The sequence below is a fragment of the Mustela nigripes genome, chromosome 4 (genome assembly GCF_022355385.1).
Source record: "Mustela nigripes isolate SB6536 chromosome 4, MUSNIG.SB6536, whole genome shotgun sequence".
Classification (NCBI taxonomy): Eukaryota; Metazoa; Chordata; class Mammalia; order Carnivora; family Mustelidae; genus Mustela; species Mustela nigripes.
The window spans coordinates 21,153,198-21,225,286 of NC_081560.1; the positions used below are offsets into that span (position 1 = coordinate 21,153,198).

The window sequence follows — 72,089 nt, forward strand, 5'->3', positions numbered from 1 at the left end:
TATCCTAACAGGTGTGAGGTGCTACCACATTGTGGTTTTATTTACATTTCCCTCATGACTAATGATGTCGAGCGTCTGTTTCTATACCTGTTGGCCATTTGTAGGTCTTCTCTAGGGAGAAGTCTATTCAAGTCCTTTGCCCATTTTTTAATCAAGTGTTACTTGATATTTTGCTATTGAGTTGTGGAAGTTCCTTATATATTTTGATATTAACCCCTTATCATTTCCGTATTTGCAAATATTTTCTTCCATTCTTTGGGTTGCCTTTTATTCTGTTCTTTGCAGAAGCTAACTTTTTTTTTTTTCTTTTTTAAGAGTTTTGCACCATGGGATGCCTGGGTGGCTCAGTTGGTTGGACGACTGCCTTCGGCTCAGGTCATGATCCTGGAGTCCCGGGATCGAGTCCCGCATCAGACTCCCAGCTCCATGGGGAGTCTGCTTCTCTCTCTGACCTTCTCCTCATTCATGCTCTCTCTCACTGTCTCTCTCTCAAGTAAATAAATAAAATCTTAAAAAAAAAAAAAGAGTTTTGCACCCTAACTTATCTTTTTTTTTTTTTTTTTTAAGGTTTTATGTATTTATCAGAGCATGAGAAGGGGTTAGGGAGAGGTGGTAGGGGCAGAGGGAGCCAGAGAAAGAGAAACACTGCTCATAGAGCAGGAAGCCCAGCTACAGGCTGGACCCTAGGATCCTGGGTTCATATGACCTGAGCTGAAGGTAGATGCCTAAACTGAGCCAGTCAGGCAGCCCACTATTTTTTTTTTTTTTTTTAACATTTATCCATCTTTGATAATGTGGCTGTCTTTAATTCTTTTAAATACATGTAGTATTTCATTATAAAACAATATCACCATATGCTTATCCATTCTCCCATTAATTCATGTTTGAGTTGTTTGCGGTTTGTTGCTGTTACAGGCACTGGTAACAGACATTCTCCTATGTGCCTCCCGATGTACATATGCCCATTTCTCTACCGAACAGGAGGGGAGCTGCTTGCTTGTGGCATAAGCAGCTTCACCTTTATTCTTGCCAAATTGCTCTTTGAAGTGGTTCAATCAGTTCAATTTTCTTTCATTATCGTATCCTATTTTGCCAGTCTGGTGTGAAATGGTATCTTACTGTAGTGTTAAATGGCATTGTACTGAGATTGGACATCTTATGTTTATTTTCCCCTCAGATTTTCTGTTCTGTTAATTGTTTGTCCAGGTTTGTTTGGTTTTTTTTTCCTTCAACTCAGTTATTTGTGTTTGCTTATTGGTTTTTGAGAGTTCTCCTGTATTCTGCAGAGAAACACTTTGCTGGTTATCAGTATCTTCTCTAGGTCCATGGCTTGGATTTTCACTTTGTTTTTAAAGAATCTTTGGTTGTTTAGAATTAAAAAAAAAAATGTAGTAATATTTATCAACTTTTTAAGTCTTATCTTTAAAATCCTGCATTACCCCATGGGTAAAAGTTTCCAAAGTTTTATTTTCACATTTAAGCCTTTAATTATCCTGAAAATATTTCTCAGTGATATGCAACATGGATCTAATTTTGTTTCCCTAACAGTGACCTGTGTCTCAGCGCCATTCCGTAGTTCATCCTCGCCCCTCTGATCTGCAGTGCTTCTGCTATTTTATGTCAGATTTCTAATCACAATAGGAGTCCTTTTCCTGGTGGTCTGTTGCCTTTCTTTCGCCTATACCATTTTATTTACTGTGGCAGACTGTAACTCTTTTTTTTTTGTTAAAGATTTTATTTATTTATTTGACAGACAGAGATCACAAGTAGGCAGAGAGGCAGGCAGAGGGAGGGGGAAGCAGGCTCTCTGCTGAGCAGAGAGCCTGATGCGGGGCTCGTTCCCAGGACCCTGGGATCATGACCTGAGCCGAAGGCAGAGGCTTAACCCACTGAACCACCCAGGCGCCCCCAGACTGTATCTCTTAACATTGTGGAGGGTAAATTGCCTACTTGTTTTCTTCTTCAAATTTGTCAAAGCTGTTCTTGGCTCTTTTTTCTTATGGATTTTAGGATCGACTTACTATGGTTCACGAAAGACCCTTAGGAAGTTTTATTAGAATTATATTGAATTCCAGTTCAATTTAGGAGTATTTATTAGGTTTTCACCCACAAATATTTCTCCATTTACTCAGCTCTGTAATTATCTCCATAAAGCTCTTGAAGTTTTTTGTTAGATTTATTATTAGAGAGCTTATAGCTGTAGTTAGCATTTTAAATGGTAGTTTTTCTTATTTACGTTACAAAGTGCTGTTTTTTGGCTTATGGGAATTATATTCACTTTTGCATATTGATTCTTCTATCCAGAAACATTGATAAACTCATTTTTTATTAGCTTTAATAGCTTTCCTTCATAATTCTCTGTATAAAAAAGTATCACACAGGGATAGGGACAGTTGGTCACCTTACATAAATTCTGAGTTTTTACCTCATTTCTGTTAGTTTTCTTTTCTTCTTTCTTTTCTTTTCTTCCCTTCTCTTACCCCTTCTTCCTCCCTCCCTCCCTCCCTCTCTTTCTTTCTTCTCCATGCCTGATGTGGGGCTTGAACTCAGAACCCTGAGTTCAAGAGTCACATGCGCTACTGACTAGGCCAGCCACATGCCCCTCTATTTTTTAATTACATGGACTAGGACCTCTACACTATTGAATAGAAGTAACAGTTGTAGTCATCTTTGTCTCATTTCCTGGATTTTTAAAGAAATTCTTCTACTATTTAATCATTAGGTATGATTGTGCTATAGGGTTTTGATAAAGTTCTTTTCTATTTTTTATATGCTAGGATGTGTGTGTGGGGGCGCATGCACACGGGTATGGTTTTAGATCATGAAGGTGGGTCAAGAATGAACAGAATCATTTCTCAATCTCTAAAGGCAGATCTGACCTTGGATGAACTTTCTACTAAGTTCCTCTGAATCCTGATAAAAATGGAAAGTTAACTGTGTTACTAGGCAACATTGCTTATGATTAAAGTGACCTTTAATTGGTAGATGTGTTTGGCCTGGGAGGAACTATACATGAACTCTGAATTCTTGGTTAGAAGCAGTAGTTTCGAGCTTCCCTGGGAGTACTTTACAGATACGGGTCTGTCCTTCGTGGGGTCCCTGGAAGCTGTGGCTGCGACCGTCAGGTGAGGTACTGGTTTCTGTTTGTGAGGAAGGCTTCTAAGCCAGCGTGACTCTGCACTCACTCTCTTGATTCTCATTTCCTTGCACCCGAGCTGTGGTCTGAATCCAAAGCTCTGGGATGGCCGTGTGGGTTCCTGGGAAGACTCCTCCCATGAAGAGAAATGCTTGAAATGGCCCTGCTGGCGTGCTGTTATTTTCTTCATGCTTTCTGGGTAGATGACGGTGGTGTGTGTGGTCTTTGCTAACTGGGTAGCTCAGACTGTGCAGTTAGAAGTCCCACATGGGCACTGCTCGTGCATCCAAACGAAATACAGAAAGTTCACTGGGGCTGATCTGAGTTTAGAACTCTCACAACCTTCAGTTTTTAATTTTTACCCATTAGAAAACTCATAATTCACGTTGCCTATAAGTTAATATTACAAATTTGAACTTATAAAAATAAATACATGCAATGCACCATCTTTATTTTCTTACGTGTTAGATTCCATCTGGGTTTGCCGACCCCCAAATGGTTCTGCTACTAAGAAAAGTTTGATAAGTAATAGTTTAGACCTGTGCAGTCCATTGGGTAGTTATTTGCTTTTCTGATACATGGCTATTAAAATTAATATTATGTATAATTAAAAATGTAGCTTTTGATTGCACTAGCCTCATTTCAAGTGTTTACCAACCACATATGGCTAGTGGGCTACTATCTTGGACAGGGTAGAGGTGTAGAGCATTTTCAGCATCACAGAAAGTTCTACTGGACATACTTCTTAGGTCTTATTTTTTATCATCTGAATATATCCAGATTATCCGAGAGCTCTATATTTTTATTGTTTATGTTATATACTATAAGAAACTGCTGGATGAACTAGTCAGATTATTTGTCAAGGACAGTACCAAAGACTCCAGTGTATTATTTATGTAATAATACGGTAGAGAAAATTTTCTTAGGTTTGCATACCAGGACAAATTCTGTTTCTCCAGACAGCATCCGATCTTGGCCAATATGAATTTTGCAAAATTTTTTTTTCTTTTGTTTTATCGACCAGGCAGTATAGGGCCAAATTTATGGCTTAATTTAAGTAACCTTCAGGCCTGCATAATTGCATGGCCTTTTTCCCTTGTCCAGATTTTTATATTTATAAAGTAAAATTTTGTTATAATGTCTGCATTTTGATAGACTATCTCAAATGTGTTGTCAAAGGAGATGGAATATAAATGCAGTAATAAATTAGGAGTCACTTACAACAGAACATGTTTGGAGGAGTGAGGGACCTAAAAGCAATTCTTGGCCGATGACGATGGCAGTACCCAGATATGTCATCTGGACGGCTTTCCAAATGAAGGGGCTTAGAATGTAACCCCTGTCATAAAGCCAGTTTGATTTACTTTCTCTGAGATGTTTTTAATTTTCAAAATAATGTTGAAGAACTCTCCTACTACAGTAATTTGTAAAAATTTCAGGCTTTTAATATTGCTAGGGAAATTCAACCAAGAGCATATTTGGTGGTTCACAAACCAGTGAGCTGGGTTTCAGCAAAGAAGGTAGAGTGCTGTTTTGTCTCCTTAAGGAATCTTTTGTATCTTTTGGAGAGCAGGGAATTTAATTCTGGGCGTTTATTCTGGGCCATTTATACCTTCTCAGTGTATACACACCGCTGTGTTTTTCTCGTTTTTCCATTTTCACCTATAGCTTACAAGCAGGTCACCACTAGGTCTTTTACGTCTTACGTTTTGCAGCTTTTCTTGCTCCTGAAAAGCATTTAAGGCAGTTTAGGTCAAAAGGCAGTGTAGCCTTTCAAAAAATAAAGCCAACCCCAACTAAAAGAAGTTGAGGATTAAGTATTCCCCAAGGTCCACAGTGAGCAAATTCGGGCGAGATACTGGATTTTACGTTTTCTGCTTGCTCAAGTGAGAAAAAGAAACACAGGATTATATAATTTTCGTGTGCCGACAACCGGAAGCCTGTAAACATCTGCAGAAACCAAACATTTCCTGGAACTAAACTCGAACAGAAATTTATCACGTGAATCTTTGTTTAAAGAACCTGGTGAAAAATATCTTCAACCACAGTGACGTCAAAGGTCCAGGAGTGCAGCTCCTGCAGATCGGGTTCCCGAAGGCAGGAGGCTGCCTGGCCACCGCCCGAGAGGTGTGTGTGCCGGCCTGGGGCTGGGGGTGCACAGGGTCCCTCGGAGCACAGAATCCAGCACCTCCGCTCTTTTGAAACTGTACTGAAGGAAGGAGCTTAGAAAATCAGCATCGCAGGGCGCCTGGGTGACTCTGCCAGCTGAGCGTCGGACTCTTGATTTCGGCTCAGGTCATGATCTCAGGGTCGTGGGATCGAATCCCACTTGGGGGGGACTGACTTAGTGGGGGAGTCTGCCCGAGAGTCTCTCTCTGCCCCTTCCCCTGCCCTCTTTCACTCTCTCTCTAAGTAAATAAATCTTAGGAAGAAAGAAAAGGAAGGAAGGAAGGAAGGAAAAAAAATCACAATTGCCAGTAGGACCATTAGCTTTTTTTTCTCTAAAGTATTAGGTGTTGTCAGTGTGGTCTTTGTACAGGTGCTGATTTTATTCTGTCTTCATGTCCCTTAACAAATATCTGCATTGGACATATTTTATTTTTGCACATTAAGGTGATGCTTTTAAGCACCGAAGGAAGCAAATAACACCTTTCATGGAGTTTGAAGAGCTGGGTCTGTATTTTTTGCCCACTCTGAAGTCTAGTTCACGTCAGAGTAAGGGACAGCAGTGGAATCTTCTTTTCCCCAAGGAGCTTGCATTCATTCACATGTTTCTGTGCCAGACAGTTATTTAAGACTTCACGACTTTTGTGACATGGAAGAAAAAAGTTTTGCCTGAAATATTTGATGGTCAAATACAACCAACTATCCACCTTTCCCATGAGAAGCCTCAGAATGGTCATTGTAGTGCAGTTTCTTTTAAGAAGGTTTGTATCCCTTGGGCCTAACAGAGTGAGTTCACTGAAAAAATTTTAAGACGTGTTAGCCTGTCCTGTCGGTTTAAGATTGATCTTTATGTGTTTAACACATAAAACAGTTTGAATATGGGTGTTAATTATTAGCTGCTCATTTTGATAAAATCTGACTGGTAATGGCTGCTTCCTAAGACTGAATCACACCGACGTAGGTAGGAGGATGTGGTACTGGGATTTTAAGGAGGCATCTTGAGGGGTTTTGAAGTCTGGTGCTGTATACCTCCTGTATGAGGCCATTATAGGGATTACTTGTGATAATGTGGATAAAATGCCTGGCATATTGTAGATTCTTAATAAATATTAGTTCTTCATTCTCTTGTATTACTGGTGATGACCACATTCTGTGGTTTTTCTCAAATTGTTTTTATACTAGATGGGTATAAATATATATATTTGGGCGTGTTGGGATCTATCCTGATGTTAGCAGTGTTGTTTTACAGGGACACGTAAGAAAAAGTGGGAATAACATAGTGAAAGTGTATAGTTTCTCATTAAATTATAGGTTGATGGTGATTCAGGAAATAATGCAGATGGTTTTTGAATTTCTAGGTGGTATGAGACAAGGTTGAACAGTGTTCAGGAGTACAGTAATGGTAACAGAATCCAACCTGGTCCAGTTTTATTTGTGAGACTTAGTTATGCACACACAAATTGCTTTGATAAAACGCTCTTTATGTAGTGTCCATTTGGACCTCCACTAAGTGGAGACTTGGGAGTCTGGGGATTAGAGATGGAAATGTGCCGGGGTAGCCAGTGAGAGTCTTGGGGTTCTTGGAAGACAGACTTATTCATGAAAAGAACCTTGAAGTCATTTAGCTGTAGGCTGAGAAGTGCCTTTGGAAGTCTTAAAGCAATTGGTAGCTGTACCAGAGAAGTTTAAAGAACCACCTTGTGAAAGAAAGCAGCCGTACCTAGGCTCTCAGTCACCATTCTTCCTATCACCCAGTTTAGGTATTTGCGAAACTACAAGTTCTTCTTACATATACTATGGCAAATAATGTAACAGTGGGGGCTTGAGAGGGACTCCCATCAGGACTCACAGGCAAGGCTTTAAAAATAAATGCCCCCCCGCCCCAAATGAGGACACAGTTGGATGGCTGCGGTGTAAAGGGAGGGAATTCGGCATTGATAACTGAGACCCAAAAGTCACATTTTAAAATGTCTTACTTAACTCTTAAAGTTGGTAACACGTAACGTGTTCATAATGTGGGAAAACTAAAATTTCAGTGCAAAATATGATCAGTGATGAAATTACCTGGAGACTGTATACAAGTTACTCTGCAAAATTTGATTGTAACTGCATGGTCCTTGTTCCCTAAGCGATTCTCTTTAAGAATAGTAGGGTCTGGAGGTTTAGTTCGTTTGCCTTCTCAGAATCTTATTTTCAACCATTTATTCCATGCATTTATATTGGCATACAGTATTAGACAAAACAAAAATTTCTTCCCTTAATCAAGTTAAAGTCTACAAGGGGAAGAGAAGAAAGAGGGGAGGGGTACCCAGTGGGCTGAGATGAATGAATGAATGGATATAAACAAATATAAGTGAATCAGAGTGGCTGGATAGATAGTTATAATGGTGGTGATGAGGTGTTACATGGAATAGAGTGGCCTAGAAGTCCTGCCTGATGGGTTGATACTTGGAGTAAGGGTCTGCTGTGGAGTAAGGGTCTGCTGTGGAGTAAGGGTCTGTGAGCAGGAGTGCCATGTAGATGTCTCTGAAGAAGCGCATTCTGGAGAGGGGAATAGCAGTCTACTGCAAAGCCCCTGGCATGAGTGTGTTCACATCCTCAAGCAGGAGCCAAGGCAGTAGGACAAGAGAGGGATGAATGAGGAAAAGAGAGTGGCAGCGATGAAGCCAGAGTGGCTACTTGGGGCCAGTTATGGACCTTGAAGGCTGTTACGGTGACTTTTACTCTGAATGAGAAGAGAAACTTTTGGTGGGTTTTGAGCAGAGAAGTGACATGATCTGATTTTTAAAAAATCACTATGACTGAAAAAAATAAATCAAGGTAACTCTGGCCTTTTGTTTTGAAAACTGCAGTGAGGCAGGGGAAGAATCGATTGGGAGGCTGTTGCAGGAATCCAGATGGAGGCAAAGGAGTCTCAGGTAGCAGTTGTGGGGGTGGAAGTAGGGAGAAGTAGTTAGAATTTAGATACATTTCTAAGATGGAGCTAACAGAATTTGCTGATGGATTGGATATGTGGTGTGCAGGAAAGGGAAAAGCCAGGGATGACGTGGAAGATTGAATTACCATTTACCGACATGGGGAATCCTGTAGGAGCATCAGTCTTATTGGGGCGGAACATCAGGAGTTTGGTGTGGGGTGATGTTAAGTGTGAAATGTCTGTTTGATGTCCAAGAGGAGATGTCAGGTAGGGAGCTGAAAATATGAGTGAGGTAAAGGAAGAGGTTTAGACTCTTATGGGTGGTATTTAAAGTGGTCTGAGGGGCACTTGGGTGGCTCAGTGGGTTAAGCCTCTGCCTTCGGCTCAGGTCATGATCTCAGGGTCCTGGGATCAAGCCTCGCAGGGAGCCTGCTTCCTCCTCTCTCTCTGCCTACTTGTGATCTCTCTCTCTGTCAAATAAATAAAATCTTTAAAAAAAATAAAGTGGTCTGAGACCTATTGATATGAGGAAGAGGAGGGGATAGAGATAGAGAAGATATTGGAGACCCGAAAGCCCTGCTTTAACCTAAAAGGTTGGCATAATGAGAAGTCTAAGAAGGAATGGCCAGTGAAGGGGGAGGAGAGTCAGGGAAGAGTGTGGTGTCCTAGAAACCAAGCAAAGAAAGAAGGGAGTGATCAGGTCTGTTAAGTACCAGACAGGTTCAGTAAGACGAGGTCCCGTTAGAATGAAAACTATTTAATTTCAGTAAAAAATGTCTCTCCTGGTCCGTCCCATCCCCCCGCCCCAGGTGCCCTTGAATGAATTCAGGGTGGCTCTCTCTGGAGGGAACTATGCTAGCTGCCTCAGGGAGTGGTCGTGATGAACAGTTTAAAAAGGGTAATTCGCTTTAAGTGCGTGTCGCAGTACTTGGCTAGTTCAAGATGGTTGGATAGTTGGATGGTTGGATAGATAGTTCAGGATACCTAGTTCAGGATGGAGGTTGTTGGGTCTTTAACAAGAGCAGTTTCAGGACAGCAGCGGGGACAAAGCCTGACGGGAATGGGTTTAAGTGAGGATGGGGGGAAAGAATTGGAGACAGCAGATACTGTCAGCTCTGAATTTTCCTATAAAATTGGATTAGAGAAATGGGGAGTTCACAGGAATGTGGGGTTGAGAGAGAGCTTTTTCTCTCTCCCTTTCCCTCAGGTTGGGAGGAAGTATAGCCTGTTTGTGTGCTGGTGAGAGCCGGCTTGTGTGGAGAGGACCATTGGTGATGTAGTTGGATTTAGGATTGAGAGGTGTTTTGGTCATAAATCACGAGTTGACTGAAGTAACTAGATTGCCCTTTGTCTCCTTGCTTTCTCCTCCTCAGTCATTCATTCACTCATTCACCAAATATTTACAGAAGGTTCGCAAGGTGGCAAGGACCGTGCCAGGTGCTGGGTAAAAAGACTGGTGATTAAGAGGTAAATAAAACAGAAGTGATGGGGCACCTGGGTGGCTCAGTGGGTGAGGCCTCTGCCTTCAGCTTGGGTCCTGATCTCCGGGTCTTGGGATCTAGCCCTGCATCAGGCTCTCTGCTCAGTGGGGAGCCTGCTTCTCCCTCTCTCTCTGCCTGCCTCTCTGCCTACTTGTGATGCCATGCTCTCTGCCAAATGAATAAATGGAATCTTAAAAAAAAACAACAAAAAACCAGGAGTGATGTCTATAATCTCTTGAAGTTTTTACCGTCTGGTGGAGATAGGCTTTCTAAAAGCACACAGGTCAGTACAGATTTTGATGAATGCAAAAATACAGAGTACTTTTTGGGGGAGAGGATACCATGGGGTAACTTGGATTTGGGGGTGTTAGGAATCTCTCAGATGACTCTAAGAGCAGAAGGAGCACACAGAGGCCCTGGGGCAGGGGAGGACCTGCTACTATTGAGGGTTTGAGAGGTAGGGAGGGACCAGGTCTCTCAGAGCTTTGGAGGCCCTATTAAGGTTTTGGATTGTATTCCAGGAGCAATGGGAAGCCATTGGGAATTTGGTAAATTGGGAAGTGGTGTGACGGAATTTTCACTAGGGAAGAAAACTGTGTGTGGGAGTGTGCATCCTGGTGAGGGGATTGGAGGGGGGTGAGTGTGGAGGAAGGAACACCAAACTGGGCAAAAAAAGATACTATCTTTAAAATCTTAAGCCTGAAATACTTAACAATTTTGGTATGAAAAAGGTAGAATTGAGAATATCCTCTGTTTAGCAGACTTTGCTTTGAGCTTACCAAGTTTTTCAGCAGCTGTGAAAAGAGCATTTCTTGTTGAAAATAACATCGGGGCACCTGGGTGGCTCAGTTGTTAAGCATCTGCCTTTGGCTCTGGTCATGATCCCAGGGTCCTGGGATCGAGCCCCGAATCAGGCTCTCCCTGCTCAGCAGAAAGTTGTCTTCTCCCTCTCCCACTTCTGCTTGTGTTCCCTCTCTCACTGTCTCTGTCTGTCAAATAAATAAATAAAATCTTAAAAAAGAAAAAAGAAAACGACAACAATACAGACGGGCCAGATGATGTCAGTGATTTCAGATTATTTAACATAAAATGAAACTTCGAAAAAGACTTTGGCAACTTTGTGAAAAATTAAAAATAATAAGATCATGTCAGCCTTTTTTTCCCATAGTACAAGTGACACAGTATTACAGATGGAATCTATTAAGAAAACAGATTGAAGTACAAGGATATGTACCAAGAATAATTAATCTGTTTAGGATATCTTAAGTGTTCATGTAATACACATAAATCTTAAATTTTGCTTTGATGTAGTGGACGTACATTATTTTTGCTTTTTAGAATATAAATTAATACAATAAAGACAGTTGATCAGCTTAACAAATAAATATTTCCAAAGTTCCTCTTCTCACTCTCAAAAATGTCTTCCTTTGTATGGTTAGGGAACAAGGATGTCTGCTGGTTGAAGGATCAGAGCTGTAAAAGGGTGATCAGGTTATAGTTCAGAATATACTTATATTATTAAACGAAGTTGGGCTTCTCCCCAGAGAGAGTTCTGAAAACAGAGGGTGGTTGTAATACCAAGTATTGCCAGTTCAGATCGCCCACATCCACAGGACCATGAATGTGAACGTGTTCTGAGCCCTCACTTGAAGAGAGAGGAAAGAAGAAACAGAAGTTACTATCTAGACAGTACACTTGAGAGAAGTTCTCTCTTGGTTCTAACTCCCCCCCTCTTTTTTTTTTTTCCCCCTCTCACACAGGCATTTTATTAATGCTTTTGAAAATTAGAAGATATTTTGCCTTCTGGAGTTTGTCTGACTCGCTGCTGATGATCTGAGCTGAGGGCTGCCCGGTTCGGGGAGATGATCAGTAAGCCCCTGTAACATCCAAGTGAGTAGAGATGCCGCTGTGCGCTGTGTTTAACTGCTTAAGAAGAAAGTAAAATTTCGTAACGTTAAAAGTTTAAAGTATTATGCATTTTAATTGGATCCTTTAAGTTTTGTTGTTGAGTAGTGATGGCAATTATTGTAATTCCAACAAGTGAGTATTTGTAAGTAATGGGATTCTGGAAGAAATTAATTCCCTGATGATAAAAAGAAAAGTTTGTGAAAATATTTTCCATGAATAATACTTGAGCTTGTAAGAAATCTAGTGAAGACCTAAGTGCATGTATTAGAAACTTAAAAGCGTTCTCCCTGGTGCTTTATTTTACTTTTATGTTATGAAATGCAAAATTATTGGTAAGGCAACTCATAAATTTTAAAAATACAGCTATATCTGTACCGAAGTTGTCTTTTAACATAGACTGTATTTTGGTTAACGTGAAATAAATACTGGTTTGTTTTGTAGAAGTAGAATTTTAATAGCTCTTTCTATTTGAAAATAACGATTTTTCTCCCCTGCTAATAGAGATAAAAACACAGAATCTCTCCTGATTTAACTTTCTTTTTTAATTGAGGAGACTAAGAAGGAAGGGCATCCATACTTTCTAATCAAAACATATGGATGAAATTTAAAGAGTTGAGCCAGTAATCTTGATAGAAATTGTTTCTTAGAATGAAAGCTATTTCTCCTCTTCTTATAGCAGTTGATCCTGTTTTAACAAAACTAGGAAATCATGAGGTTGTATCATGGTCTTGAATTGTGAAGTTAAAAATGATTAATAAATATACAGGTGTTTCCCTCTACGATGGGTTAAATTTGGTCGCTATCTGTGCTGTCTCATATGATAGCTACTGACTTCATGTAGCCACTGACATTTGAAATGTGGCTAGCACCACTGGGATGTGTTGTGCATAACATAACACACCACGTTTAAAGACCTACATGAAAGAAAACCTTGTAAAATATTTTATTAATAGGGGCGCCTGGGTGGCTCAGTGGGTTAAGCCGCTGCCTTCGGCTCAGGTCATGATCTCAGGGTCCTGGGATCGAGTCCCGCATCGGGCTCTCTGCTCAGCAGGGAGCCTGCTTCCTTCTCTCTCTCTCTTCCTGCCTCTCAATGTACTTGTAATTTCTCTCTGTCAAATAAATAAATAAAATCTTTAAAAAAAAATATTTTATTAATAATTTTTGTATGAATCACATATTGAAATGACAATATTTTGGCTATATTAGGTTCAACAAACCTTAAAAAAATTCACTTGCTTTCTTTTGCGTTTTTATGTGACTGCTGGAAAATTCTAAATTACTTGTGGATTACATTTTATTTCTAATGGACAGAAGTAGTCATATGTGATCAACATTCTTAGTGATCCCTTACTCACCATTCTGTAGGCTTGAGTCTTCTGGTGTGTGTATGGATCAGTCAGTATAAATCTATATTATAAATGTATATATATATATATAAATCTATATATATGGTTCTTTGATTCATCATATAGTTCCTAATACCCACCATGTGCCAGATAGTATTCTAGGCACTGGCCATAAAGCACAGAACAAAATAAACCATCCTGGGGCACCTGGGTGGCTCAATTCCATTAAGTGTCGAACTTTTGATTTCAGCCCAGCTCTTGATTTCAGCATTGTGAGTTCAAGCCTCATGCTGGGCTCCATACTGGGTGTGGAGCCTACTTAAAAAAAAAAAAAAAAAAAGTCCTCCTTTTCATGGAGTTAGCAGTGGAAACTAAACACAGACTAAAAACAAAGAAGAAAATATATATATAATCTATTAGAAAGCCATAAGCACTCTGGAAACAATGTCGGGTGTTCAAGGAGCGCCTCACTGAGGAAGGTAAGAGAAGGACCCTGTGGAGATCTTCGGGAAGATTGTTCCAGGCACGGGGAGTAGAAACACACAGCCTTTGTGGCAGGAGTGTGCTGGCTTGTTCCAGCGGTGGCGGAAGGCGGAGTGGTGATGGTTCGGAGTGGCCTGAGTGAGGGGGGAGGAGATGAAAGGTAACGCCTGGGCACAGCAGGTGAGCGTTTGCTAGGACGTCAGCCTCCAGTAAGACGGAGCTCACTTGGTGGGTTTTGAGAAGAGAAGTGACCGGATCTTTCTGTGGAAGCTGTTTCGACTAGACATCTCTGAGGGGAGGGTGGGAGCATTTCCAAGGGTGGCAGCAGAGAGCCCCAAGGCTGCTGCCGTGACCCGCGTGAGAGATGATGGTCCCGGAGGCCATAAACAAGGAAAGTGAAGAGAAGGGAGGGAATTCTAGCTACCCCTTACTGTGGAGCTGGATGTAGAGTGAGAGAGAAAGAGACGTGTCAAGAGTGACTCCATTTGCAGCTTGAACCGCTGAAGAATGGAGTTGCCTTTTGGGTTGGCTTGGAGTGAACAGAATGACGAGGGGGCTGCTCGGTTCTGGACACGTTCCGTTTGAGATTCCTCTTCAGGCCTCTGAGTGGGAAGGTCAAGTAGGCAGAGTCTGGAGTTCAGCGAGAGGTCAGGGCTGAAGAGGCGAATTTGAAATCATAAGCGATTACCATTACTTTAAGGCCCTAAGAAGAGTTGAAGCCACCAAAGGAGTGAGAAGAGACGGAAAAGGGGAGAGGGAGTGGGTGGTGGTTCAGGAGCACCGTCCGTGCTCAGAGAGGCCCACTGGACCCGCGTTGTCGAGTTAGTGTCGGTCTTCTCCAGGGCGGCCGTGATGCGGTAGCCACGTGGGAGATGCTTTTATCTCTGGAAGCTGCACACTGACGTATTCAGGGGGGAAGTGTCCTATGTCTCTCTCCCCCTTTTGGATGGCCTGACACAAAAGAACTGTAGAAAAAACTGGAAGGAGTGTGCTAAAATGTCAGCGTGTAGGCCTTCAGCCGAATACCTGTATACTTTGAACTTTTCTGCAGGTTCAAAGTTGTTGTTAAAAGCACCTCTGAAGAGGGACAAGTGGGAGGGTGGTGGGCTGCTGGTTTCATAAGCCTCGCTGAGTGTTTGACGCTACACACTCCGTACATGTTTGACTTGGGTAAGAATAGAAAACCATAAAATAAGTCAGAGCTGGTAGGGGAAATGTTTCTTTGGGAAATGTTACCTAATAACCAAATCAGTTCTTTGGAAATTAGTACTTTATAGATATGGCCGCTGAGTCTGAGGGCTGGGATTTACCTTGGAGCACCGCTCAGCCTGCCTCAGCCGCGCTAGGGATTAATAAAATGAAGTTCCAGGAAGTGAAGTGACTTGTACAGGGTCATGTGCCCGTGTCGCAGCAGAGCCAGATCTGGAAACTGCATCTTTGTACATTGGTTTCAATCATTTAAAAAAAAAAAAAAAGGAAAGAAAGGACAGAGAGAGGTCTAGGACCTGAGCCAGGGACCACTGCAACAACTGGAGTCTCAACACGAGAGCCTGAGGAACGGACGAGAAGGTAGACATTGGGATATTCTAGTCACCAGGGGTGGAGGTGTTGTGACAAGCAAGGATAACCGGCCTTGTCAAAGGCTGCTGGGGCGTTAGGTACGCTGTGAGGTGAAAATCGAGCATGGGATTCAGCCGCGGGGAGGTTATTAGCAAGGTCGACAAAAGGTTTTCGTGAAGTGGTGGAGAAAAAAGCCCGAATGAAACTGGTTCAAGGGAGAGTCGGAGGAGGTACCCCGAAGAGGGTGAGTGTAGACCCTCTTCTGAGGAACTGTGGAGGCAAGGGGGGGCAGTCAAGGAAGTGTTTGGTGTTTGTTTACCTGATGGGAGAAATTACTTTTTTCCTAATGTGTGTATTAAGAAAGATTTCAAGATACTCTTCTGAAGTGACCCACCAGGTTTGTGACACTTCAGACTACCACTGTGTGTGTGTGTGTGTGTGTGTGTGTGTGTGTGTAGGTTTAGTGTTTCCCTCCTGGGGGGGGGGGTCCTAGAACAGTGCTTTGTACTGTGTGTGTGTGTGTGTGTTTGTGCGTGCGCATATGTGTACAGGTGTGGAGAGGTTGGCATTATGTTAAAGGGTGCTTTTGTGTAGTTGTTAGAAAAGTTGGCCTTATTTCTTCTTGCTTAGGGAGTGCATTCACACTGCTATAATTAGAATTTTAGAATTTTCAAGGAAATAAGTGTTAAGCGTGTTCTCAATTGGAAGTGTTGAGAAAGCGATTGTTTGGGGGGTAATCTCTTCTCCTTACCTTTTTTTTTTTTGGAAAGACTTTATTTATTTGACAGAGAGAGAAAGAGAGTACTAGCAGGGGGAACAGCTGAGGGAGAGGGAGAAGCAGGCTCCCCACTCAGCAGGGAGCCCGATGTGGGGCTCGATACCAGGACCCTGGGATCATGACCTGACCCAAAGGTGGACCTTCAGCCAACTGAACCACCTAGGCGCCCCTCTTCTCCTTACGTTTAAGGAAGTTACCAAAATGTTGGAAGAAATGGAAGCATAGACGTGTACAAGGTCACAAGACGAAATGTTGCCAGAGTAACTGGATCTTAGATCTGATTCACCAGCTACACGGAACACTTAATCCCTGTGTATTTCCGTTCTGACAGGTATAAAATGAGGATGGTATTTGTCCTACCTACTATGTGAGGTTTTCATAGGATCACATGAGACGGGAGATGAAAGAGCTTTGTCAAGTTCAAAGCATTCTATAAATACAGTGTCCCAGTGCTGAAGGCAAGTTAGGCCTGAGGGTTTTGTGACAGTATCTGGAATAACAGGAGAAGACATTGGATTACAAAATCTGGATTGAGAATACTCATAGAATAATACTAATGGCACCTGCAAGAATTTCCTTTTTGCCTAAGTCCAGCTCTGTTGACAACATCACAGAACCCCTTGTCTTTGGGCCATCGTGGAGTTTTTGTGGTTAAGGGCTATGGCTGAGATCCAAGTAGTCATTCATCGAATCCCCTGGGAACCTCAGAATTACTGAACATCTTACTGTTTTGGTACTTCTCCTATAATGTTGGTTTGCTGGTGCTGTGTGGAAGGGCTCTTAATGGAAAATATTCAGGCTCTGATGATAAATTTTATGTCAGACTTGGAGAGCAGTTCTGTATTTGATACTTGACATGGAATTATTGTCCTGCTTTATTTTTCAAAGAGATTATGTTATGGGACGGTGAGAAATTAAAAATGGTTGGCATGGTCCCTTCCATTCATGATGGTGTGAAGAGGATGGGTGGTTCTTTCTCAATAAAACAAGTCTGGAATGGGACAGGATTGACAAAACCAGTCATTTCTGGGTACTGGAAATAGACTGGGAAGGCAGACAACAAACAGGCTGCAGCCTTGGCTAGAAAGAGTGGGAGTTTGTGGCCCTCCTGCCTGGGCCCCTCTCCTACCTCTTATCTCACTCGGTGAGAACTACAGTTTTACCAATTTGTACTTTTTACCAGAAGTGATAGATGCAATTTGATGGGGGTTGGCGATAGAAACCCACAGCTTTTTTGGCCAAGAGTGGCATACCTGATTCGTAATGGACAGAGGGAAGACCTACAGCTTTGCTTCCTCAACGTTGCGGTCCTGGTTTGGAGCCACCATCCAGAAATTTAACAGGGCAATCCCAGAAGTGGGAGAGCCATGGAAGGGCTGACATCAGCTCTCTACACAGTTGCGGCCGCCTGCTAAGTCTGCATGCCTAGGGGATCGATACTTAAGAGAACCCAGCAAAGAGCCGAAGTCAGGGGAGTTTCTTGAGCGCTGGGGACAACTCTGAACGCTTTTACAACCCACATGCAGCTTCCTCAGTGGAGGGTGGAAGTCTTTCCAGGTACAGAGTATTCGAACACAGACTCTGCCCAAATCACTGTGGCTGACCAGTACCCGAGGCAGATGCAGGGGTAACTCATAGGGAACCATACCAGAGGACAGAAATACGAATTTTATTTTATTTTTAAAAGATTTTGTTTTATTTATTTGACAGACGAGATCACAAGGAGGCAGAGAGGCAGGCAGAGAGAGAGAAAGGAAAGCAAGCTGCCTGCTAGGCAGAGAGCCTGATGCAGGACTCGATCCCAGGATCCCGGGATCACGACCCGAGCTGAGGGCAGAGGCTTTAGCTCACTGAGCCACCCAGGTGTCTCCAGAAATATGAATTTTAAAAACTAAGCTGGGGGCACCTGACTGGCTCAGTTGATGGAGTGTGCGACTGTTGATTTCAGGGTTGTAAATTTGAGCCCCATGGTGGGTGTAGAAATTACTTTAAAAAAAAAAGTTAGTAAAGATAACGAGCTATATTCATGGAAGAGACAGATTCTACAGTTTAACTGCAAGCAGATTATTAAGGAACCATCATCCCTTAGAAAACTCAGGACTCTCAGCGGATAAGTGGATAACTAAAATGTGAAGTATCCAGACAGTGGAATACTATTTGGTGGTTAAAAAAAAAAAAAGGAGGGATGTACTGACACATGCTATGTCGTGGCTGAACCTTAACGTTATACCAAGTGAAAGAGGAGAGTTCCATTTATATGAAATGTCAAGAATAGACAAATCCATTCGTAATAGTATCAAAAAGGCCAAAATACACAGGAAGAAGTTTAATGAGAGATGTTACTAAGAGAACAGTATTTAGTAAGAATACCCAAATAAGTAGGAATATCCTTATTAGCTGTCTTTCACAGAATTTAGTGACCAATGATAGCTGTATTTCCCTAGCACGTGACCGTTGGTCTTATGTTTAATACCTGTGTTTATGGGCTGGAAGACAATATAGTTAATGTGGTAGTTGCCCCCAAATTGTTCTGTAGATTCAACAGAGTTATCGTTAGAATTTCAGAAAGGATTTTTTGAAAGTATTTGTAGAAGAAACGGAGTCTAAAATTCTTATGCGGTGCCTGGGTGGCTCAGTTGTTAAGTGTCTGCTCTCGGCTGAGGTCAGGATCCCAGGGTCCTGGCATCAAGGCCCCCATCGGGCTCCCTGCTCGGTGGGAAGCCTGCTTCTCCCTCTCCCACTCCCCCTGCTTGTGTTCCCTCTCTCTCAAATAAATAAATAAAATCTTAAAGAAATAATAAAAAAATAAAATTCACATGGAAATGCAGAGAATAGAGAATAATCAAAGTAACTTTAAAAAAGAAAGTAATAAAGACAGCATGGCGATTGCATAGGGATGGACATAGAGATCAGTGGAATGGAATATCTAGAAGCAGATACAGATCCTGTGTGATCCACTACTTTCCTTTTTCTTCTTCTTTCTTAATTTCTTTTTTTTTTTTTTTTAAGATTTATTTATTTGAGAGAGGTGTATGCCTGAGCAGGTGGGGGGAGGGGCAGAGGGAGAGAATCTTCAGGCAGACTCCCTGCTGAGCATGGAGCCCGATGTGTGGGGCTCAGTCTCACAACCCTGATGAGATGACCTGAGCCGAAATGAAGAGTCAGAAGCTTAACTGACTGAGCCACCCAACCCATGATTTTTTTTTTTTAAAGATTTTATTTATTTATTTGACAGAGAGATATCACAAGTAGGCAGAAAGGCAGGCAGAGAGAAGGAAGCAGGCTCCCTGCTGGGCAGAGAGCCCGACGCGGGGCTTGATCCCAGGACCCTGAGATCATGACCTGAGCTGAAGGCAGAGGCTTAACCCACTGGGCCACCCAGGTGCCTCCCTACCCATGACTTTTAAACAGAGGTGCTGATGTGATTCAGTAGGGACAACATCATCTTTTCAGCAAAGAGTTCTGCCACAGTTGGACACCCATGTGAACTAAAATGTGCCCAGATCTTTACGACACACGCAGAAATGAACTTAAGGCGGATCATAGGAAACATAAAGAAGAAAAGATAGCAGGACGTTTTCGTGTCTTGTGTTAGACAAAGACTTAGTTAATAAGATATAAAAAGCATGAAGTAGATAAAAGAAAAAAGGATAAACTGGACTTCATCAAAATGAAAGTTTTGCTTTTCAAAAGATACCACTGTCAGAATGAGAAGTCACGCCACAAACTTAGAGAAAATATTTACAAAGCAGATGTCTGATGAAGGATTTGTATCTTGAAGATACATAAAGAGCTTTCTTAAAACTCAGTCATAAGATTGATTAACTTAATCATAATTTTGAAAACATGTACAAAAGATTTGGAGAGATACCTCACCAGAGAAGGTACATGAATGGTAAATGCACACATGAAAAATTTTCAGCATCATTAATCATTAGGGAAGGGCAAATGAGATATTGCTATACATGCTCTCTAATGGCTAAAATTAAAAAGACAGTCCACGTTTTGGCAAGGATGTAAAACAAAACAAAACAAAATCCAGGAAGCTCACACATTGCTGGTGGGACTATAAAATGGTACAGCCATTGTTGGAAAACAATTTGTTAAAACATCCATCACACACTTGATGTATGACCCAGCAGGTTTTTCTCCACCTGGGCCCTAAGAAGTAACAGCCTGTATCTAGACAAAAACTTACATGCAGTATTCCTAACAGCTTTATCTGTGACTGTCGGACACTGAAAATTGTGTGTAAGTGTCCATCAGTAGATGAATGGATGAGCAACGTGGCACGTCCGTTCGATGGCACGCTCCTCGGTAATGAAAAGGAATGGACTCTTGATACACACAAACAGCATGTATGGGTCTCAGAATATTCTGCATGAATAAAACTAATATCCGCCCCCACCCCCAGCCCTGCAAGTACCAATGCCGTCTGATTCCATTCAGGTGAAACTCTACAAAAGGCAAACTGATTCATTGTGACAGAGCAGGCCATTGGTTGCAGATCAGTGGATGGCTTAGGGGAGGAGGGAGAAAAGGATTCTAAAGGGTTCTAAAGCACACGAACCATCGGAGGTGATTATAGGTTCATCATCTTGATTATGCACAGTAGCTTCGTGGCTGTAAAATGTAAGTCAAAATTCATCAAATTGTACATTCCAAATATGTGCAGTTTATGATATATGAATTCTACCCGAATAAGGTGGTAAAAATTGTGCCCGTTCAGAAATCAAAGACATGTTCATAGCAGCGTTATTTGTGATAGACAAAAACTGGAAACAATCCAGTTCATCACCCGGTGAATGGATAAGCAAAAGTGTGTTGTGTTCCTACAACGGAGTATTATGTAGCCGTGAGAAAGAGTGAAGCACTAATTTGTGCTACCGAGACATGCTGCAACATGGGTAAATCCCAGAAACTTGACGCCAAGTGAAAGAAACCAGAAACAAAGGACCGCATATTGTATGATACCATTTTTGTGAAAATTTTAGGAAAGGCAAAGCTATAGGTCAGATTAGCAGTTGCCTAGAGGGCCACAGTGGGAGCAGAGACTGGCCCCAAAGAACTACAAGGGAACTGTTGGGGTGATCAAACCATTCTTGGTGACAGTTGTGCAGCTGTAGAAGTGTACCAGAGCATATCTGATTGTACACATAAAATGAATGACGTCTATGGCATGTAGATTATAGCTCAGTAAAGCCATTAAAAAAGTGAGTAGCCACTCAGAATTTTAAATTCTTGTAAGGTGACCATTCAAGAAGTTGGATTAGATAGGCTGATTTCATTGTAAGGTATTGGTTTGGAATACTCTGGTGAGACCCATTAAATTCATGTTCTATGTCAAGCACTCTTTGGGTTCTCACTGTAAAACAAATCATCATTAGTTTTCTTTCACAGAATTTAGTGACCATTAACAACTGTATTTCCCTAGCATGTAAACATTGGTTTTATGTTTAATAACTATTAACACCCACCTCCCCCACTGGAAGAAATGGTCGTTTCTTAGATTAATGTTCTAGTCATGTAAAGTGGTTCAAATGTGTGGAGGTAGGTTATCAGGAAGGAAATTTATGGCAGCCTAAAACCTTTAATACCTTTGCATGTTCTAGATACAGAAAGGCATACCCGTATAAGTGTCCACCAGTCCTCAGCCCCATACAGGTGGACAAGCAGGTACTCTGGACGTTAAGATCCCGTGGGTGTGGGGAATGGGGGTATAGAATGGAGCACTTCTCTGGCTGGGCCTGGCCATTTTCTGCACCAGACTAGGGACCAGAATCTCAGGGGCTAGTGCCTTCATGCCTTCACCTCCTGCGTATCTTCATATATAAAGCAGGAAATTGAATTTTACTTCTTTAGGTCAAAGTGCATCTCTTTCTGGTACAAAGTTGCCAAATTTTGATGAAAAATCAACAACCCTGGAATGTTTTGTCCATGATTCTGCCTCATGTTGTGCAAATTTGAAAAATTTATTTTGGAAACAACCAGTGCTTTAACGGGAAGTCATTCATTCATTTTCCCAAATAAAGTACTAGTTATTAAACCAAATGCTACTTTTCCTCCCTGCAAGTAAACCCTTGATTCAGCAGAGATTTAGGGGACACTCATATTAGTCAGAGACTCTGAAGATGAGATACAACTACAAAGATAACACAAGTATGGAGAAGGGGGTAGAGGTGGGAGGCTGATAACCTAACCTGCCTCAGGAGCGACGAGGGGCACTTACAGCGAGGGGCTGGGAAGGCTCTGGAGAAAGGCATGTGGAGAGCTGAGGTTTGAAGGATGAATAGGACTTGGTTATTAACCAGGTGGGGGGAAGTTTGCTGGATTTATTGGCTTTAAAGAAGAGAGAAGAGTGATGATAATTCAGTGACTGACTTTTGACTTTGAGACTAGCTAAATTTTTTTTTTTTTAAAGATTTTATTTATTTATTTGACAGAGAGAGATCACAAGTAGGCAGAGAGGCAGGCAGAGAGAGAGAGGAGGAAGCAGGCTCCCCGCTGAGCAGAGAGCCCGATGCGGGACTCGATCCCAGGACCCTGAGATCATGACCCGAGCCGAAGGCAGCGGCTTAACCCACTGAGCCACCCAGACTAGCTGAATTTGAAGGATATGGGAGAAAAAAAGAGCCGGGGATTGGTTCAACTTCCGTATCTCAGCAGGTGATGGTGTATCATTTCTTGAGGTGGGAATGTAAGACCCCTGGGGCTTGTATTTGTTTCGCTTGTTGATTTGGGAAAACAAGAATTCACTTTGGAGGTTTTGTCAGAGGAATGCAGCTGTTTGCACATACTTGATTGAACTTTAAAAATGATGCTCTGACCCATTGTTCAGCTTTGGTAGGACACGCTTTGGAGAATTGGGGAGGAAAGTGGAAGCTGACAAGGTCTTGGCCGGCTGTGTGTGCGTGCAGTTATCACGGGCTATAGTCTGTCTCATGTTTACAGGTGGAATCATTCTTGAAAACAGGGTAATTACAGAGAGCACAAATCCTTGCCCATGAAAACCTATCACATTAAAAAATTTAATTGTTCCGTTAGCTTATTTTTTTGTCATTTATAAGGTACACTCTATAAAGAAGGTGAAAACAGATAAATTTTAGAAAAGACTGTTCAATCCTTTATGTGTATTGGCTCATTTTAACTTTTAAAACAACCTTGTGAAGGAGGTCCTTTTAATCATATTAATTCATGTTAAGGATTCATTGTAAAGGGATTTAGACATCAACAGATTTAAATTTTTTTTGACATGGCATTAACACAAAATATATATTCTTAGTCATGTCCATTGAGTTTATCATGTAAACAAGGGTGACAGTTTATTATTTTAGAGATTCTATTTATTTCTGCCTTGTGCTTCTTTTGAAAGTAGATTCGTGATTACACAAAATAGTACCATATTTTATACTTTTCAAGAAGATTGAAGAATAATTTGGAAAATAACTCCTTTCTCATGAAAAACTTTGCCCATTATTTACTTTTCTGGTTTTTTTTAAGTGATCACGAATATACATGAAACCAAAGATACTATGTAAACAGTTGCTTTGAGACCACATCAAAACAGTAAAGTTAAAATTAGGTTCTACCTATTACTTCAGACTGATCTTTTAGTAATAAGTGGTCAGTCCTGCTTTAAATGTATTCCTGGTTGAAATACCTTGAGGGAGTAAGTTGCTGGACCTCAGGCTGTTCCCTTGCTTATAAAATGAGGATAATGAAATACCTCCTCCAATGATAGAAAAATAACTTCTTGGTCTTAAATGCCTGCGTCCACAGGCAGTTCCCTTTTGTACCACAAGAGGGAGCTCCTGTGTTGTTGCTAACCTGAGCTTGCGCCCTGAACGCCTTTCTAAAATGTGGTGAAGTTCGGAATGAGTGGATTGCTGGGAAAATGTGAAAGGCAAAGACTGTTTTGACAGTGTCACCAGAAGGAGATACTCAAAACACAGTGAAGAAAAGGACGGGCTTGAATTTTAAAATACGAAAGCTTTTGCTGACATGCATCATTATGGATTTCCATTCCCAGTCAACAAGCTTTCTTCTTTGTCTGTATCTGAGAATTTTGATGTATTTATTTTGTTTTCCTTCTTCTCTGCAACTGTGTCTATAAATCTTTTGTATCAAACAAATGTAGTTTAGTTTTTCAGTAGCGGTCCCGAACAATTAATATTGGGTAAAGATAAATTAGATTGTTTGTGCTTCAAGCCTTGGCTATGTACAAAATGTGTTGGCCTTCAGTTAGGAAATTGGAAAAAACGTGAATTTTTTTCCATCCTGCCATTCTCACTCTGTATACTTTTTTCCCCTCTGTTTATGCTTCTGAATTCTTTTATGTGATGTTTTTCTGTCATACATAGCTCAGAAGGTTGGGTGTGGACAAGGAGAAACATTGTTCTGTGGATGAACCCTAGGGACATGGAAGTAATTACATTATACAGTGAAATTTAAAAATTTGAAACCAAGATCAAAGCGAAACAGAAAGAGCGAAGTTGGTAATTGTGGAATTACTCCAGTAAATTTAGGGCAGTATTTAGTTTTTATCTCAACTGTGTGACTATTTCATGTGAATGTTGGTTTTTTAATTTAAATTACCCTTTTATAATAAAGGCAGTCCCTTTATGAAAAACCAGGAGCACATAATTTTTTTATGTAACAGTAATTATACTGTTAATGCTTTTTGTGTTGGAAAATGTTCTGAATTTAGAAAAACAACACTCCTAGGCATCACCTTATTTCGAACCCTACTTTTAGAATTCTCTGGGGGTTGTTCCTAGTAATAGACTTGTCCAAGTTTGGGGTTAGACTGTCCTGGTTCATGTTACGGCACCACTGTGTTTGAAACTTGACAAAAGCAGAGTTAGTCCTATAATTAATTTCATTTTCAGTTGCTTGAAATCTGGTAATTTCTTGAGCAGGAAAAACAGAGGAGGAATAACTCTAGAAGTTACGCATCATTTTATCTGTGGAGCCACCGTTTTAATATGATGGCTGCGGGGACACTATAAGGAGTTACAAACTTGTAAATACTTTTGAGATTGCAACATCCCCCAAAGAAAGAATATAAAAGAAAAAAAAAAAGCACTGGCTCTAATTTCTTTGCTTCTACTGCAAAATTTGTTCTTGTTTCAAAATGGGGGAACGCCCATGGTAATCTGTTGTTCATATGAATGTCATCCTCTTGTTGTTGTAAAAAGAAGGTAGAGAACAGTTGATACAGGGGCAAACTGACCCTTTTCTTTTAAAGTTACTTTTTAAAAATATGGGCTATTTCAGGCATATAAAGAAAGCATAAGGAATACTAAAGAATTACAGTGTTACGTGGTTATTAGAACATCATGTGCATTCGTCCACAAGCCTGACCCTCTTTCTGCCAGGTGTCATGTCCCGAATTTGGTGTTTCTCCTCACTCATGTTTTTATGCTTCACTAAATACAGATGTATTCCTAAACATAAATAAAATTGCAGTCCGTGTTTTTTACCCTCTTAACCAGTTTCTGGCTATCTAGTACATTATTCACTGTAAGCACAATGTTGGACAGTGTGTCTCTGGAAATTCTCATCCAGCAGCCCTAAAACTTTATATCCACTGAACAGCGCCGCCTCATTGCCCCTAATAACTGTCATTCTCCTTCGAGCTTTTATGAGTTTGACGATTTGGGATACCTCATATAAATGAGAATCGTGGGGCCTCTGGGTGGCTCAGTGGGTTAAAGCCTCTGCCTTCGGCTCAGGTCATGATCCCAGGGTGCTGGGATCGAGTCCCGCATCGGGCTCTCTGCTCAGCAGGGAGCCTGCTCCCCCCCCCCCGTCCCCCCCCCCCCCCCCGCCCTCTTCCCCGCCTACTTATGATCTATGTCTGTCAAATACATAAATAAAGCCTTAAAAAAAAAAAACTTAAAAAAAAAAAAAAAAAAAGGAAATCATGCAGTGTTTGCCCCTCTGTGACGGACTTCTTTCCCTCAGCATAATGTCCTCGTGGTCCTTCCATGTTGTACAGCAGGATTTCCTCCTTTTTTAAGGTTAATTGATATTCCATTTTATTTGTTTTTTTAAAGTATTTGTGAATTTTTTTTTTAAAGATTTTATTTATTTATTTGTCAGAGAGAAAGAGAGCGAGCACAGGCAGACAGAATGGCAGGCAGAGGCAGAGGGAGAAGCAGGCTCCCCGCCGAGCAAGGAGCCCGATGTGGGACTCAATCCCAGGACGCTGGGATCATGAACTGAGCCAGAGTCAGCCGCTTAAACAACTGAGCCACCCATGTGTCCCTAATATTCCATTTTATGTTTGTGTCACATCTTCTTTATTCATTCGTCTGTCGATGGATATTGAGGTTGTTCCCCCTCTCTGCTGCCGTGAATCGCGCCGCAGTAAACAGGGAAGTGTGTGTATCTCTTTGAAGTCCGGGTACCCTGTGTTTGAGATAACTATCCAGGGGTGGAATTTTCGCGAGCATATGCTAGTTCTGTTTTTAATGTTTTAAGGACCCTCCCTGATGTTTTCCATAGTAGCTGAACCATTTTAAATTCCCAGCAACAGGGCACCGGAGTTCCTATTTTTTCCCATCCTTGCCAACACTTGTTATTTTTTTTTCTTTTTATTTATTTATTTTTTTTAAAAAATTTTTATTTATTTGACAGACAGAGATCACAAGTAGGCAGAGAGGCAAGCAGAGAGAGGGAGAAGGAAGCCGCTTCCTGCAAAGCCGAGAGCCCGATTGCGGCGCTCGATCCCAGGAACCTGGAATCCTGACCTGAGCCGAAGGCAGAGGCTTTAACCCACTGAGCCACCCAGGCACCCCATTTTTTTTCTTTTTTAAAAAAGATGTCATTTTATTGTTTTGCTCTTTTAAAGTAGTCTGTCCACCCAACATGTATCTTGGACTCACAACCCCTAAATAAGTGTCACATGTTCCGCTGATTGAGCCACCCAGCTGTCCCTGTGGGCTGGCGGGCTGGCTTCCTTCCTCTTTCTTTTTCTTCTTCTTTTTTTCTTTTTCTTTTTTCCTTCCTTCCTTCCTTCCTTCCTTCCTTCCTTCCTTCCTTCTCTCTCTCTCTCTCTTTCTTTCTATAATTGCCATTTTAACAGGTGTGAAGTGATACCTCATTGTGGTTTAACTTGCATTTCCCTGGTGATGAGTGATGCTGAGCACCTGTTGGCCGTTTGTATGTCTTCTTTGGAGAAATGTCTGTCCATGTTGTTTGCCCATTTTGGTAGTGTTTATCCATCTATCTCCATCTGTATTTGCTGTGGAGTTATAGAGGTCCTTAGATATTACAGATACTAACTTCCTACCTGATATGTGGTTTCCACATATTTTTTCCCATTCTCTAGGTTTCCTTTTTACTCTGTGGGTTGTGTCCCCCTTGCTGTGCAAAATCTTTTTAGTTTGATGTCTATTTTTGCTCTTGTTGCAAGACCAATGTCATGAAGCTTTTCCCCTTTTTGAGGGGGGGATGCTAGAATTTTAATATAGTTATACCTATCTGTCATGTTGAGGAAGAAAAGGTTTCTGCCTGTATAACTTTTCCAGTTAACATCTGCAAGCACACATACCGTAATCTCAGTTTATAAATTCATCAGAGTCTGAGCAGTGGAGCAGTAGGTCTTTACTGCTGGGCTTACCAGCAGGAAACGACAGACGCATTAGTGTCCTCTTTTCTCTTCTTTCACTCTCCTTGTCCAGAGACATTTTATTGTAAAGATTCAGTGCAGCTCACCTCCAGCCAAAGATCATCTTTTAGCTAAGTTCCGTTGCTCCGAATTTGCTTATAATTATAGCCTATTCAGTCACAGAAGAAACCCTGAAGATGTGGAGTTCACGGTTGCGTACAGCACTAAGACATCATCCCAGTTTTAAAGTCTAGCGCAGATTAAAAACCAAAGGTGTAGCATTTCTACCAGATGCGCTGATTATCTCTTAAACTACATACGGACTCCATGAGAACATAATTTTTTAAATAGTGCATCGAGGACAATCAGTTCCCCGATTCGCACAGCCTTGAGAAGTCTCTCAGTGTCCACTTCCAGTTGGTGATGAAACACGAGTGAGCTTGAGGCACTGCCGAAGCATTCGAACACCTCTAGTCTCTCCTTTCCCTCACACTTTAGTTTGGGGTGTTGGGTCGCACGTGGCTGGAATGCTTTGATCACTTTGCACATCAGGAAAACCAGTTTGGCTAAAATGATGCCGGTGATCTAAAACAATGCTAGGGTCTTGAGTAGACTGGTTTCTCCATTTCAGGCTGCTGGTTGGTGGCCCCTCTAAGGCCCTTCCTTCTTCCTTCTATGACTCCTGGAACATCAATCAGAAGATGAGTATCATACTGTGTAACTCTTTGAACCAGTGTCTCTCTCAAACTGGAATGTCCAGCCCAGTATATTAAAAAATCACCCACGAGAAGAGGTTCTGCAGGCCTTCACAAGATCTGGAGTTTCCACGACGAGCATACCTGATCTTTATAATCTGAGCGCTCAGCGTTGAAGCTAAGCTGCTGGGAAGTAGTTCGGGCATTATAATCCAGGCAGTCAGTGGTTGAGTTAGAACACAAGCTTGAAGCTCCACATCCCTGGGCAGAAAGAGAAGCTCAGACTGGTTGAGACGGCTGGTACCCATGGGGTTGAGCGTCCCTGGCCTAGGAAGCTGGGGATCTTGGGGGTCAGGTAAGATCCATAGTCCATGTCTCCAGAGTAGGACACTGGGCAGCATTTCCTTGACTGTAACCTGAAGCCTGAGTATGGGTCCCAGGGTAGGGCCTCTGTGTGCAGGAAGAGGAGGAGGACAAGGGATCGGACAGTGGGGAGACAATTTGGGGTCCAGATAGACCTAGGAGCCCTGTTGCTGGAAACAGCTGGGACCGAGGTGCTAGGGGAGGGCCACTGGTTCCCCTCTGTGAACTCACTTCCTGAGCTGGAGATACCCTTTTCTCGGCAGCTCTGACTTTGTTTTGACCTCCGTGTTGTAGTAGTTCCGGCTTGATGACGGCCCTTCGCTCTTTGATTGTTAATCCATGCCCGTGCCCCAGCCCCCAGGCAAGCAGGTTTTCAGCAGCACGTCTAGCTGCACCTGGGTGAACGTTGTCCTCTCCTGACGCTGTCTCGAGGGGTGGGGGGTGGTGGTGGCCAGGTGGCCCACTGAGGAGCAGCCCCAAGGGGTCCAGACTCTGCGCCCATTGACTGTGTGAGCCATCACGCCAAGGTTGTTGGGAGGTGCACTGTTGGCCAAGATCAAGGGTACCCAGCTGGAAGGTCATACTTCTCCTGGGTGGATAGGCTCCGGGGCCTCGGTGGGTGGATTCGGAGTGCAGGAACTAAGGGCAGGACAGATGGACAGAGGTGCTGATTTGTGGCTTCCTCTTCCTGCTTTTTTTCTAGGAGTTGTCTAGCTTCAGGCCTTAGGCTTGTCTCTCACCCATTTCGAGTTGACTCCTGTGTGTAGTGTAAGGATCCAGTTTCGTTCTTTTGCATGAGGAGATCCCGTTTTCCCAAGGTTAATTATTGAAGACATCATCATTTCCCTTCCGTGTCCTTTCCGTCTTGGCGCCTCTGCTGAAGATCAGTTGACCATAAACGTGACCAGTTACTTCTGGGCTCTCTCTTCTGTTCCATTGGGCCACATGTGTGTCTTAAGGCTGGCATCAGTTTGAAAAGAAGTCACTTTACTACTTCTTTAAATTTTTGGTAGAATTCACCAGTGAAGCTGTTGGTCCTGTGCTTTCCTTTGTGGGGAAGCTTTGAATTACTGATTCAGCCTCCGTACAAGTTACAAATCTGTTCACATTTTCTATTTCTTCTTAATTCAGGCTTGATGTAGGTTGTGGATTGCTATGATTTTTCCCATTTTTTCTAGGTTGTTCAGTTTGTTGGTGGATAGTTCACAGTAGTCTTTTATGATCCCTTATTTCCGTGGCATCAGGAATGTCTTTTCTTTTATTTCTGATTTTATTTGAATGTTCTTTTTTTTTCTTAGTCTAGCTAAAGGCTTGTCAGTTTTGTTGCTCTTTTCAAAAAACGAGCTCTAAGTTGTTTTTTTTTTTTCCTATTTGTCTACTTTCTGTTTTGTTTGTTTATGCTCTGATCTTGTTTCCTTCTTCCTGCTAACTTTGGGTTTGGTTTGCTCTTTTTTTAGTCCTTGAGGTATAAAGTTGGCTTATTTTTGGGGGGGTCTTACCTCTTTACCTCTTTCTTAATGTGGGTGTTCCTCACTATGAACTTCTCTCTGAGGATTGTCTGTGCTGCATCCCATAAGTTTTAATATGTTGTGTTTTCATTTTTGTTTTTTCTCAAGGTATTTTCGAATTTGCCTTTTTATTTTGTCTATGATCCATTGGTTGTGCAAGGGCATGTTATTTCAATTTTCACATGCTTGTGAATTTTCTGGTCTTCCTTCTGCTTTTCATTTCTGGTCTCATTCCACTGTGGTCAGAAAATACACTTGGTATGATTTCCGTCTTCCTAAATTTGAGTGGTACATGTTTTCAAACAAGATATAAATTGTATCTGTTGAAAGCAAGTAGAGTTCCAAGGAAAGCAGACTCTGTAGAAGGAGATTAACATGCAGGAAGTTGACTAAGGAAATTTTAGGATTAACACCATGAAAGAGACGGAAGCAGGACCGGGCAGAGAGAGAGAGACTGGGCAGCAGTGTCGTCACCAGGAAGGCCTCAGCTGATCCTGAGGGGAGCACGGGAGGAGGGATTGCCCTTCAGAATCATCCCAGGTTGGGGTGAGGGGCCACACATGGAACAGTAATTGGATGCAGGCTGCCCCTGAGAGGGGCCATCAGTTGGGTTGAGGTGACCCTTCTCAGCTGAGAGCCCACAGCCTACAGCACTCCTAGTAGCTGGGGGAGGAAACCCTGCAGTGCTACAGGAGGCTTGGTGGCACGAAGATCTCCGTTCACTGTAGTGCATGTTGTGTGTGCTCCACTTGCCTCTTTGGCCCAGTGGTAGGTTTTTGAGATTTATTCATATTAATGTCTATAGCTGTAGTCACTCATTTTAATAGTCTCGTAGTATACAGTTTTATAAATATCTCACAGATTTTTTTTAGAGATTTATTTATTTGAGAGAGAGAGAGAGAGAGTGTGTGTAGGCATGAGTTGGGGGGAGGGGAGAGGGAGAGAGAGACTCTCAGGCAGACTCCCCACTGAGCCCTATGCGGGGCTCCATCTCATGACCCTGAGATCAGGACTTGAGCTCGGAAGCTCAACTGACTGAGGCACCCTGGAGCTCCGAAATACCTCACAGTTTTTTGTTTTTGTTTTTTTTTTTTAATTTATTTGACAGAGAGGCAGGTAGAGAGAGAGAGGAGGAAGCAGGCTCCCCACCGAGCAGAGAGCCCGATGTGGGGCTTGATCCCAGCACCCTGGGATCATGGGATCATGACCCGAGCCGAGAGCAGAGTCTTTAACCCACTGAGCCACCCAGGTGCCCCAGTACCTCACAGTTTTTAAACACATTTCCCTGTTGACAGATGTTGAAGTGTAAGTTTTCACTCTTGAAAAAAATGTGGCTATGAATTTTATTTCCTTACTGCATGCACTTAGTGGGTTATGTAACCAGAAAATTCCTGCGTCTTAAGATAGGGACAACTTCAAATTTAGTTAACTACAGTGTAATGAGACTGCTCTCCACAGTGGTTGTGCCTTTATACCCTCAAAACACTTGTCATTGTCCGACTGATTCTGCCAGTTTTTATGGGTATGAAATGGTATCTCATTGTGGTTTTAATTAGAATTTTGTTGAATTCTAGGGAGATTGAGAATTTATGTTTTTGTTAGCTCCTTGGGTTTCTACTGTGTATTCTAGTGTATATTCCAATTATGTGTATTATTGTTTTTTTAAAGTTAATTTGTAGGCAAGCTTTATATATTTTTCCTACTCATTCTTTGTTGTCTGTATGTGCACAGACATCTTCTCCTGATTTGGGGCTTGATTGTTCAATAATCTCTTTTGCTGAATAGGAATTTCCCTTCAATGCAGTCAGTCCTTTTTGTGTGTGGCATCGTGTCTTTGTATCTTATTTTTAAAATTCTTCCTCTGGTGAGGTCATACAAAAATACTCCCCGTTTTCTCCTGAAAGTTTTTAAAGTTTTGCTTTGCACCATCTTGCCTGCAGTCCGTCTGACCTGGCGTGGTGTGTATATTGTTAGGAGCAGAAACCTCATTTTACTTTACTCTGGGCGCGGGTTTTCCTCGCAGCCTTCCTGTCGTGGTGTTTCCATCGATGAAGATCTTCTGGGGACTCTAGGTGCACTGGTCCACTTCTTTTTTCCCTGCTCCAATTTCACGCCGTCTTTATTTTCTTGGTCTTGTTTGTCCAGTAGAGCAAATCCTCCTCCCTTCTTCCTCTTCTTTAAAATTGTCCCTGTTTGGTGTCTTTCACTCTCCCATATGCATCTTAGAGTTCCTTCCATGAAAACCTTCCTTTGATGGAGTTCCCGCACTGAATTTATAGATTAATTTGAGGAGAATTGACATCTTTATGGAACACTGGATGAGTCCTGTCGATGTCTTACTTAATACCTGTATATAGGTCTTCTTACTGTGCACAGCATTTTTATAACTTCACCTTTTTACTAGATACTGACACTCTTTCATGTTAATAAATATCTTCACTAACAGTTTAATGACTGTGTAACAGTCCATTCCTTGGCTACACAGTCATTTATTTAACGACGCCCCCATTGACATTGAGAGGAACATATTTCACAGTGATTTTTCTGGAACCCCATCTTTCCCCATCACAAAATCATATTTGCAGCTATGTTTTATTCTAGTAATTCTAGGATATTCTGTGTAATTAGTTATTTATCTGAGATGTCAAGTGTGTAAGAGATGAGAGAGATTCTAACTTATTTCCTCCCCATGTGGTTAACGGGTTTTTGCGTACTTCGTCCTTTTGGTTTGACTGACCCTAGCCTGTTTCGTTTCACCATCCAGCAACCGTCAACAGTGCATTTGATAAATGTTTGAATAACTGAACCAGATTTTAATACTTGGTTTATTTTCAGATGTGTTCATTATTGTTCACACTGATCTGTCATTCCTAAGCCTATACCACACAGTTTGAATTATTAGAGCCGGTAGAACAGGACTGCCTTCATCTTCACCATCATTGTCATTGTTATTACTATTTTTCAGGTTTTCCTGGGCGATTTCTGCCTTATTTTTCTTTCACATGAACTTTAAAATTTTCTTTTAAGATTTTATTTATTTATTGGAGAAAGTGATCATGTGTCTATGCGCCCGGGGAAGGGGATAGGGAGAGGGAGACTCCTTGTTGAGCAGGATGCCCATCATGGGGCTCGATCCCACGACCCTGAGATCGTGACCGGAGCCAAAATCAAGCGTCAGACGCCTAACTGACTAAGCCACCCAGGCGCCCCCACATGAACTTGAAATAATCGGTCACTGTTCCTTTAAAACTGTTAACGGTTTTGATTGACAGTATATTAGTTTTCTGAAAAATTTAAAGACATTTTATATTTAAATTTTCTGGCCTAATAAGTACTGCATATTCATCTAGTTTGCAAATTCTGGAACTTTTTGGTTAGAGAGGCTAAATCCCCACATTTTTTTTTCAATTAAAATTCAAGGCAATTAAAGAAATTCATTGCAGCAAACAGAATCATGCCACATGTTTATTCTGTAAAGACAAAATGTTTTTCTATATTGAGCAGCACTTGGAAGGGTTTGCCTCCTTCTTACAAAACATGGCTCACATGGCACCCCATGTTCCCCGTCCAGACAGATTCTTGAAAACGGGTAATAATTTGTGTGCTGTTTGGTTAGAGAAGTGTTTTTGTTTTTGTTTTTGTTTTAATATGGCTCCCTTTCTCCCACAGATCCTTAAAAGGAATTCTGTGCCCTTACTTCTCTGATTCACCTTTTTTATGGTAAGAAAATAAGATGCAAAACGTGTCGGGCAGGAGGGGAGTCTGCATAACTCTCTTTCACACCTGCTTGGATTCTGGCAGTGGTGCTCGCTTAGTGAAGGACGAAGCCTGGTTTGTCATGTGTTTTCACAGAGCACTGATGGCACCGGGCCAGCCCATTTAGCCTTTGTCTTTTTGCTTGCATAAAACTGCCTCTTTTTCACTTCACATGGGGTGTGTTAGGCACTCCAGAGATGTTTGTTCTTGTCGCCTGCACACCATCTGTGATCCCCTGGCACCTTAGACGGGCTCCCAGATTGGCTGAAGTGATGGTCAGCTGTAGGCGGTGCTCGGGGTCCTGGTCCGTGTTGGCCAATGTGGCCCGTGAGGCCGTACACACCTGCAGTGCCCTCCATTGGGGCCGGGGACTCAGTTTTGAAAAGTTTAAGTAAATTCTTGATTTAGAATGAGTTTAGATTTGGGGCAGCATGACGAAGATAGGACAGAGCGTTCCAGTATGTCCCTCACCCAGTTACCCCAGTTGCTGACTCTTCCATTATCGTACTGTGTTTGGCTCAATTCAGGGACAAGGAACTGGTACATTACTATTAACTCAAACCCACACTTTATTCCAATTTCACTAGTTTTTCCCTAATGTCTTTTTCCTGTTCTAGGATCCACCCAAGATATCACATTACATTTTGTCCTCATGTCTCCTTAATTTCTTCTGGTCTGTGTCCGTTTCTCAGACATTCCTTGTTTTTGATGACCCTGTCCCTTTGGGGGAGAACCAGTCAGATATTTTGTAGGATGTCCGTCGGTCTAGGTTTTTCTCATATTTTTCCTGATTACATGGGGTTTTAGGGGGTTTTGAGAGGAAAACCACAAAGTGACATGCTGTTCCTACCATGTTGTATGAAGGGAACATGCCATCTTCATGACTTAGCTCTCATGACGTTGACCTTGATCCCCTGGCCAGAGTAGTGTTGGTAGGTTTCTTCCTGTAAATTTATTCCCCACCCTCTTCCAGACTCTGCTGTACAGAAGCAAATCACTGAGCACAGTGTAGACTCAATTTAAGAGTTCTGTTAATTGTTTCACCCGTCTGCACCATGTTATGTTTAAACTGCGCCTGTTGCTTTTTGGTATTCTGCATGAGTAGATTTTGTCTTGAAAGCCCTAAGAAAAAAATTAAAGTTGCCTTTGCTTAAGAAGGATTTGAAGTAGTTAGTAGCTCTGTTGAATCTTTATTCCATTCCTCTTACGTTTGGTTTATTGGTTTTATTTAAAAACTATTTATACCCGGGATGCCTGGGTGGCTCAATGGGTTAAGCCTCTGCCTTTGGCTCAGGTCATGATCTCAGGGTCCTGGGATCCAGTCCCACATCAGGCTCTCTGCTCAGCAGGGAGCCTGCTTTCCCTCTCTCTCTGCCTGCCTCTGTGCTTCTTTGTGATCTCTCTCTCTCTGTCAAATAAATAAATCTTAAAAAAAAAAAAAATCTTAATACCCCAGGTGCTCTGTCGTGGCTGGCTCAGTCGGTGGAGCACAAGACTCTTAATCTCTCGTTGTGAGTTCCAGCCCTACACTGGACATTGAGCTTACTTAATAAAATGTTTTTAAAAATGTGTATGACTTGTACACCACATCCTCATACCACATAGGCTGCTCTCTTCTGCTCAGATGGTTGTATATACAGCTTATACCTCATTTCTAGCCTAAGAGAGCTTCATTTCGCTCTGGCTGTTGGGGAAAAAGTTCAGTATAAGAACATGTTTATCCATATAGAAGCTTATCTAGTAAACACCACAGTATATTTATTCTACTTAATGTGATAAAAATATTTTCTCTCTATAAAATTATGTTAAAAATTTATGAGTTTTCATGCTCCTGGACACCTCTCTTGATACCATAATAGGCAAGCCTACCCCTCGCCTCTGTCTGGAAAGCCACCGCACCTTATAAGTTCAGATTGCCTGTTGTCCTGTTGTTTGTGGGGTGAATTTCTCAGTGACTTTGATTTTTTTTTTTTTTTTTTTTTTTGGTCTGATTACTCCTTTTGCACTCAAATGACTTTATTTACATTTCCACTTCAAGTCCGTTTCTGAATCAGAATTTTAAAAAAAATTTAAAAAGGATAATGTATCATTATTTTAGCATTGAACAGGAAATGTTCTTGAAATGGTATATAAATCAGGTTTGTATTCACTGAATCCACATTTTATGTCTCTTAGGAACTTCTCTTTCAAAAAATCTTGTGAGAAATTTGTGATGCCCCAAAATGATCATATCTGCAAACCCACATCTGTAGACACTTAATTTCATAGAGAGGTGTGAATGTTTCATTGAGCAGGAAGGGCTAGAGCGTGTTTTCAGAACATTAAAACTTCATGGTTCCTTCTTACTGTGAACTTCTCTAAGAAATCATTCTGAGTATATTAGGTCTTTAAGTCAGTCTTGGAGCTCAGCACTAGGGAGAGAAGTTCAAAAATACATTTTAAGAGTTCTTGCTCACTTGAGGACCACTTGGCATGACCGCTCAGAAACAGAATACCACTTTGAATCAGCCACACGGGAAATCCTTTCCCTGGCCCCTCAAGGCTACTTTCAGTCTGTCGAAAGAGTCTTAAATTCATGTGGGGGATTCCCACGTGTTCTATTCTAAGCCTCTTTTAAGGTTTTTATATGTGTGTAGGAGGGAGAATAGTACCGCACACGTTTCGTGTCTCAGTGGTGTGAGGACTGTTCTGCGTACCGTTCCTGTGTTTTAATATTACTCATTCTTTTTTTCTGAGGACGGATGTGCAAGAGCGAGAAAGGCTGAGTGTTATAAAGTGAAATACAAAGAAGCAGTGTGTTCTCAGGTCAGTTAAAGATCTGCTACATATAAAATCTTTGGGTGTATACCGACTCTCTTCTTCCATAGAGAGCACAGAGAACTCTGCAAGAGCACCGTGTCGGGTGCTCTTGCCCTGCCTTTCCCCGCACTAACTGTGCTCACCGCGTCCTCTCTGGTTAGCCGGGGGCCCTCCTGTCCTTTGTGCTCGGACTCAGGCATATTTCGACTGCTCAGATCTGCCCAGTATGCTGCCTGCTGTTACTATTCAGGTCAGTTAAGGCCTTGAAGTGATCTTCAAACAGACCATGAGTATTGAGCCATTTTGGGGAGATGTGGCACGAAGAGTTAGGACCTCTCCTGCGTCACTGGTCTGCTGGGAGTAAGGCGGAAGTGTGTGGACCACCTGTGCTGGGCTCGCACTTTCCTGAGCTCGTGTGGGGGGATACAGTGGCTTCTGTAGGGACACCCCCTGTCTGTTCAGTCACCCTGACCCGCTAGGAACGGGTGAAAGTCCCCAGCAGGAGACAGGAGCCTCGCATCCATCCTCCGACTCTATCAGCCCACTTGGAAAGCTTAGTGCTGAGTGCAGATTTTCCTGCCAGAGAGGAAGACTCCTATCTGGGCACAGACAGCAGCCCGTGGGCAAGGACAGCCCCTGCCCTGTCCCGCAGCTGCCGGGGCCTCAGTGTGTTTGTTCCCAGGGACAGGGCCCCAGAGGTTAGAAGGATCAGGGGGAATGGGCGGGGAGCAGAGGCTCCCTTTCCCCTCAGGCCTCGGGAAGGTCCTCCCACCCGGATTCAGAAGCCAACAGAGAGAAAGAGTTCCTCTTGAATGATCCGGATGCTTCCTCAGGCCTTTACATCCCCAACACCTACCTAACATGTTTCCAGGGAAAACTAACTATTTATGTTCTTGTGCCCAGAAATTCAGATCTGTAAGGCTGCCTTAAAATAGTTATCCGTCTTCAGTTTCCTCCTAATAAATTTTCCTTCTCCTCTAAAATCCCCTGCGTTTTTCCTCTAGTTGTAAGCATTCAGGAGATTTTCCATTTGAATCGGCCCTCGTTGGCCCTCCTGTGTTTCCGTGGATTCGAGTGGGTCCGTGTGTGGCGCCCGGTGCCAGGCCTGCCGGAGTGTGCCGCGTGGGCTGTCTCGGTGCAGAGGCGTCATCTGAAGACAGAGACTGTTTTCAGAACCACAGTGCATCGCAGGCCTGCTTTCTAAGCTGCACCAGGAGTCCCTCTTGCAGTACCCTTTTTTTTCCTTTTTTTTGCAGCTTTATCTTTCTCCTTAACACTAAGATGCAAAAGCATCCCTCTTTATGTCGACGTATCTGTCTGATTTTGACTCGATCCAAAGCAGAGCATCTACAAGTGGGTTGCCTGGGCGAATGGGACACCTATGCCTGGAAGGTTGACTCCGGCCCGAGGCGGATAACGTTCGTTCATCTGACAGACATTTATGATATGCTCATTCTGAGCCAGGCTCGGTGATGAGGTGGGGGTATGGAAATGAGAAGTCCCAGTGCTGACTTCAGTGAGCCTCCACTACCATGAGGGAAATGGAAGGCTGTGTGGGGGGCAGCTCTGATACAGAAGCACTGGGGAGGGCCTGCGGGCCAGATGCTCCAGACATCCTTCTGGAGAAACCACCCTAAGACCCAGCACTGGAACGAAGCATACCAGTAAATGGAGAGAAGACGGGGGTTGTGATAAGCTGGGTGGAGACAGAGAGCCAGCAGGAGTGTTAGGCTCTGTGGGTGTTCCTGTATTCAAAGGCCTGTAGGGGTTGGTCCTGTATTCAAAGGCCTGTAGAGGTTGGAGACGAGGCGCATGCTGAAAACGGCAGAGCATGAGGACCTGTCTGAGGTCAGGGCTGGTTAAAGAAAACCTCTGAGACAGTTGAGTTATGAACACATGCCAGCATTTCATGACCATTTTGCAGTGCAAGGGAAGCGCGTCCCGGTAGCTGTACTCCGAAGACGCACTCTTTGTAGGGCTCAGTCACTGGAAGAAAGAATGAGTGGATCATCACTGAAAGGAATGTCTGGTTAAAAATCTTTAGACTCGAATTAGTCTAGTTGATAACTGACAGTCATCTGGGTGAATGGTAACGAGTTCCCCAGAGCAAGGCTTAATCTTCTTTAAAGTTCACTAGAAAATTGCATCAGAAAAAATACTTCATCTGGAATGCTATTGATTTCCTCCCACTAGGGTGTTGTCAATGAAGAGTAAGCAGCCAGGTTTAGGGCCTTTTTTCTTGAAGAAGTCCAAGGTCACGGTGGTGGGCAGTCCAGTTTTCAGTTTGGATTGTTATCCCGAGGGCCCTTGCCACTGAGCTTAGCTGAACCCCACAGACATCCACATGGCGTGAGGCACAGTGTGAGACGGCCGCAGCTGGATGGAAGTGAGCCTACTATTTTTGTTTTCCAAGGAAACACTACCGAGGGCCTTGACTTGAAGCATGTCTCTTCGCTTGCCCCTCGTCCCGCCTCGGGGCCCGGTGCAGCTCTGAGAGCCATGAGTGGGGGAGTAGAGGTGGAGGTTGGTAGTTGGCTTTTCCTCCAGCAGGGTTGGTTTAACTTACTCAGTTTTAAGTGGAGATTGTTCTCACGACAATGAAAGAAAATATGGTAATATTAAGACAATTCTGAGATGTTGGAAGCAGCACCCAGGCTGGGGTAAGAGCTCAGAGGAGGGAGACCAAGGCCCTTCTGATGGAAGTACTCAGCGTCCAGCCCTGGGCCCCATCACCTTGCCCCTCTCCTTCACTGGGCCGGGTCCCATCTCTGTCCTGAGGCCCCAGAAGCAGTCTCAGAACCTTGCTGTCACCTGGCCTTGGCCTCGAGGCTGTTAGCGGTATTCCTACCCGGATTTGCTGTGATTACAGAAGATGCTGCCCTTCCCCGGAGTCTGCAGGCAGAACCTCCTTCAGTGCATCTGAGGGGGTTAAAATAGAGGCTTCAGAGGTGCCCTTGCCCTGGGCGGCCCCTCCGCTGGCGCAGGTTGGGGGGGGGGTCGGGTGGCAGGGTCGGGGGTCGATGATGTGTTTTGTTGTCGCTGGTTCATGAGGTTGTGGTGTCTTTGTGGGCAACAGTGTAGACAGATGGCAAGAAACATCAGGGAACCTGACCTTGGGGGTAGGTGTGCAGTGTTTTGGGGGGCCAGGCTAGCATGCCCCTGCGACTGTACTCACCTTTGTTGTGTCCGTGGCCTTATTGTTCCAGCGTCCTTTGTTGTGACATTGATCATTGTCATGTCAACATACTGCCATGAAAATAACACTCCATGCTTAGGTGGCGGAGATGGAATGGGCATATTGGAGAATCTACGATCGTCTTCTGAACTTCATGGGAACGGGGACTTTTTTTTTTTAGCTGTTAGAAATCCACATTCACAGTATGTAATTGTTCCCCTTTTTAAATTTTTTTTTAATGTTCTCCAGATTGCAAAAATACCTGCCTGTGGGAACTCAGGAGGACTGACTTTGTGGGCGCAAAGGTAGTGAGTGAGTCATGCCTGCGAGCGCGGAAAGGAGTTCATCTGCACCTCTTCGAGGAAGGTCCCCAGGCGACTGTTTATGCAGTCATGGAAAGATGCGGAACTAGGAGGGTATGTACTTGGAAATTTTTTTTTTTTTTAAAGATTTTATTTATGTATTTGACAGAGAGAGATCACAGTAGACAGAGAGGCAGGCAGAGAGAAAGAGAGGGAAGCAGGCTCCCTGCTGAGCAGAGAGCCCGATGCGGGACTCGATCCCAGGACCCTGATATCATGACCTGAGCCGAAGGCAGCGGCTTAACCCACTGAGCCACCCAGGCGCCCCGTACTTGGAAATTTTAATCCTCAGATATACTCCCTGTTGGATTGAGACCTCAGTTTTTGTTTCGTTTATTAAAAAGAAGTGAAAAAAGCTGAACAATTATGGAAAAATGCACTATTATTAAGACGTGTGTGTGTGTACGTGTGTGTGTGTTGTGTTGTGTTTTATCCTTACCTTCTAAACACACTTTCTCTGATAGGAATGTGTGTAGGTGTGAATGCTGGCTTTCTTGGAAAAGCACGAGAGAAGTTACTGGTCAGAGTAACTTCAGTTACTGGGAAGTTACTGGAAAAGCAGGCATTCCTTGGACGTGCCTGTATCTGAGTTTGTAGCCATCGGGAGAACTTTGGCATGGAAAGAGGAGTTTATTCATCATTTGCTGCTGCTTTGAGTACACATGCTTGAACTTGTATTCATCGTGTCAGTCTGCCTTTGATGGGGCTCGTGCCCTCGGCATGAGGGCAGGAGCGGAAGGGCCATCCCTGAACGGAAACCGGGGGGCTGTTCCATCAAGGAGACGCAGCCTCGACTTGGGAAGATGTCCCTCTCACGCCTCGTTCTCCTCCTGGCCGCGCAGGTTTCTTCCCGGATGACTGTAAGGCTGAGATCAACATTCCTCTTGCACTGGGAAACACCGGCACTCCCCCAGACTGTATTTCCCAGGGACTTTGATAGAACTCCCATTTTCATGCATATGGTGGTGTTTTTCACGCACTTGGGGAAGAGGAAAGTCCTGCTCGTTAGGTGACAGACTCGTTTTCTGTAGTGTTAGAGATCCTCCGAGGTGGACCAGAATATTAACATATTAGCAGTGCTTATTTTAAGTATGGCTATGTTGTGATCCTAGATCAGGTGTTAAGTGTTGAAAACGAGATAAAGTCTACAGAATGGCTCTCTTCTGCTGGAGACTGTCTGCTCTGAGCACCTGTGGGCTTGATGAACATTTTGAGATTTTAGTCTCAGTAATTTGAATTTTCTTTTGGATGCCTCCGTTGGTTCCCTTCCATCACCAGCAGCTCTGAGACTCTCCTCTTGCAGACATGTGACAGGAAGTAGGTGAACTTTGTTCTTACGGTCTTTCTTCCCTAGTTCCTAGACCTGTGGAAGAAACCAGGATAGCAAATCCTGGTGGGGAGCCGAGGTCTTGGGCTTTTTTTTTTTTTTTTTCACCCTCCTACAACAAAAGTGAAAATTTTCTAATCCTTGGAGTAAAAAAGGTATGTAGGTGTACTTAATTCTTAAGTCCACTCACTTTCCAGTGATACTGATAATGGAATTCTACCTTTAATTTTAACTTGTTTCATTTAATTACTTATTTGAAAGGTCAGACCATAGTTTATGAACTGTCTGAAATTATTTTTAAACGAGGCGGGTTACAAGTGAGGTAATCCTTTCCTTTATTATTTTTAAATATCTACGTCTTCACATTTCTTGGGAGATAAAAATTGGCCTGTCAATGGATTGATGCATTCATTCCCTGAATGTCTCTAAGTAGCCAGTCACTGTACTAGGCTCTGGGGATAGTGATTAAGACTTAGTCTCTATTTTAAAGATGCTAGTTTAAAAAAAAAAAAAAAAAGGTGCCAGTAAGTCCACAAAGGGAGACATGCAAGCACATATCCTCATAAGAATAGCAAACACTTCTGTGGCTCTTACCATACGCCAGGCACTTTCTAGGCATAACCTTCAACTCATGAAGGGATACAAAAGCACCGTGAAGTTCTTACTCTTCCACACGTGCATACGTTCTGAGGTTAGGTGCTTGTCCTTCATCATAAGGCTTGTCTTTCTTAACTGTCGGGTGTGTCAAGTGCAATAACAGACCTGCCCGGGGAGGCCTGGCACAACGGCGTAGCATCTCTTTGGGAGAATAGGGACTAGATGCATGGGAATCCGTGAAATTTTCCCGAAGCAAGACAGTCCCTGAGCAGATCTATTCAGAGCAGTGGGAGAGCCCCGAAATCCTTCTCTAGTGACCTGAAGTACTGCCTCATAAGCGGGCTCATCGGTTGAACCAGTCGGTGACAAGAGTATTGGTGACAGGGAGATAGTAAAAAATACACCCAGTCTCCACAATCTTCAGTATAAATGACAAAGACGTAGATTTCCAGTGTTGAGGCAAACCTTTGCTTCCAGTTAGCGGAAGATAGGATAAAAACTTGGCCTTACAAAACAAAACAAAACAAAAACTTGGCCTTAAAAAAAAAATCTAATAAAACCATTAATTTATTTATACTTTGTCAGCATGGGGGTGAATGTGTGACCCCCTTTTGCATTCTGAGATGAATTTCCCAATCACTGAAGATTTCCCCTTAGGAGAGCTCTGCTCCCCTGGAGAAATGATAGCCTGCTGGTATTTACTTTGAATAAATGCTGGGGAAAGATGGGTCTCCTTCAGAATAAAAACTGGCAGGAACTGCTCGATGAGGTAGATTAACTACTCGGGAGGTGGAGTGGCGGCCCCCATGCTGGCGCGGCCGTACTAGATTTTCGCTCTTCTCCCTTCCGGTAACAACCCCTGCTTTTTCCGAGCATCAAGCCCCATGGGTAACCTTCTGTTGTCCCTGTAACCGTGACCTGCTGACTCTCTCTTGTTACTCCCTCCCTCACTCGTGACCGCCTCATTGTCCCCCACCCTGTCTCAGCTACATTGGGTGGCCCACCTACTTCCCCAGCTGTGTGGGTGTGGGGGCTTCTCATCACCAGGGGTCTTCTCCCCAACTTCCTCCATCTCCCCCCTCTCTCTAGGCCATGGCTACTCATGGCTCAGATTAGTTGGTCAGAAGTCTCCTGTTTGACCACACCTTGCCCGGCCCAGCCATCGGGTACCCCACCTCTCTTTCAATCCCTCTGAGACCTCTCATTGGCTGCCTCCTTTGCTCCATACCTTTCCATCTTTATTTTCATCCTGATTCATCTTAGAATCCATAGTCCTGGTGCAAAATCAGTCTCTCACCCAAGCTCTACACATCCTGACCGTTCTGTGTTCTGGCTTGCACCTGCCTCTGAGCCGCGCTGGAGAAAGTCTGGCAACTGGGCAGGTTGGTGCCTGGTCACATCAGTTCAGGTGATTTGCTCAGCACAATGCACAGTTCTTGCTCTCCTGGCTAGCTGTCTGCCTCGCTGATTCTTCATGCGGACTCTAACTGAGCCTTAGGACTGCTCCTCCTCCCTGCTTCCTCTGGTCAGAGGACGCTCTCCTGCCGTAGGGCTCTCTGTCCTCCCCGCCACTGAGCTGCCTCCTGTCCCTTGGCATGCATGAGCTGACGGCAGCCTGGTTTTTCTTCTGCGTTTCATACCATCGTAGTCATCTCTGTTGTTCCGTCTCTTGTCAGACTGACTTCTGTCAGAAGGCAAGTACAAGATGTCTGTTTCCTCTTTCAAGTACAGTCACACATTTTCGCACTACTGTCTTTTGCCTTCTGCTGGAGAGAACCGGGATTTACTGCTGGGTGGCAGGCCCCTCGCATGTTCCTGGTGCGCGAGTGGGTGCTCGCACGGCCAGAGGACTTCACTCTGTGATTTAGCTCGCTGCTGCCTTGAGCTCTGGACGAGAACCATCTCTCTCGGCTGCTCAGGGGCTCTGCACCCTGCAGAAATAGTCCCCTGGGCTTTATTCTGCATACATACGGGGGAAAGGGCGATGGGCATCTTTTGGATTAGCAATGGGCAGGAATCTCCTAGACAGATCAGTTTGATCATTATCACAGTGCTCTATATGTGTTGTCTTTGGTGTGGTTCACCGACGCCTTTGCAAGTTATTGGGGTGCAGTGAGGTGGGTGTTTTGCCTCCTACTTCTGCCAAGGAGACCTCAGATCTTCTTTCCTACACTTCCTTGTGTCGATTCTCTGACCTGTTCTGGAGGGTTGCTGCCCACGTCCCTGTTGCTTCTTGTAATCGCTGCCTCTCCCACCTGCTGCTCTGTAGCTCCTTACTCCTGTCATCCAACAGCCCCCCCCCCCAAGGCTTCTCTTTCTTTGTGTCAGCTCTTTGTTAGCTTTCACATAAAAATACAAACATTTGGGGGTGCCTGGGTGGCTCAGTCGGTTAAGCATCTGTCTTCGGCTCAGGTCATGATCTCAGGGTCCTAGGATCAAGTCCCTGTTCAGCAGGAAGCCCGCTTCTCCCTCTCCCTCTGCCTGCTGCTCCGCCTACTTGTACTCTCTCCCTCTCTGTAAATTAATGAATAAAACATTAAAAAATACAAACATGTAGTAGACACAATTCATTGATTTATTAACTGTCCAGTTCCAGAGTGGGGCACCTGGGGGAGGATGCAAACATTAAGAGAATGACAGTGCTGCCCTTCTGGTGACCGTAAGAGAGAAACATCGAAATGCAGTGTTCCAGTATATTGTAGTAAAGACTGTTGAAGTCTGGGCTGAGTAGTTTATTTACATCCCTTCATATCATCCTAAAAAATTCCCGTGAGGTTGCTGGTTTTTTTGGTCCTTGTTTTACAGAGCAGAACACGGAGGCTCTGAGAAATGTAGTCATTTGGTCGGGGTCACTTAAACAGTAGGTCACACCATGGGAAGTACAGTCCCCCATTTGAGCTGCCAAGCTCATGCTCTTTGCCACCGTGAATCCAGTGTCCTGCCTCCCAGTCTCGGAGGGCTGACCGTGAACCGTAGAATCTCGAAATAGACTCTTGACCTGAATATTAGTGAGGAGCTGGAGAACTATAACTGGCTAGAAGTCCTTGGTTGGTGTGTTTTTATTCTTGGGTTGTTTCTGTGGAATTGCCTGGAAATGATACCGCCATTATTCAGTTAATGATGCGTTTGTTATCACTAGGCTTCTCGTGTGTAACACGTTCTATACAAAAATATCTTATTTGCCCATCTGTTACCCTCTTAAGAGCCAGATTCAAATTTCCACTTCACTATAGGTTTAAATGTTAAGTGGCTTACAGCTGGAAGAGAAAAAAAATGGGGTTATCTGTCACAGGGGGTATAGAGGAACTACTTTCTGGATCACTGAAGAGAACGGTGTTAACGTTAATGGGCCACTTCTGTCCTTTCTGGTTAGCAGCAAACTAGCCCCTGGCATCGCTTCGGGGAGCCAGACCTGCTCGGGTCCTGGTCTGGGCCTGGAGTGCTGATGGGGGCGGGGCTTCAGGTGGGGGTGGGGTGGGAGGGGCTTCTGTTTCCTCTGTTCTGATCCTAGGGGTTCCTACCCTCTCCCCCACTGTGAGCCCTTACCGTTTCCCTCCAAGCTGCCAATTCACAGATTATTCTAGGAGCTGGTTCTGTGAGAACTGCTTAGTTAATGTATCCAATAAATGTTTGCTGAGCGTTACTGCCAACCAGGCACTGGAAAAACTCCTCATTTGGGGACCCGAATCTGGCAGATCTGCACCCTGCCGGGCTCCCCGGTCAGGGTGTGCCCCCAGCCTAGTTCTGTAGATGAGCAGGGCCCACTGGTTGGGATGACTCTGAGGGCCCTGCCGGGAGGGTCTTCATCTGCCAAGAGCCTTGTGCTGGTTGTTGTAAGCCCCTCCCCCACCCTCCCTCAGAGTTTCAGCCCCAGTGATGGAGCCCTCACATTTCCCTGCAGTCCCCGTGGTGGGGGATTAGAGTGGGGGCTCCTACAGAGTGACCCACAACACTGGTTGCTGTTTGTCCCTCCTGAGTTCTCCTTTCCCACCGGAGACCTCTCCGTGTGCAGCACTGGCCTGGGGGTGGGGCAGCGTGGTCAACACGTAGCTGCTTCTCTTACCCTTACCCTTCTGATGCGGTCTTTCTTGGTCCCCAAGGTGCAGGGGATGCTTCAGCCTCACCCCTGTGTTCTAGAATTCTCTCAGTGGTGCCTTATTCTCCAACAGATTTGTTGTTGTGGTGAAGGGCGTGAAGTCAGGAACAGGAAAGGCACTAGTGGTGGGCAACTTGGATTTGATTCCCAGTGGCCTCGGTTGCCATCTTGGTGAGGGCACGCGCTCCCTGCCCTCTCCAAGCTTTCGTTCTGGTGTGGGAGGCACCCAGGAAACCAGGAATATGATAAGTGCCTGATGCTGATGCAAGCTGTGAAGAAAAGTAAAGCTGAGTACAGGGACGAGGAGACGTGGGGGTGGCAGGACGCGCTGCTGTTCCATTTAGCAAAGTCATCAGCTTTCTGAGGAGGTGACATGTACCTGGACACTGGAGTGTCTTAGTTTGGGCTGCTGTAACAAGATAACCATAAACTGGGTGGCCTCACAACGGACATTCATTTCTCACAGTTCTGGAGCCTGGACGTCTGAGAGCGGGGTGCCGGCAGGGCCGGGTTCCAGTGAGCCCACTCTTTCCGGCTTCAGACAACTGCCTTCTTGCGGCAGGGTTAGAGAGGGGTCGTTTCTCCCTCTTAGAAGGGCCCTGGTCCTCCACTCGCATGGCTTAGGCCATCTACAAATAGCCCCACGGGCAATTAGGAGTTCAGTGGAGAAGTCCTGGGGGGAACACAAGCATTCAGTCTTCTAGCACTAAGTGAAGTAAGAAGAGCTTTCCAGGCCCTGGGGATTGCAGGTTCCAAGACCCAAGATGAGACACACCAGAGGAACAGCCCTGTGGGCTGCAGTGTTTTTGCTGGGGCAGATCAGGCAGCAAAGGCAAGAGCATTTGGAAATGAAGTTGGAGAGGTCCAGGGGCCGGTCCGTGTAAGGCCCTAGTGGTGGGCAACTCGGATTCGATTCCCAGTGGCTTGGGGAGCCTTGCTGAGCAGGGACAGATGTGCTAGGACTTTTCATTTTAAAAGGTCACTTGGGACGCTGTGGGCCTGGGGGTGGGGACGAAGAGTGGAAGCGTGGTGTGCTCTGGATGAGACTGGGTTGGTAGTAGTGGGGGTTGTGAGAGGTGGTTGGAGTGGAGACCCCGACGGTAGAGTTGGTATTGTTGCTGATACATTAGTTGTGGGGTGTGACCGAACCCCCCCCCCCACCGTGTTATGGTATTAGGGAGTGGACTTTTGGGGTGATTAGGTTTACATCTTTTTTTTTTTTTAAATTAATTAATTTATTTATTTGACAGAGAGAGAGAGAAAGAGAGAGAGAGATCACAGGTAGGCAGAGCAGCAGGCAGAGAGAGAGGGGGAAGCAGGCTCCCTGCTGAGCAGAGAGCCTGATGTGGGGCTCGATCCAGACCCTGAGGCCATGACCTGGGCCGAAGGCAGTGGCTTAACCCACTGAGCCACCCAGGCGCCCTAGGTTTACATCTAAGGGTCATAAGCGTGGGGTCCTCACGGTGGGATTGGTGTCCTTGTAAGAAGAGGAAGAGTGACCGGAGCTCTCGCCCCTCCTCCTATGTGTGGACACAGCGCGAAGGCCACCATGGGCAAGCAGGAAGAGCCCTCCCCAGAACCCCACCCTCCTGCCACCTGATCTTGGACTTAAGGCCTCCAGGACTGAGGGAAATAATTTCTGTTGTTTAAGCCACCCAGCCTGGGGTGTTCTGTTACAACAGCCCAAGCTAAAACACCTTCTCTTCCTAGTTGCTGGTTGAATGAGCTATTACATGCCAGGTGGATAGACCTGAATAACTGAATTCAAACACTACAGCGGTATATAAAATTTAAGTGAAAGTTTATTTTCCCCCACCAGTCTTAACCCGTTTGAAGTGGCCCTTTGAGCAGCCCTTCTTCTGCTAGACCTGTGCTGTCTGATGCAGTAGCCATTTGGCACTTGGGGCTATTTGAATTTAAATGAAATAAAATTGAATACAATTAACTGTTGAGTCCTCTGTCGTTCCAGCCCTATTTCAGGTGTTCAGTGGCCCTCTGTGACTAGCTGCTTCCGTGTTGGACAGACTGGATGGCATTTCCATCATCACAGAACGGGCTGTCAAGCAGCATGGTTCTAGATGAATTCTATTCATATACAAATGTGTGTGTATATGTGGGTATATGCGCATACACACACATATATCTGTGCAGTTGGCATAATATTGTACATACTCTTCTGTAATTTGTTTTTTCCACCTAACAGAGAAACTGTTAATTTGGTGTGATCCACACGCAACATCATGCCAGGAAAAATTTAAAACCGAGCGCATAATCAAACGTAGAGTTTTAGTAAATTAAAAGTATTTTAATTCCAGATTTTAGAGGTAATTGCAACACATCCTTAATGCTTGTCCCAACTTCAACTAAATAAATTATTTTTGGAGATAGTCCAGTCAGCCTTGGGTATGTGAAGAAAGACGATTCAGAAGCTGTGGCTTGAGTTTAGTCTACTATGCTCAACACTCACACAGGCGCGCACACACACATTTCCTCTTATTCCTGTTTTGTAGCAGGTGTAGTAACCTTCTCCTGTTTAGTATTTCACTGTTCAGTAGACCAGCGCTGTCCAAAATGGTAGCCATGAGGCATGGGTGGTTATTTAAATGGAAATTACATTTAGTTCCTCAGTTGTACTAGTCCACGTTCATTAACTGTGTGTGGCTGGTGCACACCGTGGATCTGCACCATTGCCATGTTGCACAGGGTTCTGTAGGACAGCCCTAGACCGGAAGCTTCCTTCAGATACACTGTTCATTCACTGCAGTGATTTCCCCACGGTTGAGGAATGGGGGACTCTGTCATGGAGGAGATCTCAGAATTTATGGGAGTGAGCGGAGAGCTTTCACCCCATGCCCTTTCCGCTCAAGATTCTGATCCCCTTTGAAGGTGTCTGTCCTCTGACTATCTGTTGAGAATTAGTGTTCCATAGTAAGTTAATTCTGGGAAAGAAAATTGGTACCAATGGCATTTCAAGGTTAGAATGTTACTTTGATCATTGGCTATGTATATATGCTGTTACATAGCACCTATATATCCACTAAATGTTACCGTTCAGTATTTTTTTTTAAGATGTAGTTTATTTGTCAGAGAGAACGGGGGAGAGAGCACAAGCAGAGGGAGAAGCAGGCTCCCCACTGAGCAAGGAGCCCAGTGCGGGACTCCATTCCAGGACCCTGGGATCTTGACCTGAGTTGAAGGCAGATGCTTAACCGACTGAGCCATCCAGGCGCCCCTGCACTTTCTGTTCTGAACTGAATACTCTATTCTTGCCCTGCTTGTGCGCTTGCTCTCTGTCACATAAATAAATAGAATCTTAAAAAAAAATTTAGATGCATTAGTTACAGTGAGTGCTGACAATAGATTAGGTTTAAACTTTTTAAAGTGAGAAAAGAATATTGGAAAGGCACCCTTTCGTGAAAAGTGCTGCATTTATGTTAGAAAATGTGTAATCTGGGTGGATTTACAGGACACCTTCCCTCTGGGACGGGAGATACTATAAGAGGGAGACGGAGGTATAATAGAATGACTTCGTCACTCTACCCTTTTCTTTATGTACCTTGTAACTATGTGCTATGTTCCTTAGCAAAAAACAAATAATAAAACAGTGAAGGACAACATAAAACACATCATTAAAAATGTGCGAGATGCCGAAAAGATGGCTTAGGGGATAAGGGTCACTTAGAACAGAAAGAATTCTCTCATTCAGCAGGAGCAGAGGGCTGGTCTGACGTTTCATGTGACCATCAGATGAAACCTCGTGAGGCCTCGGGGCCTGCCAGGTCCCCGCTTGGCAGACTGTTTCTTACAGGCTGGATATTTTGCAGTAATTAAAACTATATAAAACTGTCTTGGTACCTCAGCGTTAATACATTTTAGCAGAAAAAATACACTCCCAGTACTGAGTTGTTTTTTTTTTTTTTTTTTCATGCCACCATTCTTAGCACTTGTGGAACACAGCTTAGGAAATGCTGATTTAAACTCTTGGAAATCATTATCCCAGAAAGAAGAGGTTGAAAGGAAATTATTGTAGTTCTGGGACACCCTGCTTTAGCACCAGTCTTTCAAGAAGATGAATATTGGTGTTAACTGAGTTTAATTTGAACAGTGATGTACCACAGCTTTGCTGGACATGTACTGCTCACATAAAAGTCCCGTGTATGCCAAGTATGGACTTGGAAGCCCGCACTGCCCCATCTCCTTCCCCACCCTTTGCCTACAACCACTATCAGGGACCGTGGGGTGGGAGGGTCCAGCAGGGGGGAGGCGTGGGCCACCAGGACAGAACCACTTGCTTCCACTTCATGTCTGTGTATCCCAGCTTCCAGGAAACCATGACATCAAGCATGGAGTGCCCAGAGAGCCAAAGGGAAGTGTTACAGAACCCTGGAGTTCAACAGACTCGATGGTTTTCTATTAAAGCAAATGGTGGGATTTGTACTTTTTCAGCAAAGAAAAGTAAGGGGAAATCAGTTAGGGAAAAATGATGCCCTAAACCGCATGCATTACAAAGGAGTACTTGTTTGTTGTGGAAGTTTAAGGCAAGGACTTCCCAAAGGCAAGGCTAATTTTCATAATATTTAACAACCAGCCCAGTGTAGGAATTCACACACTGAGCATAAATGACAGCCTCACTTACTGGTGTGGCTGTACCTGTGTGTACGGGCTGAGTGTCACTCCCGTGGAACAACAAGGTCCACTTGAGACCAGAAGTGAGCCATCGTGCTGCTGTTGGGTCTTGTGGCGGAACCTGTGGTTTGTCCTCTCAGTGTCCATAACACCCATCTTTTAGAGTCATTGCAGCCCTACTTCATAGCTGGTAGCTTTGTGGCCCTATGACTAAATTCTGGTTAATGGGAGGTGCATCATTACATGGCTGTTTCTAGAACCTTCCTCAAGGGACAATATGTGTCCCCCCTGCCCTCTCTCTATTTATGCCTTTCCTGTTCTGCTGCTTGGAATGTGGCTGCCACGATGGTGAACCGTGACGTTGACCTCAACTCATGGTAGAGCAACAGTATGGGTAGAGTGCCATACTCAACTTCTGGACTCTTACCTGAGGAAGAAAGAAACTTCTCTTGTTTAAACCACAGATACTTTGGGCTTGCAGATACTCCCAGCCAAACCTAAATCTAGCAATTGTAGGTCCCTAGTGCACTAGGCAAATTCTATTCTATTTAAACTCTTAACCCTCCTGTGAACTAGGTCTTCAGGTTCCTATTTAATGGGTTAGGAGGTTGAATAAAAAATGAAGGAACTTAACCAAATACCAGAGCCAGCATTTGAATCCATGTCCGATCTTTCTGACTTCAAATCACCGGGAGCTTAATCCTTGCTTTAGTAATTAATGTTAAACATAAAGGCCACGTGGCACATGGTTTTTGTAACATTCATGCTTTGGCAGAGCCCCAGTTTTGTGGATTTTTTAAAAAAAAGACGTTGGGCTTTTCAGAGAAATTCATTTGTGGCTTTTTGGAAGTGGCAAACATGTTAACTGTTTTTCAGTCAATAATACTTATCAGGAAAACTTTTTTTTTTTCCCCCCCAAATTTCAAAGAAAGCTGTGTTGTTCTTCTAGTTTCCAGTGTTTGCTTAATTGTCATCTTCTAATTAGGACATTTCTGTGAAAAGAAGATAGTTTGGAGAGAGACCGCGTGGTTCATTTTCTTTAGTTATATGTACACGGGAGGATATTTCAGGAAAATCTAGGATTCTTTTAGAATTCTCCTTACTGTGCCACAACTCCAGAAAATCCTCCCTTCCCATATCTGTTGTATGTATGATGATGTAGAAATTAGGATGACAGTGGGGTGAAGGGTATGCGTTATTTCGATTGTCCCATGGGGCAGCCTTGGCAGCCAGCATTTCTACAACATGTAGACAGGAGAACAGAGACATGAGGTGGCCGTGTGCCATGCTGCTTGGGGCTGGGGCGGAGTGGGCAGACTGGCAGCTGATGCCCGGAGCACAGGTGGGACGCAGCAGGTCTGGGGAGGCTGGTGAACTGGGGCCAGTGCAAACAACTAGTTGGCAGCAGACCCGTAATCGAGCAGGGGCTCTTGACCTGCTGCCAGGGCTCCTGGTGGTGCCCTGGGCGATGCTTCAAGTCCATTCATTTTTATAATCTCACAGTGGACACTTAATTGGTTGGAACAGCAGTCTCTTGAGTGTGTTCCTGAGAACACTGGATCTGCAGGGTTTGCTGTAGAAAAAAGAATTCTATGGCAAACAGGTTTGGGAAAATGCTGTGTTCTAATACCTGTCTCAGAAATACACACTGCACATTTACCATTTTAAAAGTCTAAGGTGAGGGGCACCTGGGTGGCTCATTGGGTTAAGTGTCTGCCTTTGGCTCAGGTCATGATGTTGGGGTCCTGGCATTGAGCCCATGTCCAGCTCCCTGCTCAGCGGGGAGCCTGCTTCTCCCTCTCCCAGCTTGTGTGTGCGTGCATGTGCTCTCTCAAATAAATAAACAAAATCCTTTAAAAAAAAAAAAAGCCTAAAGAAATCTATTGCACCTCATTTAACCCAGTTTCTTAAACATACTTGAAAATAAAAATTGTATTTTTTTAAAATTTGACCTCTTAGGGAAACTCCTCCATGATTCTTTCAATAACGGCATTGGAAGTTGCCATGTGACTAGGTTGGATTCCTGAGAAGATGTAAGATTTGCATCTAACAACATGGGACTTTTTTCGCATCATGTATGTTGTTCTTTTTTTTTTTTTTTTTTAAGATTATTTATTTATTTATTTGATAGAGAAAGAGAGATCACAAGTAGGCAGAGCAGCAGGCAGAGAAAGAAGGGGAAGCAGGCTCCCTGCTGAGCTGAGAGCCCGATGCGGGACTCGATCCCAGGACCCTGAGATCATGACCTGAGCCGAAGGCAGCGGCTTAACCCAGGCGCCCCTGCATCCTGTTTGTCCTTATTCTCCAGATTGTAATGCGTCTCTGTGTGTAATTGAGAGCAGCAAAACTTTCTGCTTGAATGGCCGTTTAGGTCATCTAAATTGTGCCCCTTCACGTGCTGGTTGAGGAAACTAAGACCCAGAAAAGCGAAGTCGTTTGCCAGAGTCCACACAGCTAGTAAGTGAGGGGCCAGGGTCTCTCCATGGGCCGTTCCTCGGTTCCTAGTGGAAATTACTGGAGTCAGTTCCTGACTTTCAGTAGTTTGTTGTTAGTGCTTCCTCCCACTTGGGGTAGATGAGAGCAAAAGAACTGATGTTTGATTTCCTGCCAGCGTTTGGGATTGGTACAGAATGAGAGAAGAGGGAGTGCCCGGGGAGGCATAGATGCTGCTACATAAAAAGGGCCACAGGGGAAACCCCAAAATCCAAAAAAAAATATTTTTTTTTTTATTTTTGTGGCTAAGAATGACTTAAGCTCTCTGTGGAGGAGAATGCAGAAATTGTGTTACTTCTGGCAGTGCTCGGGGGTGGGGCGCTCCTCCGCAGTGACCAGGTGAACAACTGAACAGACCGTATTGCAGCTGTCACCACACTTTGTAGACTGGCAGCTGCCTAGAGCCCATCAGGCAGTGCTCATTACCTGCCAGAGATGCCCCTCGTCTGGTTTTCATGAAGTGAAGGGTTTGGAAAGAAGGATTTCTGAAATTGCTTTTTGCAAGGTCAAGAGCGTTGACGTCATTAGGGTCCAAATTATTATTTCGCTTTAATTTACATTTTTCTTTTTTCCCGTGGTGAAATTAGTAGGCTCTTGCAACTGGAGTTTTCTCTTAGGAGAGGTTCTTTTTTGGTCTAAGTGTCATGATTTCATCTGTCATCAGTTTTTGTGGCATCGGTTTTTTTGTATTCATCTTATGTTTTTATGAAATACTGTCTACAGTCTTAAAATTCAGAGAAAAAGAATAAAGCCGCAGTGTTTTCTCCTAGTCGAACTAGTGATTCTTCCTTCAGAAGGGAGAAGGTTAATGAAGGATCATTTTGATTTTGATTTTTTTTTTCCCCTTAGAGATTTTTAGTTTTTTTGGGGGGAGAGAGTGTGCGCATTGGGGAGGAGGAAAGGAGGGGGCAGACAGAGAGGGAGAAGCAGACCCCCACTGAGCAGGGGGCCCAGCGCAGAGCTCGATCCCAGGACCCCTAGATCATGACCTGAACCAAACGCTGTTGCTTAACCAGCGGAGCCACCCAGGCGCCCTGGGATAATTTTGACTGAGCAGGCCTTACAGCCTCTGCTTGAACTTTGGTACATAACTGCTCCTTTGTCTTAGGATCGCTCTAATCATTAGAGCAGTTAGGTTTGTTCTTGTATTGAGTGGACATCTGCCATATGGTGACGTTGGCCTGTGTTCCTGGTTTTGCCCTCTAGCCCCATTTGGGGAACAAAGTAGAAAAACCCACTGCATATGCATGTTCTACACATTCTCATTTAATCTCCATAACAAGTCCGGCAGGTAAGGCCATTGAGATTCAGAGACAGAAGATTCTGAATGATTTTAGAGAGCAAGTGATTGGCCAGGGGCATGGCATAACGGGCATGCCAGGCAGCTGCCTGTCCATCGTGACCCCTTAGCATGAGGAGGAGGCAGGATGGTACTTGTTGGAACAAGGTTCAGGATCCTCATTGTCCTGCAGAGAATGTCTTCACCCCCGCACCAAATCCAACATATGCCTTGAAATAGGGTGGACGGTAGGGGCTGGAATACTGCCTGCCTGTCCCGTGCACACCTCTTTCCTTTATCCCCTTACCTGGAAATGCCCCCAGACCTCAGGTGGGGGCTTCTCATGGCAGCTGCTTCATTGAAATCTGTTAACTGAAGCCTTTGATGTGTAGCACTCAGTGAGTTTGTGTAGGAAAGTCCAATGCTGCACATACATGCTGGGTCTCTGTGCAGCGCACAGAGCAAAGACTCAATAAATACTTGCCGATTTTTGTAATATCAAGTGGCGGCCTTTGAAATTGGGAGTCGTGGTATCCGTGGGAATGCCGTTCACATACCGTGCACAGCCTGTGTGGTCCTCAATCGGTCCTGAGGTTGGGTAGGATTGATCCCTAAGCAGGAGGGGCCCCAGGGGTGGGGGGAGGCAGAGCCATTTGGTAAAAGCTGGGTTGAGTGTAAATTACGAAGGGCAAAACTCCATGTGGGTCAGAAACCTGTGAGAATGGGAATTAAGAGTAGATTCCATTGTAAGAAGCCATTCTGTGTGAGTAACAGGACTGAGGATGTATAGATGGGCTTAATGTGAGCAGACCCCCCACATCTAGCCTTTCTCCTTCCAGGAATATACCCTAGAGAGATGGTGGGACATGTGCATAGAGAGACAAGTTCAGGAAGACCCCACCCTTTAACTTCTCTTGGCGTAGAGATAAGTGTATGAAGATACCCGTGGGCTGGATAAGCACTAAATTCAGGATAGCGGTCTGAGCAGAGCCCGTTTTTTCTTATTAATGTACGATGCGTCAGTCCTAAGTTATAACAGCTCTGTCTGGAAGCTCAGTTAGTGGATAGGTGTTTTGTGTGTGTGTGTGTTTTCTTAGCCAGTGAGGCTGATGGTAACAGGGCAGGAAGGACTCAGAGAGAAGACCTGCAGGAATGAAGATTCCAAGTTGCTAGGGGTACGACTGGGATCGAGAGCCATGCTTTTCTGACCGCCGTTCCAGGCCTCTCAGCACTACAGCATGTGTGCTCTCTTAATGAGGGATTTTTTTCTGGTAACTAATGTAGCTGGTTCCGTGCCCCTAACTCTTTGTGGTTCTCCATGAGAGCCTGTTAGTGGATTCGGGCACTTTAACTGCATCGATCACCAAGCCCCGGGTGCATTTTTCTTCTGTGAAAATGTATTAGCATCTGTCCACATTTCTTTTTTCCCTCCAAGATGTTTTATAAGTCTTTTAAGTGAAAAAACAAACAACTTTGCAATTAAAAAAAAAACACTTATAAAGCCCTAGCTTTATATGGATTCTTTGTTCTGAAAAACCTTTATAGAACAAATTCTTAAAACTTGTCAATATTCAGTTAATTGCAACAGGAAAAATGTAAGTGACTTTCATTCCTCAAGCTGACATTCATTTGTGGTAACACAGCATTAAGTCCAGTTAGAAATTGACATAATTGCTTGAAGGACTAGCATAGTTACCACAACATGACCTAAAAAGGCGTTATATGTTCTCTATAATACGGCTTTCTGTCCACTTTTCTTGAGCTATTGCTCACCAAGAGTCTAAGACCACAATAAAAAAGCAAAACATAATTTGGTAACAAGATATCAACCTTTTTAAAAATCTGTTTAATGCAAAACACTCAAATAGTCTGTGGACAAATCAATGAAAACATTGTGCTGTGGGTTAAGTGTAGGTTAAATGCCGATACTAGTGCATGAATTTACGAGCCCCAAGTGGTGTGGAATGAGAACTTCCATACAACACACTTAGCTCTAAAACCACGGCGATGTCCACTAGTACCCCCTGTCCCCCACCGCATTGGCCCTCAGGTGCTGGGTGCACAGATGGTTCTTAAATGTTGAGAAGTGCCGTATACGGAAAACGGGGTTCTTAGAAGCTGCCTGCAAAGCAGAGATGTCTTAACTCAAGTGAAAAGATAGATGTGTTAGAAATGGAAACAGCTGTGCGTGCGTGTGTATGTGTGTGAGTGTGTGTATGTGTGGTATGGTAGGATTGATGAAAAAAGAAAAAAACCATAGTGTGTTACAACTTCTTGAAGATGTGCATGCAGAGAAACCCTTTTCCCTTTTCCTGCCTTTTTCCAAAGTCCTGTGGTTTATCATTTAGTTTGATTTCATTCAGTCACGGAGGGCTTTTTCTTCTCATAAGCTTTTATGCCTTTTTGTAGCATAGAGTGAGGGACTGACAGATTGTCTTGGCCAGCTAGCTTGTAATCAGTGGTGAGGAATGTCCAACATCCTATTTATAAATAATGATACTCCTTTAGTAGCCTATAGTCTTCTCCTGTCCCAGGTTTGTTTTTTAAACACCAGTGACTTCTTCTAGCCAAAGAACTCATCCCTCAGCTTGTTCTGCCTGGAGAACTGAAGTATCATTGGGATGTTTCGGTTCCATTGATACTACTCAGATGCTTAAAATAGTTTGGGTGTGATTCTCTCTGCACTTGGGGAGCGGTGGGGGTCTTTTATCATTTGATTCAGTAGTAATAATACGTCCCAGGACATGAAATCTACAAAAGTGAAAAAACTTTATTTCACTTGTTTTCCCTAAGGGAAATTCCCATTGCAAGTGGATGGTGGTGCGTTTCCTGAGACGGGCTGGTCTGGAAGCAGGGCTCTCGGATGGCTCCTCCTCTTTCTTTCCTCCCTTTTGTCAGCAGATGGCGTCTTGCAGTTTCCTCTCTTCTGCTTTCTTCGCCTTTTTATTCCTCTCCTCCTTCCTCCTCCTTCCCCAGCCCCCCCCTCACCTCAGCAAACGTTTGTCACAAGAATGAATGGCGTTAAAAAAAAACAAAAAAAAACCCTGACTGTGACATATTGTCTTTTCAAAAGGACAAGAAGGAAAGGAGGAAACAGGTTTTCATGGCTTCAGGCATAATACAGCTGGCTGATTTTCTCTGCTAACCACATTTATTTATTCAAGGAGCCTTGTTTCCCGTTTGAAGCGAATCTGACATTTTACTGTAACAGTTTGCCTTTATATTTCTATCACGTTGTTTGGCATGTGGATGGCTCCCCTTTTCCCTTTTAGGGGAGGCGGGCTTCCTTTTGTTAATTTTACCTGTTTTTAAACAAAGCTTTTTTTTTCCAAACAGAAGCCCTAGATGTACAGGTAAGTAGATTACAACACCTTCGTACTTAGCTGGGGGAGTAAGACTGCTTCTGTGACGCAGGGCTGCGGACGCAAGGGTCGAGCACACGTGGAGGCGTGCTTGGGTGCAGAGCGCGGACAACCTAATGAGAGGCTGTGAATGACCAGGGCAGGGCTTATGAATAATGCATTGGAAAACCAGACTGCACGCGGAACGCATGAGTGAGCGAATTAAACCTTCTAAGGAGACCTACAAACGAACCCCCTATTCCCTTCACCCTTTCGCTGTCCTTTCTGCCATCCCTATCTACCGAATCCTTCCAGGGTGGATACTGCATAAAGAGCAGGTGTGTGAGGTGGTGCTGCCGAGGATACCTACAGTCTCACGTTGGTCCCCTCTGCCGCCTTAGGAAGAATGGTAGAGTGAGGCCAGTTCCCTCGTTCACGTCCCGTTACCACTCACTCGTCCGATGCTTGCGTAAATGCAGGTTGCAACGCAGCACCCTCTTCTTTGTGACCAACTTTAATTCTCCGCCCAGCCCTCCTCACTCGCCCACCTGCCTCCAGAACACGTGACCTCGTGGTCCCCTGAACGTCCTTCGCATTTGTGCACACCCGGGTTTGGCCTTGTCACTTACTGCTTCGTAGGGCAGTTCTTTACAGTTGAACTTAAAAGCATTCCTGGTTCCCAGTAGTTCTCCACACAAAGCCCTGAACAGGAACGCTGCCCGCTAAATCCTTTATTGAACATGCATCGCATATTAACTTCTTCAGTGCCATGGGCCCTAGAATCAGTCAGACCCGGGTTTGAAACTCCGCTCTGCTGTTGGCCAGCTCTGCGATTTTTGGCCAAGCCTAAGCCTCTCTGCGTTTCAGTTTCCTAATCTGCAGAACGAATACTTGATCAAGATGCTGTAGAAATAAAAAGCATTGGAGGAGGGAAAACACAGTGTGTGGGGCACAGTGGGTGCTCAGTGATCTCAACGTCTCTCCCTCTCTCGCACATGCACACACACACACACACACACAAACACACACACGGTGCATGTGTGAGATGCGAGGCATTTGAAGGCAATACCATACAGGTCTGAGGCTCGTGTTGCATAAAGAAGAAATAAAGCCATACAGGGTTACACGGTGAGGAACAGCGCCTCAGGAGTGCCCGTCTTTCTCCCAGAGAAAGAATGGATCTAGTTTGTCGAGAGCTTTAATATAAAAGGTGGCAGTTGTGGGTTGAGCTCAAATCAGTGTTACTGGAGGCTAGAGAGGTAGATAAATACTTTAAGAGATTTATCTTTTTAAAAAATAATTGTTGTGCGGTAGAACTTTGCAGTGAAGGACTGCGATTGGAGGTGAATACCTCCTGATCTGCCAGTAGTTTTCTCCGAAAGCTGCCGGAGCTGCCCACACGTGTGTTTGGATGGCCTGCTGTTCTTAGTCCGAGTGTGGTAGTTGCCACCAGGCCTGTTGGAAGTGGTTAAACAGATCGGTAGCAACATCACCAGTACTCTGGGTCCGACAGGTGATAGTGCAGTATTGGGTGCATTTCCCATGGGTACAGAGAAGGGGAAAATCAACTTGTCTCTAAAGATGCGTCAGCAAGAGGCTTTTCAGCTTAACGGTGACATAATCACACACATTACAGGGTAGACCCTAGTCCTTTCTGTGTACAGATTTTTCTAAATGCTTTGAAGTAGGCAGGGGGTAAAAGAGGCATGTAATTGTAGATCATCCAAGAAAGAGATGACGTGTGTTACTTTATTGGGTATTGGATCACCCGGATTCAAGTGTGGACCTTAACGTGTAGTCTCCAGTCTACAAAGTTGACTTTACTGCTCCCGGGGGGGCACAGAGCTCTACCGCCCAGACTGCTGAGTCTGTTCAGTAATGGAATCAGGTTTATACGCTCCCCTCAGAGGTTAAAACTCTAAACAATGAGGAGAGCCAGTGATAGTAGTATGTTCGAAACAGGGTATTAGAGTCCTCGCAGAAGGGTGCTGGGACTCTAGTGAGTGCTCAGTCTCCTCGGAAAGCCTTTGGGAATGGTCTGAGCACGGCTGCGTGGTGTTCTCACCTCTGCTTCCCTCGGCACCAGCTGGGTCCTGCCGCTCTGAGGAGAGTCCACAGGAGCTGGAGAGGGTCTCGCTCAGCCAGTGGGGACAAGGAGAAGATCGAAACCCACATGCCCTAGAGCTAGAAACCCAGTGACACACTGCTCTGTAGAAATGTGCGTAGCAGAAACTGCTTTTGAGGACAGGCACTTCTTTGGTATTGGGTGGGGGGTGCCTGGTGTATCTTACGGGAATGCGGTTCCACTGACCCCACTACTGATCCTGTAGCCAGGAAAGGGCTGGTCTCTCCTGGCTGTTCATCTTCTTTTCCCTACCTCCAGTTACCTCGCCATTTCATGTACTGTTTAAATTGGAAATTGGGAAGAATTTATTTTTCCTCAGGCTCAGCAGTCCTGTTTTGGTTGTCAAATGAAGTCAGAAACAAGAGCCTAGTGGTAGAAGCTCTGGGGTTCTGTTGCAGGTCCTGGCAGTCACCTGCTGTATGATCTCAGGTAACAGTTTCTGAACACTTGTGTTTACTCATCAGTGAAATGCGGCGGAGGATACCTATTTCATTAGAGAACATAGATTTGTAACCTGGAATCCGTAGATGGTCTTCCTTAAAACCGCATACGTAGTTATATATGTCTGGGGCCCTTACCCTTCCTTTTTCTTGGATCCTCAGAGGAGTCTTTGAACTCCCTTCCTCCAAATTAAGAATCTCTCTCTGCCTTGGAAGTTATTGTGAATTTGGCAAAAGATAATAGATAGAAAGTGCTTTAGCAATGTGAAAAACATCATTGTTCCAAATAGCTTATAATCACTCTCTGCTTAGATCACTGAGTTTGTATTTTGTCTCTTTTGGAATTCCTCAGTAAACACATTGAATTTTTTGTAGTATCTCCCTCCTTCCCTCCTCCCCATCTCTGCCTCCTTTTTCTAGTTGCAGAAGATCTAGAATAGAAATATGAGTACAATTTTCCAGATTGAAGCAATTGTCCAATCTCTGCTTCAGCTCTAGGCTGCTTCTCCCCCTGATGGTGCTGTGTTCCAGCTTCTACCAGGGCTTTGGGTATTTAAACTGACTTTAGCTCTGAGTTCCAAAATATTCTCCTGGTTGCTTTTGCATTCCCTGTATTTCAACTCCACATCTTATAGAGAAAAGATGAATCTTCTTTTATCTAATCCTTTGAAGGAGACACCTTCAGCCACTTACCCCATTTGAACTTACAAAATACTTACGGGGGCGGGGGGAATCACCTTAGGTTTCTTTCATGAGACTCTTCTATTCTAAACCAGATGTAGTTCCTAGTGCTTTGAGTTATCTGTTATTATATAATAAACCATCCCCAAACTTACTGGATTAACACAATTGTTTTATCTGCTCCTGCCTCCGTGAGTTGGCTGGGGCTCAGCGGGGGGGTTCTTCTGCGGTCTCCCTAATGACCTACAGTGGTTGTGGCAAGATGGTGGCTGGGGCTAGAGTATGCACATGAGCTTCACTCATGTGCATCTGGTCTTTTGGGAGGTTTTGATCTCTTTTTCTACACGGCTTGCTTGGTCTTCTATATCTGATAGCTGCATTCAGTAGTTATTTGAGAGGACAAGCCCTGCTGTGCAAATACTTGTCAAGTTTCTGCTTGCCTTGTGCTTGCTGACATCCCTTTAGTCCAGCCCAGAGTTGATGTGGGAGAGCGCCGCGCAGGATGTGAATTCCAGAAGTCATGGTTCATTGGGGGGGGATGGGGAGCAGGGCGCTAAGATAACATGCTACACTAGCATAGCGGAGTAGCTCATTTAATATTCTTTATGAAAGGAGTGATCTAAGTTTTCAATGCAGGATAGTTCACAACTCATCTCTTTTTAAGATTAATTTGCATGTAGATGATCCCCTTTGTAATCTTTGCTTATTTACTTATTTATGTATTTATTTTGATGATTCAGCTGTTCTTCTGTGGTCTCCCCCATCCATACACACACCCAAACATAACTTAAAATTTGTTTTAAATTTGGAAGTACAGAATTCTCCTGTAATTCTGTGTGCCCCGCCCCCATCTTTTGTTTGGATATGATTATTTTTTACAAATTGTCTCTGTGTTTATAAGTCTTACCTAAATGGTGAACCGTGAGTGTCCTTCCCCTTTATTTATAGGCACTCTGGGTATGTGACATCAGTGAGAATGAAGTTTGCCCTTTGCTCTGAGGAAGCTCAGATTTAGAAATCTAAACTAAGAAACGAATCAATTGGAAGAGGCTGAGGAAGTTCAGTAGAGGATGAGATTTTGTTATAAATGTTTCTCTTTTGCAAATTGTTTTCCTCTAAAACTCCCCATTAATATATTTTAAGAATTCATTATAATACACCATTACTTGGTAACAGAAGTAAGAGGGAAAGAGGAAGTCTTAAATTTTTTTTTTAAGTTTACAGGTTTTTTTTTTAAGTTCTAGGAGTTGCTGTCATTTCAGGACAATCAGATCAAAAATTAAAAACAAAGCATCTATGGTATTAAAATATATCAAGGAAAACGATGTGACATGGCTCGTCTGGAGTCCATCTAAAAGATTTGATGAATGTCAGGCCATTTTTTTCAAGGAGAGTAATAGCCTTTCTCTTCCTTTGGAACATCTGAGGAACATTTTTAAAATAATTTTTTAGAAAGATGTCTTTATTTAGTTTAAACAGAGAGCGCATGAGTGGGAGGGGCAGAGGGAGAGAGAATCTCAAGCAGACCCCGCACGGAGCAAGGGGGCTGATGCAGGTTTTGACTTCATGACCCTGAGATCACAACCTAAGCTGAAACCAAGAATCAGATGCTCAACTGACTGTGCCACCATCCGCCCCTCTGAGGAACATTTTAATTCATGAGAAAGACCTGGCAGATGATGAGAACGATCTGGTGACAGTTCCAGAACAGAAAGCCGATGGTACCAAATGACAGCATTTCTGAAAATGAAGTACTTATTTATGTGTAGTACTTCTCAAGTTCCCATGTGCATGTGAGTCTTGGGGAGCGTAACAAAATACAGATTCTGATTCAGTAGCTCTGGGTATTCATGTCTGATGAGCTTCCAAGTGATTCAAGAGTGCTGGCATTAGTGGACCTAACCCTTCTGAGGTTCCTCTCCTGGCCAAGGCTCCAAGCTAAACCCACTTCATTCCCACACACACTAGTGTGTGACATTGACCTCTGGCAGGACAAACAGAAGTCCTTTTCACATCTTTTCTCACAGGCTCAAGTCCTGTTTCTCACAACGGGGAAACAGGTATTAATTGAAAACTACAGGGGCACCTGGGTGGCCCAGTTGGTTAAGCCTCTGCCTTTGGCTCAGATCATGATCCCAGGATCCTGGGATCAAGCCCCACATCTGGCTCCTTGCTCAGTGGGACGTCTGCTTCTCCCTCTCTCTCTACCTGCTGCTACTCTACCTGCTTGTATGCGCTCTCCCTTTCTGTCAAATAAATAAATACAAATTCTTAAAAAAAAAATAAATAAATAAACTAAAAAATTTAAAACTAGCATTGGCCCTGGAACAACATGGGTTTGAACTTTGCAGGTCCACTTATGGTGGATTTTTTTTTTTCTCCAACAAATGCAGTATAGTCATGTAAATATATTTCCTCATTCTTAATGATTTTCTTTGTTTTTAAAAAAATATTTTATTTTTAAGTAACCTTTCCACCCAATGTGGGGCTTGAACTCCCGTCCTAAGATCAGGAGTCTCACGCTTTTCCGACTGAGCCACCCAGGTGCCCACTCTGCTTTATGACTTTCCTAATAACATTTTCTTTTCTTTACCTAATTTTATGGTAAGAATATAGTGTGTGATACATACAAGCTACAAAATATGTGTTAATCGATACGTGTTTATGCTATCAGTAAGGCTTGTGGTTGGCAGTAGGCTATTTTAGTAGTTAAGTTTTGGGAGAGTCAGAAGTTATATACTGTTCTGTATGGATTTTCGACTGTTTGAGGTGGGGGAGGTGTTTAACCCCCAGGTTGTTTAAGGCTCAGTTTTATTTCCTGTGGCATATGGCACTAAGTCATTATATAAATCTGGCCTTAGTTGATGGCTGTAACTAGAAAACAGAAAATTCTTTGGTTTAAGTTGAATTGATGAGTCCCTCAGGGATTTCTTATCAAAACTCTCAACAAGACTTGTGCTTGTATCAGATTCTTCTTCAATGCCAACGCAGATAGAGGGCCAAACAGTCTGGTTTGCCAGCTTTTGTCAGGTACTAGCTGGTAGAAATGGAATCAAAGTTTTATTTACCAACACTCTAAAGACTTCCTCTGAACCAGGGAACCTAGAGGTGTGGCTGTGGTCCCTTACTCTGGTGCCTTTATTTCTCTAGAATTCTGTTTCTTACACTGGGCTTAAACATCTCTTTGGAGATGCTAAAGATCTTCTTGCGCAGTTTTCACAGGACGTTCTTTCTTCTGACCTTCCTCTTTACAGAGGGAAGCAGTGCAACCTCATAGATCTAGTCCATCCAAATAGTCCTACCAAAAAATTTATTTTACAGTTAAAAAATTTTTTAAATTGGAAAATTATGTACTAACCTTCACCTTGGAACATACTACCAGTGGAACTCCTGCTTTGAACAAAGGCAGTGTGGGTAACAAGAGTGAGGGCTTTGGAGTCAGGCGATCTTGGGTTTGTGTCCTAGCTCCCACTGTTACTAGTCTGATCTAAGACATTTTTCTACATGGAATTATGTTTGGTGAAGGTTCCCACTTCTTGGGGTGTGTGGGAAACCCAGTCTCGGCTGCTGTTGGGATCCCTTACTTCCTAGAAGGAGAGCAGGACTTCTGGTCCTCATCTGTTCCTGGTTGCCACGGTTCGTGCACCTGCTGGGGACCCCTGACATCACTCAGAAGGGGGGCTCACTAGTAGCTCTGCTTCCCCCCTGGCCAGCCCACTAAAGGGGTCTTTGCAGAACACCCCAAACCTTGTGTTTACTACAGTCTCCATAAGAACTGTGACCACATCTTTATCTGAGGTCTTACTTCCAGCAGATGTGTAGATGGGTCAGGGCTTTGCTCTTCATGGGACCCTAGCCCTTTCCCCTCCCAGTTTGGGGAGAATCAGTTCTGCGGGTTGAATAACTTACTTTTGCAGTCCCACAAGCCCCCAGCCTTCATCCCCATCACTTTGGGGGATTTTAGTGCTCGAATTCCTTTGGTCTCCACCTTTAAAATTCAGAGCACTTAGGTCAGTTCACCCACCTAGAGACTTCTCTTTTTACTCTAAATTGTTTCCATAGGTTTATTCTGAAACACCATCTTCCCTCCAAAACAGCCCCCAAACCTGTTTTCAGCTACTGCTGGCATGATTGTGTGTTTACATGGAGCCAGATGCTATCCTAGAAGACCATTAAGTATCTTTATTATTAATTAATGTTTACTTATTATTAAATAATTTATTATTAACTTTACATAACAATTCTGGGTGCTGTTCTTCCCACATTTACATGTAAGGAGATTGTGGCCTACGGTTGGGGGGTTGGTTTTAACCAAGTGCCTGCAGCCCGTGCATGGGAGAAGCTCTTGGTGAACAGAGATGTTTGGTTACTGAACCCTGGAAACATGCTTGCTGGGTTGGGTTCTCCCATTGCCCGTGACCCTTTGAGGTTGCGTATCTTTGCTAAATGTGTTTCCCTTCTCTGAAAACGCCGGTGCAGGGTAGTTGCACCTGAAAGTCTGTGACAGTGCATCACCGCTGTCGTACTGCCCGTGTTTGTCAGCAAGAGGAACAACTTTGACCCTGTAAAGAGCTGCAGCGGTCCCCTGGGAAGTGTAGCTCAATGGGGGAAACATCCAGTGACTCCTTGTGGAAATCAGTAGCTCTCAGCCTCTAGTTTGCTGGAGGATGGCAGAGAAACTCGAAAGGCCCCAGTGTTGACTACCTTTGAAGAATCACAGCAGACTTGAAAGGGGTCCAGTAGAGAAGGAAAACCACCTTTGTCCAAATTTTAAATTAAGCAAGGGAATCCAGAAGCTTCACCAGATGCTTTGACTTTCCGTTCCCCAGTGAAACAGAGTCAAAGAGATGATTTTTCAACCTTTAGAAAATCATGTGGTATTAGTAGGTCTAGCACTTCACAAAAGGACAAATACGATACTGACTTTATTTCCTGTTTTGAAGGAGTCTGCATATAAAGGGTATGTCGTTGACACGTTTTGTCTTAATTTTACTAAGGCATTTGACCGAGAATTCTATGAAGATGGTGATATGTTGATTAGATCAGTAGCTTCCTCTTCTTCTTCTTTTGTTTCTTCTTCCCCCTTAGGCCAGATTTTCATGTCTGTTCTCTATCTATTAGAAGAGAATTATTGAGAAAAGGGCCCAGGAATCCGTATGTTAAAAAAGCTTATCCAGGTCCACCATAGCCATTCCATGGACTGCTGTTTGAGAAACACCTTTGACAGAAGTTTCCAGATTTTGGTGGGGGCAGGGAATCCCCTGTTCAAATAAAATTTTATATGAAACTCTACCATGTAAAACAGATAAAGTGATATAGCACTAGTACAAATTTTTTGAAGTCTACATATATATAATTTTTTAAAAAGATTTTATTTTATTTGAGAGAGAAAGAGTGTGAGAGCAAGCCTTAGAAGGGAGACGGTCAGAAGGAGAAGCAGGCTCCCGGCAGAGCAGGGATCCTTATGTGGGACTCGAGAGTCATGACCCAAGCTGAAGGCAGTCACTTAACTAACTGAGTCACCCAGGTGCTCCTGCACGTATAATTTTTTACTTAAGAGTCAGAAGAGTGAGGCTCTTAATGAAAATAAATAAGTAAACAAGAAAACCTTTAAATCCGGTGTTGATAGTAACTGTGGTAATAGCTGTATTCACATCAGCTTCTGTGTTTAATAAAATTGTACCTTTTGCTTTAAATGCATAATATTTAAGAAATATGCTCTTACCAGGTAGTTGCTCACAAATTATAACAGGGTTTGTGTGTATGTGTGTTTTGTTTTTAAATAACTTGCCTTGGAATCCCAGGATGCTTTTCACTTGCACCAGCCTGAGGTAGGGAATATTTGTCTCAGAGCCCTGACCCTGTACCGAAACCTATGGAAACAATTGCGTACATTCCTTATCATAAATCAGAAGTCATACAGGAAACCTCTAATTCTGAGAATAAATATTTACCCTCTCTCAAGTAGGATATTATCACAAAGGACTTTTTGACTGCGGTGAAAGCAAGGCCATGAGGACGCCCCTGAGCCCCGCCCGGCGTGCAACGGAGGCCTGTACTAGGTGTGGTTTTACTGGCGTGTTCCCCGGCCGGCCGACTGCACGGGAGACCACAGGAGACCGAGGCGGGGCTGAGACTTCCCATCTTCGTGTCACACTTCCAAGAAGTCCATATGTGCCCAGACAGGCGGCCCAGGAGCCTACTGTGGGGGCCATGTGGGTCCCCTAGATGGGGCCATTAGGTGTGACCTCCCATACATGAAAGGTTACTGTGTCATTTAACTGTTCCCATGTCACTGAAAACAACTACAGCTTTTTAAAAATACCTAAAATCCGTTCAAACAGGAGACACAGATGGTGGTATCCGCGAAGCACTTCCACAGAAATGCCCTTTTTAGAAACGTTCATCTCATACTGATTCATGCTAGGAAAAACGGTTTCCTGCGGAAGACAGAGAAAATTGGGGATAACTAGGTCGTCACCGATGAGAAAAAATACTCCAGTTGAGAAGGCGAGGCACTGTCGGGCACACGTAGGGAAGGGACCTCTTCTGGCCAGAAAACTAGGGAAGGCTTCCTGAAAGAGAAGACATTTGAGGAGGCCTTTGAGGATGTTTAGGTCTCGGATATGAGAACATTAGGGAGGAGAAATGATATTCTAGGACACTTCACCTTTTTCGGAGAGGATAACTTTATGCAAAAATAGTGTAAAAAAATAGTGTAGGTACCATTATTGTCTTAAACAGCCTTCTTCACTAGTAAATGAGCTCTGTGTGCATTTAAAAATGTAATCCATTCATAATCGCAAAAAAGAACTTTTTTTGTAGATTTAAACATGCCTGAGGTTTCCTTGAAAGTGGTTACTTATGGTCAGTGATTCACTCATTCCCTTGTACACCTTCCCAGTGATACTCTGCTCAACTTGGGCTGACCTGCCCCACATATTTGCCAGACACCTGGCCTCTGAACCAGTGATAGCCATTCATGCATCTGTTCATTCACCCTCGCTGGTGCTATCCAGCACCTTTACAAAGTGCAGGTCCTGGAGAGTTCTAGGCTCCCAGCATTGAACCAGTCAGCCCTGGTGCGGGGACTTGGATGCCTGGAAACCACCTTTCTTCTTATCGTTGAACTACACTTAAAAAGATAACAGTGCAACTTTTCCCACAAACTGGTAACAGCCTAAAGTGTGCACATCCCAGAACTTTCACATTTTAACAAGGATCAAAGCTTCGCCTAGAACTACTTTCTAATCAGGCAGTGTGTAAAGGGAACTGTGGTTTGAGCCTTGGGACGTTTCCAGCTTATATGGCTTTCTAAGCAAGCAGGGTTACTGTTGTCCTAACTGTACTTGAAGGTGGGGACTGGCTCTGATAATATTCTAATGTTCCTCTCAGGAAAGTCGCTTAAAGAGAACTCTACAGGAAGGGGGTGGTTAATTAGATATACCATAACGGAAAGAGCTCTTGTTATAATTTTGCCTTATTGAGGGCCGGAAGAACAGAACACGGAGAGGGGGGGGAGTATCGTACAGAGCACCCCAGCGCCCAGCGCGACTATTGGTGACTGTCGGTCCTTGGGCAAGTCATTTAACCTCTGTATGCATCTGTAAATACAGATTTTAACGATCACTAGCACACACCTCAAAGGATTGCCGAAGGTCAAATAAGGGAACGCATACAGAACATTTAGAATTGGGCCTGCCACAGAGGAAGCATTAGGTGAAGATCAGCTGTTACTTCTTTCAGCTATGCATTTTTCCAGTTGTTCTATTTTCTGAGAATACAGAGTAGCTACGAAGGAAGAGTGGTTAAGAAGCTGAATCAGAACGAGAAGAGCACGCGCTCCTTTCCCATAGTCACATTCCCACCCTCCTGCTCCACACACCCCCGAGTTCCTTCTTTTGTAAGGCCATATAGCATCATATTTGAATGTATGACCTTGAAATTTTCTGATTAAGTAATTCTGGGCAAAGCTCTACTGGTTGGAAAATAAATCAGGCCTCCCACACATACCTGCTCAGCCAAGAATTTGTTTGCCCCGGGAACCGTGGGTGGGCGGGCGTGGAAGCAAGTACACACCCAGGCTTATGTGAACTCTCTGTTCCTACTTGAGACTGGGGTCATCCCCCTCCCTCCGCCTTACCAGTGCTTCCTGGTCACTGCTTTCCATTCTCAGTGAGGAGGAATAGAGAAACAAACATTTTCGTCTTTCATGTTCTTCTCTTTTCCAACAATAGGGGAGCACCCCCCCCCCCCCCCCCCACCCCCCAGCCCCGTTGGTTTGTTTTCTCAAGTTTGGCTTCGTGGTCATCCTCTGGTATCGCCCTGGAGCTCATTTCTCCCAAGCCCAGGGACACAGTGTACAACGTCTTGCTGATGAACTGTAGGCTCCCTGTGTGGTGCCCCAGTTTCAGGGTCTGCAGCAGGGCCCTCCTGGAAGTGCTCTGGAATGTTCTGTGGGTTCTTGTAGGCAGGGATAGAGACCCCTTCTATGCACGGGGACCTATTGCGGGTGCTTCTACTTCGGGCGCCTGCTGTCTGCATCCTGGGGACGTGAGTGAGGCCAGTGCCTCTGACATGGGGTCTGTGTGACCTTCAGTTACTGGTTCCTGTCCTGTTTGGATTTACTTTTTATTCTACGTGGCACTTCATCCCTTGTCCTGGTGAAGTGCTGTCGGTAGAGCGGGTCTGCTCTGAGTTCCTGAGTATGAGAACAGGTGTGCATCAGGCCCTCTCCTGTGGGACGCAGTCCGGGATGCGGGGGAAGGAGGGCTTCTTAGGCTTGGGGAAGTCTCCCCGGGCAGAGCTGAGCTCAGAAAGTGACTTGACCAGAATAGTCAACTGTGCCCCAGCAGCACCTGCGAGAGAAACCATGCGGGACTTGGAGAACTCTCAGGAACGAGTCCTTCCTTTTCCCCTGTTTCTGTCTCGGCTTATGGAATGGAGGCCTCTTGTAGGGTTAGGTAGGTCCTGGGTCAGTTCTTTCTAGTTACCTAACCGGACTTCCACATGGAGGACTGGCGCTTGGGGGGCTTTGCCCTGTAGCCGGACTCCTGATGAGCCCACCGAAGGAGAAGCGCCCTCCACCGCCGTGGCTGGCCGAGGAACGGCCGAGGCCGCAGAAAGCTGTGTGTGATGCTGCTGCTTATTTCCCCTCGCGTTTGCTCAAATTATAAGGCAGAACTGGCAAAATTAAAAGTAAAACAGTCTTATTTTGAAAATGACACCCTATCTGCGAACGGCCCCAGATCAAGAGTAACCACCAGACATCCTATTGCTCAGCCTGTGTGCTGGTCAGGCGCTGCGGTCCCCAGGGCTCTCTGCACGGGCACCCTGGCCTGGGGACAGACCCGCGTCCCCCGTCACCTGGCACCAGCCACCTCTCACTGCCACTGGAGAGCCGATATGATGAAATCAGCATCTGGCCTGCTTGCCGCACCACCCTGCCCTTTTCCACTTCACAAATCTAGGACATTCCGTAAAAAAATAAAGAACCACCGGAAGAATTTTATCCTATTATGTGACTCCATGTCAGGCCAGAAAACTTGGGCGAATGCCTCTGAAATCTGTATCTCAGAGCTCTTTTTTTCAGCCTCATGAGTTGAACTAAAGACCTTCACTAGCTTCTAAGGTTCTCGTTATGGAGAAGGTCCACGGTGCTTCCCTCCGTAGTAAAGGGCACGGGGTGACCCCCCACCCCCAGGGAGGAGGCTGCAGCCACTTGGTCAGACCTTGGTCCCAGAGCCGCCTGGGTTGCCCGTGTGGCACCTGCGGAGTCCGAAAACCATCCTCTCCCACCCAGGGCGGCACCACAGGAAGCACAGTGGGACTGGAGGCAGCGGGATGCTGGGGAGGTCAGGGGGGGATGTGTTGGTGGCTTTCTGTGAGGGAGGAGGAGGAGGAGGGAGGACACTCGACCCCGGGGCCGTGTTGATGCAGAGCCAGGCTTTGTGGGACAGTTTTCTGGTCTCAGGTGTGCGTTTACCTGTTGTCATGTCTTCTTTTGAGAATGGTGTGGTGCAGGTTATGGAAATCTTTCCGGATGGTAATAATTGTTTTTAGCAACCCTTCCTTAGTTCCCAGATTTATTCACCTGTCTGTCACTCCGCTGAGAAGTCCCAGTCAGAATGGCCCTTCCTGTAAGTGACCACAGAGCATGGACTTGTCATGTTTTTGAGTATTGCCAGTGGTAGGGTAAGAAGTCAGTTAACTTGGGTGAAGATTCTTTTTTTTTTTTTTTTAATGTTTTATTTATTTGTCAGAGAGAGAGAAAGTGCATAAGCGGGGGGAGCAGCAGGCAGAGGGCGAAGCAGACTCCCCCACTGAACAAGGAGCTCGATGCAGGGCTCCGTTCCAGGATCCTGGGATCATGACCTGAGCCAAAGGCAGAGGCTTAACCAGCCCAGCCAGCCAGACATCCCTTGGGGTGAAGATTCCTAAGAAAATGAGAATAAGAGGTGCAGTGAAATTTCCTTTATCTGTGGGGTGCCTGAGTGGCTTGGTTGGGTGTCTGACTCTCGGTTTTGGTTCTAGTCATGATCTCAGGGTCATGGGATTGAGCCTTGTATCAGACTTCATGTTGGATGTGGAGCCTGCTTGGGATTCTCTCTTTAACTTCCTGCATATGCCTGTGTGCTCTCTTGCTCTCTCTCTTAGGTGAATAAGTAAATCTTTTTAAAAAGGCGGGGGAAGAAATTCCCTTTTTGTATTTATTGGTAATTAAGGTAAAGGCTTGCATGAATTAGGGAAAGTTTGAAGACATCATTTGCTTTCTGGTATGCAGAATCTTAACAGAAACACCTATAAAGTATTGCTGAGGTGTTTTGCCAGTCCTGGCCTCTGTACCTGCTTTAATGATAGATTTATTCCAAACTTTAGGGAAATACCCTGGACCTTTTTTTGTGGGTTTCTGAGTAACTATGAAAGATTCTTTTTTTATGTGCCAACTTGTAAGGAAATTATTTGTATTACTGAATAACAAGTACATATGTGCACTTACCTACATAAGCAAAAACAAATTTTGAAGACTATTTC

General features: G+C 44.2%; 1 pseudogene; it reads right to left on the reverse strand.

Moving 5' to 3' along the window:
- Positions 1-28,192: 28,192 nt before the first annotated feature.
- LOC132014921 (homeobox protein OTX2-like) lies at positions 28,193-28,775 on the reverse strand (annotated as a pseudogene).
- Positions 28,776-72,089: the final 43,314 nt, after the last annotated feature.